Here is a 72,089-nt window from a genome sequence, read left to right as displayed (position 1 = left end):
CAAGGCAAAAAAAAAATAAAACGGTCAACGACACTGGACAATGGTAAGAAGAATATTTATTCATTCAGGTGGTTAAAACGTGAAAAGAAATCTGGAGATCTCATTCATATTTTTCAAATTCTAGGGTCCAGCTAATTGCTGTATATGAGGGACCAGCATTCACCGAATTCAGTGATTCAGACTCAACTGAACAACTTATGTATTTGAGAACACGGGGTGTGGGAAATCATCAGCCTGTGCAGTGTCTGACCGACACCCAGCTGAGGAACGTATGACTGTCAGAGTTCAGTGTGTTAGGATCCAGAAGTTTTGTAACTCACTGGGCTAGATCCACACTGAAACTGTGTGGATTTCCGGGGTCACTGTGTGAGGAAACAACATTCGCAGAGGCCAGACTCCTGGACACACAGTAGAAGTGTGCGCGAGTGCGATTGTTTTCTGATCCAAACATCTTCTAGTTAGTCTCGTCTCTGTTCCTCACTCTTAACTGTTCAAAACAATTCTTTCTAACTCCCACTCTTCCATCGTGCTGAAATGCGCCATCAGACCATCAGGTGTTGTTTCCTTCTGTGTATGCTTACAGTTACAGAATCCAATCTGCAAAGCACATGCATTTTCGGCCTAACTGGACCAAAACGAAAATCGCCACGTTGTTTTATTGCTTTACAAAACTAGGAGAGTATGCCACACCTGAACAATTCAATTATCCGAGTAAAACATCCAATTTACCAAATTTACTGATTCAGTCAAAAGAAGGATAATCGAAGAAAGACAAAAATTAGTGGCTGCTGGAAATCTGAAACAAGCACAGAGAATCCGAGAGAAATGCATCAAGTCTGCTATCATCTGCAGAAAGAAAAATAGAGTAAACTTTTCAAGGCTGGATTGACCCTTCTTTCGAACATGTATGACTCAATTCTGGCGAAGAGCCACACTAGACTAGAAGCGTTCACTCTGATTCTCTCGTTACAAATGATAACAATGAAATCTGAGTTGTTTCAGCATTCACTGTCTGTTACTAAAGAAACACACGCCAGGTTTGTCTTTAGCAGTAAATTAAGTATTAATTATAACCAAACTGATTTTTTACCAATGGAGAAATGTTCGTAATTTATGACGATTTGCCTTACACTTCATTTCTTTAAAATTCCAGCGTACAGGAGCTCAAAAACGCACAAGTCAAAATGAATACGTGGGTGATGAAAATAAAATAAAGTCAGGGACTCGTCCAGATGACAAAAATAGATTGATTCGTTTCAAAGTCCTTGTGATTCCCACCGACGATGATTCAAATGGTCTGCAAAGACAAGTTCGGTCTCTAATTAATAGTTGATTAATTGGAATTACGTTATTTGCTTTTATTTCTAGTTTTCGAATTCTTTCTTTCAGTGCCTGAATGTAAGGATTCCTGCTCTTTCAAGAGAATTTTCAGAGAAAGAGAACAGAAATGATATGCTGATTCCTGAAGATTTCTATTTGCATCTTACTCACACTGTGCATGTTTAAGCTGCAGTCATCACAGAGTCCTACTATAGTTTTTCCACTAAATCTGAAAGATTATGTCAATTTTTCTATAGTCATTGTCACGAAAAAATAATATTGCCTCTTATGTTTCAGTTGGTTTAACTTGTTCTTTCCCAGCCGCAAAGAATCTCCTTGCACATTGACAAAAACAACTGAAACAACTGCAGGTGTTGGAAATCAGAAACAAAGCAGAAATTGCCTTCAATCCTCAACAGGTCTGGCAGCATCTCTGGAAAGAAATAGTGTTAACTTTTCGGTTCCAGTGACCCTTCCTCAGAATTGGTAGTAGCCTGGAAAAAATATTTTGAATGCAGATGATAGTATGTAGGAAGGGGGAGGGTAAATGATACACGGAGTTCGAGCCTAAAGAGAGAGAAAAACATTTGGACGCGAAAAGGAACGGGAAAATGTAGCTGACAATGGCAGTCCTAATGGAAATCATTTAATAATAGCCCTATCGCCAACTATTCATTCTCATAGGCTGACCTTTACAATTCATTTGTCTGACCAACTGTGTTTTTCTCTCTCTCTTCAGGCTTGATCTCCACTTATCATTTACTCCTACTCTGCACACCACCCTCTCCTCGGCATTATTCTTTCCCTACCTAACTTCAGTTCTAAAAACGGATCATTGGACCGAAATATTAATTACAATTTGACTCTGTAAAGGCTGACAGACCTATTGAGTTTTTCAAGTCATTTTTATTTTTGTTTCTTGCTCACTTTATTTACCATCTATAAACAGTGGCAACTGTTTCTCACAAACATCGAACTTTCCCCATTTTCAGTCCAGTCTAAAATAAAAATATCTGGCTTTAACGTAATTCCAACTAAAAAGCGAAAAAATGTTTTCCAAGGATAAGTTGCATCAGAAGTTATATGACAGGTAGACCACCTACCATGAGACTTTTATAGTTTTATTCCCACTGATGTGGTCCACAGGTCTAATGCTAACATTTTTTTTAAAAATCATGTTTATCTTCAAATCTGAATCGAATACAAAAATACTTGTATTGTAATTAATTCACCTCATGCAGAACTACATTTTTACATCAGTACTGCAAGACTGTGAAGTCTACTTCCACCTTGTACATTTTCTCCTTTCCCTCTTACATTGCAATTCCACGTGGTCAAGCTGTGAGTATTGACAGTGTTGACTCTTCAAAGATAAATTGTCTTCCATGTGTGTAACAATTCATATATTTGATAAAGTTTGCATCAAATTCAGTAAATATTTTGGCACAGTCTCACGGACTGGACTGGTTATGCAGATAACAGTCTGTCAGGTCCAAAGCAATTTGACAAATTAAATACAGAATGGACAGTAGGCAGAATGAAACGGTCAGTGTGTGTGTTTGTAACTGGAACCATATGCCTGGTGTCAAACCTTGGAGTTCTGAAGAAGGTCCATTGGACCAAAAATGTTAACTATGATATCTCTTTACAGACTCTATCACACCTGCTAAGCTTTTTCAGAAATTTCTGTTTTTACTGCCTGGAGTTCAGTATTGAATCTCTTGCACTTTATTGTGCACATTACTGAACACAGGAGGTATGATCATTAATATCACAGGTGACGTGAAATTTGGTGCTTTCGTAAATAGAGAGGAGGAAAGCTTTAGATTACAAGACAATAGACAATCCTGTTCAAAATATTGTGGAAATAATATCATGATGAAAGAGACAAACATCAAAGAGAAAGACATGATCAAAACATCCATGACGCATTGCGGGTTATCAGCAGCAGACTTTTACTCCAACTCAATCTGCAACGCCATCGAATTGCATATCATCCCTTCACCCCCGCCCACATTCGACATTACAATGTCGCCAGGAGTTCAGTATTGTTTCAATGGAATGCATAGGAGGACATACCAGAAGCAACAAGGGGCATGAGGTGTCAACCTGTTGAAGTTACTTGGATGATGAGAACAGAGGAGCTTCTCACCAAAAGGAAGAAGGCAGCATACGTAAGGTGGACGATCTAGCACAGCTTTAGAAGATTACAGGCTTGCTAGCAAGGAGCTCAGAAATGGACTGGGGAGAGCCAGGAGGGGGCACGAAAAAGGCTTGGCCAGAAGGATTAGGGAGAACCCAAAGGCATTTTACTCATAGTGAGGAATAAGAGAATGATCAGGGAGAACGTATGGCCGATCAAGGATAGCGGAGGGAACTTGTGCGTGGAGTCTGAGCAGATAGGGGTCGCCCTAAATGAGTTTTTTGCTAAACATCCAGATCTGTCTGTACATCAATTTAACAACTTCAAATAACAAATCATGTCAGGTAATAACTATCCCAAATTGGAGACAGTCTAACTACCATCTTATCATATCCACTGTTGTTACACTTATGTATTACCCCACTATCAACATATTGGTGGTTACCTTTCAACATAAACTTTGCTAGATTCGTCAAATAAGCACAATGACGACAAACAGCACAGAGTCATCGAGTCGTACTGCACTAATAGAAACTTCTGTCCCAAACATTCCATACTGACCACAAAAACTAATTAAACTAGTCCACCTGTCTCCATTTGGCCCCTATCTCTAAACATTTATAAAACATGCACTTATCCAAATGCGTTTTAAATGTTGTAATTGTACCTGAATCCATCTCTTCCTCTGGAAACTTCTTCCACGCATGACCCACGCTCAATGTAGAAAATCTTTCTCCTCTCACCTTGAAGTATGACCCGAAAGCCCTGTTCACCTTATCTGTGCTTCTCGCGATTTTATAAATCTCTGGAAAGTGACCGTTCAATCTCCTATGCTCCAGTGAAAAAAGTCCCAACCTACCCACCCTCTCCTTATAACCTAACTTCCTATTCGCATCAAAATCCAGGCAAATCTTTTCTGAACCCTATCCAGCTCATAATATCATTCCTATAATAGGGCGACCAGAACTGGACACAGTACTCCAGAAGAGGCCTCACCAACGAACTGTCCAACATCAACATGACTTATCAATTCTTGCACTGAATGTTCTGGTCAAAGAAGGCAAGCTTCTACTACATTCAAAGACTATGTACCTCACTGTTCGATATTACGACCCAAGACTGTGCATTTACTTGCAGAAATCTTGCCCTTGTTTGTTCTACAAAAATGCAATGCCTCCCTTTATGCAAATTAAATTCCATCTGCCACTCCTCAGACCATTGACCCAATTGATCAAGATCTCTTTGTAATCTTAGATAACACTCTTCACTGTCCACTATGCCACTAATTTTGGTGTCATCTACAAACTTATTAACCATTCCTTCTATATTCTCATCTAAATGATTTATATAAATTACAAAGAAAATTGGACCCAGCAGAAATCGCTGAGGAATACCTGTGGAATAAAGTTTCAGTCTGAACGGTTACCCTCCACTACCATTCTCTGCCTCTTGCGATCAAGCTAGGGTTATACCGATTGGCAATCTTACACTGAATCTCATGATTTTTGAACAATTGTCATTAGTCTATTATGAGGATCTTGCCATAGGTTTTCCTGACGGGCAAGTATCTTTCTATCTATCTACCTCTGTCAATAATCTTGGTCAAATAATTGAATGCTGTGGTGAATGACTCAACTCCTTATTCTCCAAAGCCTGGACCCCATCTATAATGTGCGATAGGAGTGTGATATATATACCACATTTGCCTGGATGGGTGCAGCTCCAACAACACCCAAGCTTAAGACCACCTCTACAAGCATCCATTCTCTCCACCAATGACACTTTGCAACAGCAATGTGTAGCATTTGCAAGATACAAAACAGAAATTCAACTAGATTCTAAGCACTTTCCAATCCCTGGAACACTTTCAACTAGAGGGACAAGTCAGCAGATACAAAGAGCAGCAGCACCTGCAATTTCCTCTCCAAACCATTCACCATGCTGACGTGGAAATATATTGCTTTCTTTATCAATGTTGCTTGGTCAAAATATTGGCATTCTCACTCTAGTAATATTGTGCCAAGCTACAGCATATAGATTGAAACCGTACAAGAACACAGCTAACCACAATTACATTAAATTACTTACAGTGTGGAAACAGGCCCTTCGGCCCAACAAGTCCACACCGACGCAGACTCAACCAGACCCATTCCCCTACATTTACCCCTGCACCTAGCACTACGTTCTATTTCGCATGGTCAATTCACCTAACCTGCACATTTGTGGACTGTGGTGGAAACCGGAGCACCCGGAGGAAACCCACGCAGACACGGGGAGAATGTGCAAACTCCATACAGTCAGTCGAATGAGGCGGGAATTTGAATCCGGGTCTCTGGCGCTGTGAGGCAGCAGTACTAACCACTGTGCCACTGTGCCGCCCAATTCAAAGGTCAGTTCTTTTACTGGCAACGAGAGATTGACAATAAATGCTGGCGGGTCAGCTATGTGTACCTCCCATGAATGAATGAACATTAACAGTATAGAAAGGCTGGTCAGATAGACTGTAATTAATTATTCTAGTAATTTAATACTGCAAAATGGGAGTGATATATTTAGGGGGTTTGAACAAGGTAAGGGAGTACAAGGGACTGAAAGATAGGAATCCAGGAATGGCAAGTAGATAAAATGGGTAACGAGGTTCAGAAGAGATTTGAAGTTTTTGCTTACATCCAGGGGATTGTGGGTATCACTGTCTAAATTTGTGGTTACAAGGAAAAATCGAGCCATTCATATCGCCATCAGATGAGCTTTTGAAAAGACAATCATGTACATGGTTACGGACTAAGTGATCGAAATTGGATAGGAATGGACAGGTGTTTGACAGAAAGCATGTACTTGGTAGGTGATTGGCCTTTGTCTGAGCTGCAGATACTCTAACTCTTTGAAAAGCTGAATATATTTTCACACCACAATTTACAGAGACCGTCAGATCCCGGATTTCAGAATATTGTTAGATAGAAATATGTCCAAACTTTTTCTTAAGCCTTGAGCTATTACAATAAAAACACTCGCAGTCTCTATATGAATGGGACGCAAACACGGCAGTGGAGGGAGTTCACCATGTGTCAAATCAATATGGTTTTCATCTCCATTCCTCACCTCACATTCTGATTGATTTCTACATTCAGTGACAATTTTAAAAATCGTCACTTCTCTGAGAGTTTAAGTGTTTCATGCACCTTTTATATCCATTCACCATGTTCCCGCCAATTTTACAGGTTTCAATCACTTGCCTCCTGATTATAGCAATGGTCGGTTTCCCAGTCAGTGATTATATGCAGTTACTGATTCGAAAAGTCAATAATAGCTTCGTTTCTGCTCTTGTCTTGAACACATTCACTTCCAATTTGCGTTTATCTCACACCAATCTAAAAGCCAAAATTCAATCTGTTTCACAGTCTCTGGCCCTGGTCATTGATAGTTCATGTTTGGCTTTTTCAAAGATTTTCTTACTCTTCAGCAAATATTGGAAGTATTAGTTCTCGTCCTTCTGTTTATCAAAGTGATTTATCCTTTCGTTGAAAACCTGCTCCCTGTCAGATACAGTGAATTGTTTTAAAGTGCTTAATTATTACCTTAGTGAATTAATCCCATTCATTGATTTAACTTTACTTCACAATCTAACTGTCCAGCCGACTGACGTAGATGGCGCCCACTAGGCTTCAATCAATACCTATTAAAGGAGTGAAGTATGCTTTCTCAATCAGATCATGACGGTCGTCAAAATCAGTGTTCTCATCTCTCAGCACTGATCCCATAAACTTCTGATTCGATAATAGATTAAAATTGGGGTGACTTCAATATTTCTCGGCATGGAATTGTTTAACAACGATGTTGTAGTCCCAGCGAATTGCTCTCATTTTACAGAAAGGCAACTGATGATAGGTTGAAATCTGAGGATCACGAATCCACAGAGGAAAATGAGCTTGAGAAGGTGGGTTGTTCACAGTAACATCTGTGTGGAAACTCAACTAGCCCTTAGCTCACTAAAACCTCCTGTGTTAACCTTTGACTACGTTTTCTTCAACGTTTGTCTGTAATGAATCGCTATGTTTTTTTGAGTTCAGTTCTCCATTTCTATACATTTGTCTTAAGTGTCAGTATTTCTATTATATTCAGCATATGCGGAACTTCCACTCAAATTAATGCTCGTTGAGTTACAATCTCCATTTTTCTTGTTGCAGAACACTTTACCTTATAATATTAATTAACATCATACATGGACTCAAAATTCTCAAGTTATCCAATGATCTGCATCGATCTTGAGGAAGTGTCTGATTGTCCTTCTGCCAAAACACTTCATTTTTCAAATCTGAATTTTCCATGTTTTTTGTTAATTCTGTTCAATTTCAAAGTATTCAACGTATTTAGTTCTATTCAGATTGTTTCAAAGTCAATTTATACTTTCTTTGATGCTTCATCAATGCTGACCTGAGCTTAGACAGGTTATTATGACGCAAAAGAAGAATCTCTCTGATAATTGAAACCAAACACACCCAGAAAGGCTTGCCTTGTCTCTTAATCTGTTAAAACTGTGAATGAGTGAAAGAGAAATCATAATTTTCACTACTTAAAGAAAAAGTAACAACTCATTTATCTAACTCTAATTTAAACAGTAAAGTATTAACAAATCCGAGTCCCCTTTTCTTAACTAATTAATATCTGACCCCAGCTTTATAAAATTGCTGCTCCAATGACACAATTGTTAAACATTACATTGACTGAAATTGTCAAAGTCTATGCAGATGGTCTTCTCCTCTTCCTTCAACATTCCAGCCACTTCCTCCCGAATCTGCTGTCTTCTCCCTGGGTCATCTTCCTTTTTATTATTTTGCAGGAAAAGGAACCTTTTAATAAATGGTATCTTCTTATTTCTTTGAGAACAAAATGTTAGATTGGCAGTTAGTCTTTGGAACGATGGCAGTCGCTCTGCTATTCAGTGTCAGTGGCTCTGACATATTTTCAAAGTACCCTGTTTTTAAACTCTACAACACTGTACCCTGTAATTGGTCCGATGTTGTCAATGCAATAAATTCAAACTTAATTGGTTTTAGCATCTGTGCATAATTTAAATTTGCTTCAATTTGAATTGCTGCCAAAACAGCAACCACAATTCAAGTACACATTAGCGGTCATTTGCTCCATATACATTTATTTCAGAACAGTCTGTTTCTTAGCTGATCTGCTCTGTTGCTTTGGCTGTATTTAAATCTACTTCAAAAAATTCAAAAGACACTTCAAGCTTAAAGAGAATATATAATCTTTCGTAACAATGTCCACTCAATTGCCTGACCACATTAATAATTACATGTCATGCTGTTTGGGAGCAGGTAGCCTGATTAAAAGCTGTTGTTCAGTGTAATAATTTCCATCTTTTGAACTATTCTATTTTTATCTGGTTTTCAGCATATCCTAGCACATTTATCCGTAATCCAAATACTGCACCACAGATTTATGAAAATCATGTGATTTTGCTAAACTATCTGTGAGGACTTTGTTCGTCAAACCAGGTAGGGTCCCAATGTCTCTGGGGGAAACGCAGCTGTCAAATTATGTTCCCTTTTAAGAGGAAAGGAGCACAAACATCATCAATAGAAATCTGATTTCGACCCACATCTATGATTTCATTTTGCAAAAATGCATATTAAGGTCAAATTGACATTTGATTGAATTACACATTAATGCGCTGATAGAATTCCAACCTGCTGCTGTATGTTTTTGGTCTCTACCATCTAATATGTTTTCGTCCTTCTCGTTTAATTTTATATATCCCAATAGTTAACATCCTATCTCCTTTGTGATCAAAGATACAACTTTATATTCAAATTAAATATACTCATACTATCTTTAAATCAGGAATCAAATATTTCTGTTTTATTTTCGGCAAAAACTCAGAACTGTGTTCAAATTTCATCTTTGATAACATTTTTTGTTAAAACTTGCTTGATAAAGCATTGACATTTCTTTGATACCTCAAAATTTTCGCAAATTCGAACATTGATGTTTTCCATTCAATGCCTACTAAAAGAAACAGCATCATAACGAGTCCAACAAGGGATCCAGATTTTTTTTAAAATGCAAAAATGAAAGTTAGACATTCTCTTGAAAGAAAACTATGGTTTTCGTCTGTGAAATGAAAGCACTAAGATTTTCTGTATATTGTTGCTGTTCCTTTGAAATGGCTTCGAACACTAACCCATCTGAATCTAGATGCCATTTATTTACTGTGCCCAGCCGTCGTCGTTTTGATATGCCTGGAACTCAATGTCAGTTCATTTTCCTTTCTGGTCGTTCTCCAGTTTTCAAACACGTTGCTAAAAGCATGGCTTATGAGGGTTGAAGATGATGAATTTTAACAACGCTAAAGCATTTTTCATCCTTCTCACTGTTACAACATTGGAAGTCTGCAAAAAGTTTCGCAGATTGCTGTAGTAGTTAGACACTTTGCTGCATTTGCAATAACCTGAAAAATCAAAAATAAGATTAATGCGTTTTGTTTCTTGGAAAATGGGCTCATTCATCCAAATATCTCTGAAATTTCAGATATTTTAATTCTTTGAAAATATTCGCCATTATGTGCAAAGAGCTGTGCAGTCAAACAACGCTGTGCAGTTAATTCCCTAGTGAATTTTAGAAAATGTGTGACAAAAGATTGTTAAATATAATTGCATCACAAGAATGAGCCTTTTCGAAAAACATAAAGGACATGCCTTACAAGGGATCCAGACTTTTCCTTTAATCATGCAAAAAAAAGCAAAGCTTTTTAATAAAGGAAAAATTAGGATCCTTTGTTAGATATCTGATGATGCTGCTACTTTAACAAGTTTATGTTGTTCATTTTTTTTTCAGGAAGCCGTAAAGACAAAGGTTCTGAAACGTCTGGGGTTGATCTACTTTCAAATAAAAAAAAACACTTGTGCAATAAAAGGAGAGTGTCCAGTCATCTCAACTCAGTTTTTCTCTGGTTTGATGTGGTTTTATCAGGCAGTCAGATTTAAAGCTGCTGGTTCAAGAAACAGCTACATGGAAGAAGATGTTCCATGCTCAATCTCTCTGACATCTCTCCTGTAGGATCTTATGTTCGATTTTAACTTTTTTTGCAAAAGGGTGTTTATGGGGATTGTTGCAAGTATTTGGAATAGTGCCTTTAACTTGGGATAATCTGTTGGGTTTTCGGATAGGTTGAGTTACTCTGTCTTCACTTCTCTTTCGTTTGTGTTTCATTCGGTAACCTTGCAAATAAATTCTGTTTTAGTTTGCAATTAGTGATTGTGCTAGTTGCATCACTCCTGAAATATCCACTCCGGATCTGCCTAAAATAACGAGCAAAATTAGTGTCCAGGCTACTTTCCTGAAATGTTTTGAGGGTGTCTGACCTGATCCATAGCAGATTACTTCATTTGTTTTTTTTTCAGATCTTTTGTTATCAGCTTTCTCAAGCGTCAGTGCATATCTTACTCTTTAAAGTTTCAAAATTCTAAAAATCTGCTTAGTTTTCAAAAAATACAAATTCACACCAGCAGACATGGAATACCAGCTAAGCTTATTTTCCGTGTTAAAGGTCAGAAATGCGTAAGAACAAAAACATGGTGATTTTGTTCATTCTGGTGCTCCTATTCTTTTCCTATTTTTAGAAAGTAGTGTCACAGAGGAGCTGTGATCTGATTTGCTGGTAAAGAATTGGAATCGGCGTCCCACTTTACATAGCAATTGATTCAGAAAGGAATACGCTAATTTAGGGATTATGCAAGAATAGTATTTTAGCAACAAATAAAATAAAATTAACGGCATTAGAAATGGCATTAGAGTCGATATTGTTGTTACATCATGTGCAAGTTGGTGGATCCTAATGTGAGCCACATTGATCACATTTGCAATACATGCTTGCAGCCCAAATAATCTCGGCTCAGAATTCATGAATTGGAATCAGATTGTCAGACATTGTGGTATATCCGAGAGGGGCGAGTTAGCTTGACACGATGCTCCAGGCAGTCGCACTCTCCAGCTTAAATATCTCAGATTTCGCCATTGGTAAGGGACAGGACGACAAAACATTAAAGTGATATAGATACAGGGATCCTCAAGATAGTATTGGAGAAGTCTCAGCTCTTAAACCTTTCCAGCAAGTGTGAGGCATTGTTCCCTGTACGAATGAAAAAACAGTCTTCAGGGAGAATGACAAATGCACCGTAGTCCAGGGAGCCACTAAAGCTCGAAGAACATGAAGAAATGTGAATGTAGTTGCGAATTCTGTAAATGCAGTGAAAGGTGGCATTTGTTTTAGCAACAGCAGCATGGTGTGTCGGTTTCATAGCGCAATATCAAAGACATCGTGAGTGGATAGTGGAGACGAAGGTGTGGATCCAGCTGCTGTGATTCATCCTTACACCACCAACGACATACCAAGAGTAGGGAAGAGTACTTGCTTTTGGAAAATCAGAAATTTAGAACAAATGCTTCAAATGGATCTCAAAGATGGCAATCTCTGGATTATTGTCTAAACCGAGTGAAAAATGGCCTAGACTTAAGATGTTGAAGAAAGGAGACACGTGGCTAAAAGGAGTGGCGTGGGAAAGTGATTCAATTTCGTGGAGCATGGACTGCACCTGAACGAACTGATAACAGTGTCCTAGCACAAATATGAAATGAGGATGTTCACAAGGACTTTAAACTGATTATCGTGGACAAAGATTGAATAAATCAAAATGTCTGGGTGGGATGCTCTTTGGTTGTTCGACGTAGACTCAATTGGTTGAGTGGCCTATTTCTGCACTGTAGAAATTCAGTGCACAGTTTTTTTTTAATTCACTTGTAGTTTGCCAGATTTCATTGCCCTCCCCAGTTGCCTGTGAGAAGGCGGTAGTGAGCTGCCATCTTGAACCACTGCAGTCCATGTGCAGGAGGTAGATCCACAATATTCTGGAGAATGGAATTTGACCTAGCGACAGTGAAGGAATAACGATATATTTCCAAGTCAGGATGACGAGTGGTTTGTTGGGGAGATTGCAGATGGTTTTGTTCCCTAGCATCTACTGCCCTTTCGAATATAGAGCGAAGCAGTCATGATTTTGGAAGGTGCTGCTTTTGAATGTTTGATGTACTTCTGTGGTGCATTTCGTAAGTAGTCCGTATTGCTGCTCTTGAGCGTCATTGATGGACAGAATGGATGCATGCGAATGTGACGCCAATCAAGTAGGCTGCTTTATTTTGGATGGCGCCTGGTTTCTTCAGCCTTGTTGAAACTGCACTTAACCAGAGAAGTGGGGAGTATTCCATCACACTACAGACTTGTGCCCTGTAGATGTGGACAAGATTTGCGAAGTCCGGAAGTGAGTCATTTGCCGCTATATTTCTAGCCTTTGACGTGCCCTTGTGGCGTACAGTAACTCCAATCAATGTTTGGAAAATTTAATATCCAATTATTACAATATTATTATGCGTACATATATCTGAGATCTCCCTACATATTTGCCTCTCAATTTCGCTCTTACTTTTGTGGGGCTTCTGGTACAATCCACTTAAGGCAATATTTCCTTTCTTACTTCTAATTTTCATCCATACATTTTCACTGGATGACTTTTCAGAAATATATTCTCCAGTTACAGCAGTACTACATTACTTAATCAAACAAACATCCCCAACCAGCATTCTCCCTGCCCCCAATTGCCTCCGTTTCGATCCTTCTTATCGCATCTAAAACTCTAAATAATGAGCTTCCTGCCTTGTCCATTTTTCAGTCAAGTATTTGAGCTTCATCTTTTCATGGTGGCCCAAATATTCAGGACGTCCAAATTACTCATGCGACAGTGCTGACTGTGTTTGCCTGCCGGAAACGTACTGATTTCGATGGCAGTAGACTCTCTGCGAAATGTCATCAAAACGTTTCCTGTGGTCAGCATCTTCACAAATAATCAAATGCAGTCGAGAAATCAATGGGTTGAATCAGTTGAACTAATCGTCCTGGGAAAATATACAGGATGAAAAAAATCGACTCAAACTCAACCAAACTGTTAGACTGACATCTTACCTCGCCATTTTCCAAACGACAACACCTCCACTGTCCAGTTAAGCAACTTGGAAACTTAGGGATCAACACCCCACCACCCCATCATCCCACCACTCCCGCCCAACCTAAATTCTATTCTCTCCTTGGACGTATAACACCACCAGAGCCCCTTGGAACTGAACACACCCACCCTGCCAAGAGAGGCGAGACACAGCCCGCCAGAAAGAAACTACCCCCACTGCTCTACACATCAACAAAACATCCTCTTATCATTGTTGCCACTCCTTACTCCTGTTGCTGCTGGAAAACTGGAATGTCCTCACTCCTCATGAAATTTAGCACTCCTTTCCCTACCAGAGCAGAGTCTCCTCTCGCTGACCAACTCTGAGCACTTCAACATGTACCTGCAACATGGTACACCTGACATCCTGCTGACCCAGCACACTGGTATTCTAATTACCTCGCAGCTTACCCAATTAGGACCTGCACTACGTGGCACCGTAAGCCACCTGGCTCGCTTATTCCTCAACCAACTACCAATCCAATCGCATACTAACCCACATACTTACTTTTCAAAGGATTTCTAACGGTCAGTATTTGCGTTGGAAACCTAAATCGCACAATGCTGAAAAAGGAGATGCAGTTTAACTTTCTCAAACTTTCCTGTTGGATGCGAGAACTCATACAATCCTTATAATGTAGAAGCAGACCATTCAACTAATCGAGACCACGCCGACCTTTAAAGAGCACCCCACTCCCTGCAACTATATGTTTCCCATGGCTAAGCCACCTCGCCTCCATAGCATTGGACTGTGGGTGGCAATCGGAGCCACCATTGGCAATCCATGTACTCACAGGGTTAATGCACAAACTCCTCAAAGAAGTCGCCTGAGCCTGAAGTCGAGTCTGGCTGCCTGATGCTATAAGGCAGCAGTGCTAAACACTGAGTCACTGTGCTATCTCACTGCTGGCTTTCAGCTATTGCCTGCACTTAAGAGCGAACACAGAATGGCATTGCCAGTCAGAATTGCAGAACTCAGTTCTCTTGGGAAAGTAAAGCACGGGATGTGATTGCCACTACTCAGAATAGTGGGGCAAAGATATTCTTGATAAGCTGATGGTCAGAGAGTCATTGGAGTACTATAGAGTGTAGTTATACATCTATTCGAGACAAGACAGGCATCTGAGCTCCCCAGGAAAGAAAATTGAAGAATTCAAATGGTTCTGATACCACTTACTGTGTGCTTTTGGTTTGTTAAATCAAAGAATACTGCATCTACGGAAAATTATTTCAATTCTACAGACCACCTAACGAAATAAGGGAGCTTTTGAGTTTCAGATATTCTGCACCCTTCTGAAGGGAGCTCGATCAGAATTCTGAATTTTCTGAGAGTCTGTTAACATCGGAGAATTAGAATGATTTCACTCACTTAAATTTTATAGATGCCTAGGCAATGCTATAGGATTACAAGCATACCTAATGTATGAGCACTACTTAAGAGATGCTTGACGCAACATTGACTCTCATCATATCCCTTCCCATTCGTTACAACATTTGAACTACCAGAAGCTCCCATAACAAGATCCGTTCTCCTCCACTCGATCCCAAAACCAGATACAATCCTGTGAGACCATGTATCCACAGTACTGATGCAGTCTGACACCGACTTTCTGTACTTCTTTTTTCGAGTGGAAATATGGTCAAATGTTATTCTCATCTTTGGGCTGTTAAATTGAAAACATTTACATGCTATATTCGGATGTTATGAGTAAAATTTAAATATTATAGTGAAGGTAAAAGTAAAGAGCGGCCAATACTAGAATTCAGACGAAGAGATTGCTCGAAAAATTCAGCAGTCTAGCGACATCTTTGGTGGGAAACCAGAGGTAAAATTTGGTCCTAGTGATCCTTCTTCTGAACTGTGCTGAAGAAGGGTCAATGGGCACCAGACGGTAACACTGCTCTCTCTGTCCCTCTCTCTCTCTCTCCACAGATATTGCTAGACCTGTTAAGTTTTTCCAGCAATTTCCATTTGCGTTACAATCAAGGGGGTTGTCTTCTTGTCCAAATGACCGGAGGTTATGTCAGAGCCACAGCTGCTGTCGAATCCTGGCAAGAAATGCTTCTCTCAAACATAAGTACGTTTGCTGTTCACCTCCCATGTCGCAGCCAGCTGAATATCCGTGTCCAGCAAAAAAAACAGTCAATTCTCAGACAGGTTGAGACCTCCTCCCAACTCTTATCCATTTATTTTGTAACTATTATGGTGTGCAGAGTGGACTGATTAACTATTTGATTATAGCAGCTGTTGGAGTCCCTGATAACTGATTGTCATCATATGGAGATGCCGGTGTTGGACTGGGCTAGACAAAGTTAAAAATCGCACAACACCAGGTTATAGTCCAAAAGGATTATTCAGAAGCACTAGATTTCAGAGCGCTGCTACTTCATCAGTTAGTGCTTCCGAATAAACCTGTTGGACTATAACCTCGTGTTGTGTGATTTATTACTGATTATATTCAGTTACTAACTGTATTAATAAAGAATACCTGAATTGTTCCTATTATCTCGGACACTCATTTTTCCAATATTCATGCATCTCACACTCAATTCAAACTCAGAAATCCAATCTGTTTCCTGCCCTCTGTGACTGTTCACTGATAGTTCGTGCGTTGCCATTTAAATATTCCTTTACTCCTCCAACAAGATTGTACACTCTTTAATAAGACAAAGAACTGCAGATGCTGGAGATACAAAGGAAGAATGGAAAGATCTGGAGAAACTCAGGACCTGGAGAGATAAAAATTGAGTTAATATTTTTGATCAAATTACCTTCCCTTATATGCTATTAAGTTAATCCCTGAGTAAATGTATTCAGTGTTCAGTTCAATATGAGTGTCCTGTACCATCTAACACAGTGATTTCCATAAAATAAATAAAATTTGACTTATTGCAAATTCATTTAATGTGGTCGTTATTCAAACAGTTCTCTCTGTTCCAGGAAATGGATGCAGAATCACGTTGATATTGGGAATCAGTGTTGCTGTATTAATGCTCTTCTCACCTCTCCAGCAAATTGTTTTGTTATTTCTGAACCATTAACAATGCTGCCTCTCCATCAACACCAGAATTTTATTTTCCAATACACGTTCTTATTTCCTCAACTGCTTCTCTACGGTTTTCAGTTTGGGATCATGATTTACTATTATGGTCGTTCTGAGTTCCTGCATACTCCCGATTGTGCAGTGAGGTATTAATTTGGAATCATAGTGTACATATAACATCACACCGAGTCTTAAATATTGACCATGTAATGCCATCCTGTGTTCTGGTGTAAAGTTATGTAATTATTTTAAGTAACAATATTGTAAAATGTCAGATTACATATTGTCAAGTTGTAATGCAATGTCTCTGGTTTTTAATAAAGTTCCATGCAGAGATTATGACACAGGGGTGAAAGAGTAGAATTACAGGTGTCAAGTTGTCAGAGGTTGGGCTGCCATATTCGAAAATAGTGAAGTTGATTTCGAGTCAGCAAGACGAGGGCGTGTTGATGGAGGTTTAAGCGTGGATTGGTAGAACGATGCCTGGGTCTAAATGTTTGAAGTATGGAACAGGTTATATACATTTGATCTAGAAATACTGAAAGATTTATTATCTATTTCCATGTCAGGATGGTCAGTTGGTTCGAGAATACCTTGCAGGTTGTAATGTTCCCAGATAACTGTTGCCATTGTCATTCAATGGTAGCATCCATATGTTTCTAAATGCTACCGAGTGAGTCTTGGTAAATTTCTGCTGGGAAGCTTCGAAATGGTGCACATTGCTGTGCTGAACGTTGATGCTGGAAGGAATTTAAAGTTCGTGAGTTTTGTCCCAATCAAAAGGGCTGTGTGGTTCTAAGCTTCGAGATTGCAATCGAGAATGTGGGACACCGCCTTAAATATTAGAGATATATAGCTTAACAGCGTAAACATCGGGAAAAATCTTATCACAGTAGCATTCCTGAAAGACACTTTCTTCTTCACAGCTCGTTGACAGGAAATGTAAGGTATGTAAGAATACCCTACAGGCAGGAGCATCAGTCTATGCAATTGTTCACGAAGTGTGAAGTTCCTTCGTTTGTTTGGAGGAGAATGAGGGTGGAACGGTGGAGAAACTGTCTGACTAAAGCATTCTGAGAAATCACTCAAGTGCAGGTTGCCAAAAGGAATGTAGCGGTGAGAGGGGACGGAAATTGTGACGGAGATTAGCTTTCCCTGCAGTACACAACATGAGTCCAGGTAGTTGTGTTGTCTAACCTCTGTCAGGGTTCAGGTCCTCTGCCCTAGGCTAAACACGAAGTTATTGTAGGAGGGGAAGAGTTCATCCATTGCGGTTCTACTAACATTGGAAGACAGTCTGCACAGTCAATGTTAAGAACCTAGAACATAAATTAGAGCGAATCGTAAATATAACAATGTTTCGATTATAAATCTGAGCCACAAGCAAACTGGTGTGGGACAAATAAGACAAAGAATATGAGCGTGTGGATCGTAGACATGACTGGGAGAAATAAGCTTTGGTTCTTATGGTGCGAGCAGAAGGATTATTGCGTGGCATTTTTTTTCCTTCTCCAGCTTCCAGTCATAACCACTGCACTGTGACGACTGACGACTCAAAATATTTTCCTCACCTGATATCCACTGCACTTTGCTGTTCAAGATCCCAAACACAACCGATTGGCCTTGCCTTTGTTGGTCATATTTCGCACAGTTAAAGCATCTTGACCACTTGCATTCTCTGGATTTTCAGCGAAATAAGTTATGTTGCCTTGTAGTTTGTTTCTGGTTTGTTATTAGTATCATTGATATAGATGAGAATTTACAAGCATAACTTGGTATGTTTGCAAATTTCACTAAAATAGGTGGTATCCTGGACAGAGAGGAAAGTTATCAGAAATTGCAGCAGGATCTCGATCAGCTGGGGAAGTGGGCAAAGAGAAATTCATATCGATAAGCGTGAAGTCTTACATTTTGGAAATCAAGTCAAGGACAGAGTTTCATGATGAATGGTGGGTTCTTAAGGGATGTCATGAAACAGAGAGATCTTAGGGTTCAGGTACACGGTTCTGTGAAACTGGACTCATAGGTAGACAGGACAGTGAAGAAGCTTTTGCTACAGTGGTCTGCATCAGTCAGGGCACTGAATATAGAATTTGAGAAATTATGTTGCAGTTCACCATAGCATTGCTGAGGCCGTACTTAGAGTGTTGTGTTCAGTTTAGAGCATCTTGTTTTAAGAAGGATGTTATTAAACTGGAAAGAGTGCAGAATAAATTTGCAAGGATGTTTCCAGGACTCAAGCGACTCTGGCTTCCAGCATCAGCAGTCCTCACTGTCTCCGAGTTATAGGGAATGTCTGTACAAGTTAGAGATTCTTTCTTTAGAGCGTAGGAGACTGAGGGGGGATGTTAAGAAGTTTATATGATCGTGAGAGGCGTGGATAGGATGAATGCACTCAGTTTTTCCCCCACAATTGGGAAATCAAGGACCAGAGGGAATCAGTTAAACTGTGATGGGAGATAATAAATGGGAAACTGAGGGGCAACTATTTTACACGGAGGGTAGTATGCATCTGGAATGAGCTGCCGGCAGAGGTGCTTGTGGTGGGTACACTAACAACATTTAAAAGGCATTTGGACAAAAAGAAAACATGGATAGTAACGATTTAGAACGATATTGGCCAACTTCAGGGAAATGCGGTTAGAATAATTTGGTTGTTATGGACCAATTTGGGCTGAAGGGCCTTCTCCGTGCTGTAACACTCTATGACTCTATCTGACTGCCTAATATAGTTACGAGTGCAATAAGATGACATGGTAGGCAAAACTGAACGATTGCTTCCAGATTTACAGATTAGTAACAGGCTGAAGGGCAAAACTATCATACAAATTAGAATTACAATTGAAAAAAACTTTGGAAGCAAAATCCGAGATCAACAAAGCGAAAACCTGATGTTAAAGAGAATTGAGATGTAGGTTTGCACCAAGGCAATAACAAGTAGCGCAGTGACGTTGAGCTTGAGCAAGATTCAAGTTAGGCTACAGTAAGTGTACTGTGCACTGTTCTGGAATCCAAAATACACAACTGCTTCGAACCACAGGGGAGATATGGAGGCAAGCTGAGTTAACGACATTTGAAATAAGTTTGGAAGGAAAGAATTTGTTCACTGCTGGGAGAAGACCTATAAGCATAAATGACAGCTCTTGAGTAACAAATCTTCTGGAACACGAACCTGGTTCATGCTTATGAATTTTGTAATTTCTTTTTGCAGAACAAAAGGGTGGCACGGTGGCACAGTGATTAGCACTGCTGCCTCACAGCACCGGAGACCTGGGTTCAATTCCCGTCTCAGGCAACTGTCTGTGTGTAGTTTGCACATTCTCCCCGTGTCTGCGTGGGTTTCCTCCGGGTGCTTCGGTTTCCTCCCACAGTCCAAAAATGTGCAGGTTAAGTGAATTGGTCATGCTTAATTGCCCGTAGTGTTAGATGTAGGGGAATGGGTCTGGGTGGGTTGCTCTTCAGAGGGTCGGTGTCGACGTGCTGGGCCAAAGGGCCTGTTTCCACACTAAGTATTCTAATCTAGTTGTACTAGCCATGGAAAATGCAGAGTTACCAAGATAGCGTGGGTCTGGGTGGACAGCTGTTAGGAGGGTTGGTGACGTGCTTCCACACTGTTGAGATTGTATAATTCGATGATTCTTAATCTGAACGCTTAAAACTAGTTGCCATAAACAAGAGGAAACTGACTATTTTGAGTAGACCTCAAGGAGAAAGAAATAATCCATTTGTCCACCAGTAACAAAAATATAGCAAATATTAATGCAAATGATGTTGGCCGAATTCTGCATTTCTGAAAGAATGTTCGGATCAGTATTGTTGCAAGTCATTTGATGAAAGTAAATGGCTAATTATTATAACAATGCCCCGTAAATAGCTGAGCCTGGCCCTGAGCTGCAGTCAATTGTTTTTATTAGTAATTAATTGAATAATTAAGGTCACTGGGTATTTCAAAAGACATTTGAACTGTTCTCTGAACTTGGACTGAGTTACTCCATAAATAAGAGTGTTTGTGCAGCAACTTAAGTTCCGCAACATAAATGCCATTTGCCTTAAGAGGTATAAAGCATCACTGTTATGCTGCTGATCTGTTTCTGAAAGGATGTAATATAAGAAATCGATTACATATACCAACCAGAGAAGGATGAAACTCCCAGATATGGTAAAAAGTAAAATCACAGACTTCCTTCTACTCTCCATTTCTGGGTCACTGTGATTCTCTCGATTGGTTTTACCCCTCAGGCCCTTACGGACTCGACTAGTTACTAAAATGTATCTGACTGTGAGAGCATTGAGCACCAAAATTAAAGCAAATGGTAGCAATGGTGTTAAGACGGTATCAAACCAATCAACAGCCACCCAAAAAGGCTCCATATAATAGTTTGACTTGACAGAACAGAACCATGATATATTATCAATTACTACTTTGGGTTTGTATATGAAATAGAAGAGGACATTCTTTAAACAGAGCAAAGTCAATGCTGTTGCTATAACCACAGTTGCAATTTTCTTCGTGCAATATTTAGTTTTCAGCTTGTGGTAACAAATGGCCACATGTCTATCCAAGATGAAAAATACTGTGAACCAAACAGAACAATCTATCGCCGCGTAAAGCATGACAAATATAGTACTGCACACAGGAGTGATGTGCAGAAAAGATCCAAAAAAGTAGAAATAACTGATTCGCCACAGTATGACCTCTGTGACAATAACCAATAGATCAGCTGTCACCATGGCCACTAGATAACTGGTGGTGCCTTTGGAGAGATCACATTTTCCCCGTGATAGGACCACAATTGTCAAAGTGTTAACTGTAAGAAAAAGAGAAAAAAGAAAAGACTGGAAATTAATGATAAACCATCCTCTCTATTTAGATAAAGTACTCATAGGAATTTTCACCCATCAAAATCAAGTTGTTTGATGCTGTGAATCAACCAATTGTAATATATGTGCGGCTACCCAAGCCTATCATGATGTCATTTGTGCATGGGATTTGGTGTACTGGAAACATGAATATTTAATGCCAATCAGTCAATGCCCCCGAGTATGAACTCCTGTTAAGTGAATTGCTTGAACCACTGCAATGTATGCCCAGTATATCCTACCACAAAGCTGTTAAGGAGGGTTATTCATGACATTTAGTCACTGACAGCGAAGGAAGAGTGATGCGCTTCCAAGTCAGGCGTGTATTTAGAAGGAAAACGAAATGGTTTCACTGTTCAAATGTACTGCTTTCATTGTTCTTCCAGGTGATAAAGTTCAGAATTCGAAATGTATTGCAAAGGCGCTTTGATTAGTTATTGCCTCTGGTCTCATAGTAACTGCAAATGTCTTACGTAATCCACCAGAGAGGAAGTAAGTGATTTTTTAAAAATATGAATGGATTGCCATCCAGCAGGTTATTTGAACAGAGAGGGATTTTTTCATGTTTCTGAGTGCACTTACGGTGCAGTCATCAAGACAATTGGTCGATTTCTATCACAGTTCTGGCGTGTAAAGACAGAAGAAACTTTGGACAGTAAAGGGGTATATTTCTCATTATAGTACTCTAAGGTATTGACCCGTTAAGAAACGTGCATATAATATAACTCATCATTTTTCTGGTCATTCACAAATCTTCCAGGACAACGATTGAGACATTTCAATGCTTCAGCATTATACATTGTCTTAAAATGATTTTCCAAGTCGATTGTTGAAAATTGTAAGGTTCCTCATAGCACAGAATACTCAATATTATTTCTCAATATTGGACTACATTACCTGGCAGGAAACATGCTGCGTTATCAGTACAGTTGCAAACTGAACTGAGCATAATGTAGTCATCAGCAAATAGCCTAGTTTTGAATCCATGTCAGTCGGCCATTTAACAAGATCAGCTGAAGGTAATTGACCTGAAAATGTCCCATGAATAACTCTTGCAGTAAGGTATTTTTAGCTCACAGGATTCACAACCAACCTTGACAATCATGTTTCTTTAAGCTGGACATGGTTAGGGACAGCAAATTTATTTTTCTTCCTTGTTATTCACACGTAAATAGAGCGAAATCACGAGATTTCTGGACGTTGGCCACAATACGGCGAATTGGCATAGATCAAAGTGACATCTGCACTGCAGAACAGATTTTGCACTGAGGGAGCATACCTTACTGTACGCAAAACGATGGCAGAATTAATCAGTGATTTAGCACTTAGAGCCTAACCAGAAGGCAGACTCTGGTTGAGGGAACCATACGTTGTCAAAATTTAACTGAATGAGTTCATTTGCAGAATTTGCAGAAAAAAAATGTAGAGTGGGAAAACCAAAGATTCCTAATAAACTGATGAAAGATATGGTGGATTTGAATGGCATCTCAGTTCATTTTTTCAGTTTAATACCACAACCCAATATTCATTCGGTGCAATACAGTTATCGCAGATATCTGTCCTTATGATCCACAGTGTCTCAGGACGATGTCGCTGAAAGGGAGAAATCAGCACGCAAGGAAAAAAAATCAAGTGGAACAATTAACATGACTAAAATATTTTCAAATATCAGCAAAACACACCCTTTCCCTTTGAGAGCTGATTACATCAGTAAAACATGGAAGTAACCATACTGACTCAAGGGATGAAAATCTTCGACAATCTTTGATAATCTATCAGCAATACTCAAATTAGAATATAGAACATCGAACAGTACAGCACATTACTGGTCCTTCAGCCCTCGACGTTTTGTAGACATTTTTATCCTAACTCTAAGATCAAACGAATCTGTATACCCTTCATTTTACTATATTCCATGTGCCTGTAGAAGAGTCGCTTAACTGTCCCTAATGTATCTGACTCAACTACCACTACTGGAAATGCATTCCATGCACCCACCAATCTCTGTGCAAAGAATCTACCTTTGCCATCTTCCCTAACCTTTCCTCCAATCACGGTAAAATTATGATAGCCATTTTCACACTAAGAAAAAGTCTCTGGCTGTCCACTCTGTCCATGCCTCTCACCATCTTGCACACCTCTATCAAGTTATCTCTCATCCTTCTTCACTCAATTGACAAATGCCCTAACTCCCTCAATCTCTCTTCATAAGACGTGCGCTACAGTCCAGGCAGCACTAGGGTAATATTCTCTACAGCCTCTCTCAAGGTTCCACGTCCTTCCTAGAATGAAGCGACCAGAACTGAACACAATATTCCAAGCGTGGTCTGACCGGGGCTTTACAGATTTGCAGCATAACCTCGTGGCTCTTAAACTTAATCCCCCGCTAATGAATGTAAACAAATCATATATCTTCTTCACAATCTTATAAACTTTGGTGGAGATTTTGAGAGAGCTCTGGACGTGGATGCCAAGATTTCTCTCTTCCCCAATGTTGCCAAGAATCTACCTTTAGTCCTGTAATCTGCATTCAAATTCGACCCTTCAAAATTAATTGCTTCACACTTTTCCAGGTTGAACTCCATCTGCTACTTCTCAGCCCAGCTCTGTATCCTGTCAATGTACCGTTACAACCTACAACAACTCTCCACAGGACCTACACTCCACCGACTTTCGAGCAATCACTAACTCTACCAACCCATCCTTCCACTTCCTCATGCAAGTCACTGATAAAAATCACAAAGAGTTGAGTTTCCAAACAGATCTCTGCAGAAAACTACTGGTCACAGAGCTCCACAGTGAATGCTTTCCATTCACAACCACCATCTGTCTTCTTTGAGTCAGCCAATTCTGTAGCCAGACAGCCAAATGTCCCCAAATCGTCTTACTTTCTGAATGAGCCTACCATGGGGAACCTTAACAAACGCCCTGCCAAAATCCATGTACTCCGCATCAATTGCTCTACTTTCAACAAATTGTGTTGTCACATCCTCAAAGAATTGAATGAGACTTGTGAGGCATGACCTGCCCCCCACAAAGCCATACTGACTAGCTCTTCTTTTTCCAAATAATCATAAATCCTATTTTTCAGAATCCCTTCCAATAATTTACTCACTGATGTAAGATTGACTGACGTGTTATTCCCAAGGTTATCCTTATCCCTTTTCGTGAACAAGGGAATACCTTTTGCCAACCTCCAATCATCTGATACTTCTCCACTGGACAGTGAGGACACAAAGATCATCGCCAAAGGCTCAGCAATATCTTCCTTCACTTCCCATAGGAACCTTGAGTACGTCATGTCTGGCCTAGGGGCTTATCTTTCCTCATGTTTTTTTCAAAATTTCCAGCACACCCTCCTTCTTAACATCAACCTGTTCTGTGGAAACAAGCAACAGTTTCCAAACTGGCTGCTCCACACCTCTTTTTTTTTATCCACATTGAGTGCAATTTGACTTTATAGATACTCTCAATGATGTTCATTATGTTCAGCCATTCACTCTAGGTCATGACAAACTCAGTGGGCTTTATGATAACAAAGTTTCCCAAAGTTACCGTCCATTATAGCTTTGGATAAATCCACATATGATGCAATTGTTTAGCATGCTATGAAGAGCATAACATTTGGCATCAGCTCACCTGGTAGTTACAACCAGAAGGTTCTGATCATAGATCGGAGAACATGGAACATAGAACATTACAGCGCAGTACAGGCCCTTCTGCCCTCGATGTTGCGCCAACCTGTGGAACCAATCTGAAGCTCATCTATCATACACTATTCCACTTTCATCCATATGTCTATCCAATGACCATTTAAATGCCCTTGAAGTTGGCGAATCGACTACTGTTGCAGGCAATGGGTTCCACGCCTCTACTACTCCTGAGTAAAGAAACTACTACTGACATCTGTCCTATATCTACCACCCCCAAACACTTGAGACTCTGGAATGAAAACATGTGAATAATGTAGCTACGTTTGAAGAAATCATATCATTGAAATGATCTATATTTATAACAAACCCCTCTTTACTAGGATGCAAGTTTGTGAGTTACATCGAAAATAGTCAGAGTACAGTACAAATAACACGCTTACATCTGAACGGGCATTACCACTTACCAGCAACAGCAAAGACAGCAAGCGTCTGATAGTATATTTTTGTAAAACTGTAAAATGTTCCTAACATTTTCCATGTAAAGTAATCTGCCCCTTTGTGCTTCAGGTAATCTTTACGCAATAAGCTTTAGTGTGAAGCATTGCCAGAGTTTTAACTCGTCTCCTCAGCAAGCCCATGGGATATGACTAGTTACGACAACATTCTAATGGCATGAAATTCTTATTGATTATTTGTATAATTTGAACAAGCAAGTTCAAACAACTGAATGATTTTTTTTTATAGAAAATCATTGTTCAGGTCGAATTTTAAATTCTAAATTAAGATATCCCATACCAATCTAGTCCCACCTGCCAGCACCCGGCCCATATCCCTCCAAACCCTTCTCATTCATATACCCATCCAAAGACCTCTTAAATGTTGCAATTGTACCAGCTACCACCACTTCCTCTGGCAGCTCATGCCATACCCGTACCATCCTCTGTGTGGAAAAGTTGCCCCTTAGCTCTCTTTTATATCTTTCCCCTCTCACCCTAAACTTACGAATCAGATTCATTTAACAAAGTATGTCAATCCAGTCCAGAATATTAAATAATTCAAGTTTTCATAATAAAATGACATTTAAAAGAAATACATTTCTCAAATGAAAGCAATACGTTATACTCAGATGTAGCATCATGATGTCAATTTTCCATTCAATGCAGAAAGAACAATCTGATGCAGCGTAACAAATTATTATATATTCAATTCTCAAAAACAAAGATGCAGTCTTTAATGATAGGTGATTGAAAATCGATGGCACACATTGGGGGAGAGCATTCTACTGGTTGATGTCATATCTGGTACAAAGAAAGATGGCTGCTGGAATTTAGTTATTTTAGCTCCAGAACATCTTTACAGGAATTCCCCAGGATAGTGTAGTAAGCTTAACTACTTTCAACTACTTCATCAATGACCTCCCCTCCATTATTTGGTAACAAGCGGAATGTTTGCTAATGATTTCACAATGTTTAGGACCATTTATGGCTCTTCAGATACGGAAGCACTCCATGTCCAAATGCCATTAAATGGTGATGTGCCCCAGTAAGGTGGCATTTACAAGGATGTTGCCAGGGTTGGAGGGGTTGAGCGATAGGGAGAGGCTGAATAAGCTAGGGTTATTTTCCCTGGAGCATTGGAGATTGAAGGGTGACATTACAAAGTGTTATAAAAATCATAAGATGAATGGATAGGGTAAGTAGACAAGGTATTTTCCCGGGGGGCAGGGAATCTAGAACTAGTGGGCATAGGTGAGGGTGAGGGGAAAGATTTAAAAGGGACAAAAGTGGTATGTTTTTCATGGAAAATATCGTGCACGTATGGAATGAGCTGCGAGTGGAAGTGATGGAGACTGGTACAATTGCAATATTTAAAAGGGATCTGGACAGATGCATGAATAGGAAGGGTTTGGAGGGATATGGGCCAAATGCTGGTAAAAGGGATTAGATTAATTCCGGAGACCTGTTCGGTGTAAATGAGCTAGAACGAAGGACATGCTTCCATGCTGCACATCTCTATGACTCTATGGATCTAAATAAATACAATGGTTTGGAATATTGCAGTGCGCAACTGAACTCCTGAACCCCTAAAGCCTGGTCAACATCTGCAAAGTCAAAGATATGATAGAATAATTCCTGAATGAGTGGATCTCCAGCAGCAGTTAAGCAGTTGGACACCGTTCAGGAAAAAAAGCAGCCCATTTGATTTCATTGCATCCACAAACATTTCCTCCCTTCGTCATGAACATTCATAAGCTGTAATCGTCATATTCCAGGCGATTCACTGCAGAAATTCACCAATGTCTCTGTGGTAACATCTCCCAATAACATGCTACAACTATCTAGAATGAGCAGACCTGCGGGTAGATGGGAAACCAACAGCTTTTAAAGTCTTCAGAAGTCATTCACCATCTTGACTTGAAAATATCTTACTGTTCAATCAGTGTCGTTGAGTCTAAATCCTGGAATTCCCTTCCTAATGGTATTGTGGTTTTACCAACAGCACGTGGACTGCAGTGGTTCGACTTGACAGCTCATTACCACCTTCTTAATGGTAACAACTGACTAGAAATAAATGCTGGCCCAGCTTGCGCCGCCCGCATCCCATGAATCACACATTTTCAAAAAAGAAACTGACAGTGGTCAAAACCAACTTTAACATGAGATAATTTGGGCGAAAGCAATGAAGTTCATTTCTGAAAGATTTCTTAGTGTGAATGGTTTTTTTCCTAAGGTTTGTCTGACTTTATTTCTGCAGATATAATAAATTTTAAATAACTTTACAGACTGTTACTCATTATATGAATCGTTCTTAACTGCTATCAGTTAAAAATCACACAACACCAGGTTATAGTCCAACAGGTTTAATTGGAAGCACACGAGCTTTCGGAGCGACGCTCCTTCAGCTCCGAAAGCTGGTGTGCTTCCAATTAAACCTGTTGGACTATAACCTGGTGTTGTGTGATTTTTAACTTTATACACCCCAGTTCCAACACCGGCATCTCCGAATCATTACCTGTTATCGACACTGAAATGCAAGTTTGAAATAACATAGGTATCTCAACAGTTCTTCAGCACCCTAAAGACTGGAGTGTGTAGGTGCAAAATTCCCCTTTTTACTTTTCATCATTTCTGTGATTTAAGTGCATCTTATAAAGACTGACAGGAAGAAATAAGTACATTTCCCTTGTCTTTTCCAAAGACAATATCACACATTATACAGAACGCAGATTATACAGATTTTGGACAATTATCTATGTGACATCTATGCTTCAATAACGAGATAATGTTTGATCTTACATTGCCTTGTGAGTGAAAATGAAGATAACCATTTCACATGTGACGATGCTGTCACTTAATGACGGAGATTTTGACTTTTGTTTCGCAGGGAGGTCGTAAAGTTAGAGGAACTGAAGAGGCCAGTTCTCCCAGTTCAGATTTTCTTTCCAGTTTGTGCTAGATGCAGCATTCACAAAATATGCGAGTCTAGGTGGGTTGCAAATTTCAGTCGGTGTTTGAATTCACCTTTTTGCCAAGGGGTGTGTTTATGTGGTGTTGTTGAACTAGAACATTTATCTAGCAATACTTGCTGTACCTGGTCGGTTAACACTTCTGCTAGTTAAGTTGCTCCAAATTCTGCTTTCTTCTGTTCGTGTTTCAACTCTAATGTTTAAATAAATTCTGTTTTGCTTAAAGCCAAGTGGTTTGACAAACTGCATCAAACCTGAAATACCCATTTCACATCAGCCTTTAAAATAAAAAAAAAGGTTAGGTTCAGGCTATCTTCTTAAAATACTTTGAGGGTGTTTGGCCTGGTCATTGTTGGTTCGTCAGGGATTGATCTGATAATTCCACTTTGGGTTTAGGATTGTTGGTCTCAAAGATGACAAGTGGTATGTGTTAGTGTATTCAGTTCCAGGTGTTCAACTCGGCTGTTTTAAACAGTGTTGGGTGTAGTAATAGCTCTTTCAGCAAGAGTTTCTTGAGATGGAAGAAGTGATATTTGTGGTTTTACTAAAGGTGTGCAAGACCTTGGAATTGGCAGACAAGCTGGAGTTAGGGTTGTCTTTGCCTCTGAGAAAAGGAGAGATAATTTCAGCAATACCTTGGCATTTACATTTACTGGAAATCCTATCAGAATCTTTGGAAATGCTGAGTATTCAACTGCAGGAGAGGCAATTTGAATATGAAAAGAAACTGAAATAGTTCCACTGATGGTTAAAAGCAGAGGAAAGCACAAAAGACTCACTTTAGCCGGACAAAAATAAAATGAAACAACTGCTTTGGCAGAACAAAGAGAAAAGGAGAGGAAGGCCCAAGCAGAAGAAAAAGAAAAAAAGAGAGATATGAACGGGAAAAAGAGACAGAGTTTGAAGTTCAGCAGTTTGCACTTAGACAAGAAAGTGGACTTAAATGGTGAAAGTAGAAAGTAGGCTTAGTGCACAGAATAATGATTATGAGGAAACCATATAGCCAAAGGCCTGATGGGAATCTGTTCATGTTCTGAGAAGGACGTAAAAACCATTTCCATTTAATTTGAAGAAGTGGCTAACCAAATGAAGTGGCCAGTGTGGCATTTGTTGATCCAAACAAAGCTGATTTCGTAGATCTGGTGAGGTACTTGCACCTCTATTAGAAGAGGGATCTGGGTGGATGAGGAGGTGAAGACATATAAAGTGCATGCGAGCTTGTGCCAGAAGCGTACAGGCAATGTTTTAGGAATCTAAGGAGGGAATCTGGTCAAACATATATTGAGTTTGAAAGTATCAAACAGAGTAATTTTAATGGGTAGATATGGGCATAAAAATGTATCAAACATGACCCACCTGGTGAGACGATTGTTTTGGTAGAGTTCAAAATTTCACTTCTTGGGTTAGTGAGAAGTCATTTGGAGAGAGTTGAAATGGCAAGATTAATACTTGAAATGGTTGATACTTATTAGTTGGTCCATAAATCAAATTTTGGCTTCCAAACTTTCACTCTGTGAGGCGTAGAAATTGTGGGAAAGAGAAATCATCAGGTGGTAAGGGAGAAGTAGATTGTGGTGAAGATAATAAGGATAGCTTACCACAGGCTGAAAAGGAAACCCATGAAGGGGAAAGAGAAGTTAAAAGGCTCAGGCAGTTTCATTGTAATGATCTCAGTCACACATGGTCACAGTATTGATGGGTGAGAAAAACCTGAATAGACGGATGTAGGAAAACAGGCTAAGTCAGTGAATTTTGTTCAAGTGGTAAAGGAAAGTGCAGTGGAGGCTAAAAAGCTACACCAGAGTCTATAAACTCTTTGGGTAATGTTTGCAAAGCAAGTGCCAGATCTTCTTGATACTTGCAAAGGCAAGGTTTACTCACATAGGCCAGGAGCAGTAAGTAAAGAAATTACAGTATTAAGAGATACGGGGTCATGTCAAACTTTGATGTTGAGAGATGAGGAGATATGTAATTCAGAAGGACAATTGCCAGAAAGAATGTCTTAAAATAAGAAAATATTAGTGTCTAGGCCAATTTCTTAAAATATTTTGATGGTGTCTGGCTTCGTCCATAACACACTATTTCTTTTTTTGTAAGCAAGCAGTGACATCTAGGGTTGTTAATATATATGTTTCCACCTTTCCTCCCTCGAGGAGGGTCTGCATTCACAGGCAAAAGCTTGTTATATTGTCTGTGGTATTTCCGATGGCATTAACTTGGAAATATCCTCGGCACTGCTGATACAAAGCTTTCGCACATGATGTCTGTCAAATTCACAGTATCACTACAATCCCCAAGATGCTTCAAGATATCGATGGAATTGACATTCGAACCACGTAACCAAATAATGAACACATTCCAAGTATTAATAAAGAATGGTAACAATCATTGATCAACATAACTGCTTGTGATGCCGAAAATGTGATCCTCACTCTGGGGAAAGACCACTGAATAAGGGCTAATGATTTTTATGATCGTCCATTTCAAGCACATGCATGATTTAATCAATGCACTGTAACTCCTGTCTTTCTTCTTTACACTGACTCATTGAATTTTAAAAAATGCTGACGTTTTATTATACGCTACAACTGTCTGTTTCTATCTTCCCTACTCAGTGAGACCACTGAGAAAATGTTCCAGTCCCGGTTAATGAATCCTTCCAGAAATTATGTCCATTTTACCCAAAGGATATGTGGAACACAGGTCTTACCTACCCCAGAGGTGTGTAACAATGTTTATGAAATATCAACATGAACATTGATATTATGTTGTCTTTCATTGCACTTTTGCATCGGACGTTCTGAATACAACTACAGGAAAAAAAATGTGGGCGTGGACATAAGGGAAAACATTCGACCAATATTATCTTCAAGGCTACTGAATATTCAGAGTACTTGAATAAAGAAACATTCATTTTCTTTATCTTTATCTCCACAAATGGAACTTTAAAATTCCATTGATATTGATGGCTGGTTCTCTGCAGATAGTGGCAAACATTTGGTGGCCTCCTTCCTTCCAAGATACAAATATTTATCGACGACCTGAGCTGATAAATCAACTAATCAACACCTCAAAGGGGCGATAAAGTGTGTGATTCAAAGTGTCCAACTCCAAATTCATGAGATCATACGTTTTCTGGGAGCGAATAAATTGTCCTTTTCAAATAATTGTTTCTTCCACTTAATTTGTTGAACTTGGCATTTCACCACTTGTTCAGTAGGCCTACCAATTTATTTCAAACATTTTCCCAAGTTTGGTCAACCAAATAAAATGTTGCAAGCACTTTCAAAGTCAGTTGAAATGATTCAATGTGTTGGAATCTAATTGATCGTTAAAAGGATCTTCTAAATCCTGTCGCAGCAAGACTATTTGAGCATGTCTATTCTGGTGATCGTGATGTCTATCTGAGTTCACTGTCAATGTGCCTTACAGCGTCGTATGTGGTTTTGTTTCTGGATCCACATTGCATTAGGAAGAGGAAGTCGCACCAGGTCAGTCCCTGCTCCTGTGCCCAGTTTATGACAAATTATGTCGACATTAGAGAAGCAACAAGCTATTTTGTCAGAAACTCAAATACTGCTGAAATCACAATTATTCTCTCATATGTTGTATTTCCACAGACATTTCCCATTGTATATTTATTCATATCAACTCTTGAAATTGAAATCGCCTACTTATTTTGCAAGTGTCTAGTTACCTAAATATCTACAGTCTGAAGATCAAGGACTGGCCCTGCCAGCCTGTTTCGTTGTGTGAGAAGGTTGCATTTACTGCAGTGTTTCAGGTTTAGGCTTCCAAAGCCCCCATCCATGCATTTCGATTATCATTTCAATTCTGACAATATTGCTGTCTTCTGTTGGTGGGAATTTTCTGCAATCTGGGACTGATATAATTCAACTCGTCTCTTTTCCTGTGGTTTCAGAGAACAGAGATTGTATTGAGCATATCATAGTTGATGAGAGTGAATTGTGGTATTTATTCTAAGTCCCATTCGACATTAGATAGTGAGACTTTCAGACAGAAATTAAGTCTGAACACATCGAAGAAATAAATGCGTTCAGGAAGTGTTACACTTGTCATCAAAATTTCCCATTTCAGAAGATGATTCAGTTTGAGGCCATCTTGAGGACAGTGAGTGCAATACTGGTCAAAACGTTTTGAACACGGAACAGACCATGTTGATTTCCAAACCAGGAGAAGAACGATTAACAAGAGAATGGAAAGGTGATAGAATTGAAGGACAACCTGATCTTTATGATTAGAATAAATATTTGACCAACAACACTGAATCCATAGAACTGCAGAAATGTTACATTACAGGAAGTGGCCATTTAGCCAATCGAACCAAATGGGCTATCTCAGTGTTTAGCTTTTGGTCTACAACTTGAATGGTAATGTATTTTCTGTGCTTCTCCAAAAACTGCTTAACTGTGCCTAGAGGTTCTCCCTCTATAAGCTGTACACTAATTCAGCCCAAATGTCCTCAACTTTGCTTAGTCGTTTTTGCCACTAACTTCACCTCTATCCAGCCTGGTTATTGACCTCTCTACAAATGATAGCGGTATTCCCAATCCATTTACCCAGATGTTTCACAGTTTTATAACCTTTCTTCTAATTTGCACCATTTTACTCGGCTTCAAATGAACCAACTCAACCTATCTAACCCACCTTCATACATAAAATTTTCCAATCCTGGCAATGTTTTGGTGAATGTCCTGTCATTTCCCTGATCAAATGACTTTCTTCCTACATTACAGATATCATAACTGTACCTGGGGATCAATCAGTGGGCGAGTTCAAGTTTTATTCCTATGCTTTTTTTTTAAACATTGGGTATAAAGGCAAGTTTTCCAATTATCGAGCAATTAAGACAACTGTAGCGTACTCTATGATTATGAAAAATGAGTATGAAAACAGACAGCTTCCCCAAATATACGAAACAAAAAATGAAGATATATGATAAATACAATGAGTATAATACTGCAAAAAAGCAAGCAGGACAAAGAAAGGTAGAGGAGAACAAAATAATGGAGGTGCCATTTAACAATAAGTGGTTAGCAGAAAAGGCAAGGAAAGAGATTTTTTTGAACATGTTAAAACAAAATGGCAGTTAAATGGAGGATGGGTCCCAAGGAAGTAAAAAAGAAACCTTTATGCGCAAGTATAGTTGGTGAGTTACCGATGATTTTCTCTTCAATGTGGCACAGTTGCCACAACAATAATAAAAGTGCAGATTGCAGCAATATTAGACTGATACAAGAAATGAAAGTGGTGCATTTAATTCCTTGCATCAAGCTAAAGCAGAAAATAATCTAGTGTCAATGTGTCGCATTCTTGCTCACAAAGGAAGGTATGAAAGGTTTGATCATAACCCCCAATCCGCCTGACATATGCCAATGATTTCACGGATTGTGATGTTTTGCATATTTGTTACAGGAATTTGGGATTAAAGACAGGGCTGTATGGAAACAAGGTTCTAAAGCCTTTATCTTGGCTGGAGGATACCTTTGGTGAATAACTTGCGTCATAATTGATAAGTGTCTTTGGAGGTCAACAATTGTCACAGCACATAAAGAGTCAATTTTGTCCATTATTTCTGGGCCAGTTTCCTGTATAAGAAACACACTGTGTGCCATCTTAATGCGTACTTTGTATCAGTATTCACTGAGGAGAAGGACATGATGGATATTGAGGTTAGGGATAGAACTTTGATTCCTGAAGAAGGTCTTATGCCCGAAACGTCGATTCTCCGGCTCCTTGGATGCTGCGTGACCTGCTGCGTTTTTCCAGCAACACATGTTTCAGCTCTGATCTCCAGCATCTTCAGTCCTCACTTTCTCCTAGAACTTTGATTACTCTAGGTCAAGTCAGCAGAAGAGAAAGGAGCTGTTGTGCTTTCTAAAAGGCTTTAAGGTGGACACGTCCCCAGGACCGGATGGGACCTATCCCAGATTTCTGGGGGAGACGAAAGAAGAAATAGCTGGAGCTTAAGCAGATATCTTTGCAGCATCCTTAAAAGTGGGCAGTTCCCAGAGGACTGGAGTATTGCTAATGTTGTCCCCTTGTTTAAGAAGGGTAACAGGGATAATCCAGGTAATTACAGACCTGTGAGCCTGACGTCAGTGGTAAGGAAACTACGGATAAGATACTAAGGGATAGGATATATACTCATTTCGAAGAAAATGGTCTTATCGGTGATAGGAAGCATGGTTTTGTGCATGTCTTCCAAACCTAATAGAACTCTTTGAAGAGGTGACAAAGTTAATTGATGAGGAAAGGGATATAAATGTCATGAGCATGACCTTCAGTGAGGCTTTTGATAAGGATCCCCGTAGCAGGCTGATGAAGAAAGTGAAGTCGCATGGGGCCCGGGGTGTTCTAGCAAGATGGATGGAGAACTGGTTGAACAACAGGAGACAGAGAGTAGTCGTGGAAGGGAGTTTGTCAAAATGGAGACCTGAGACCAGTGTTGTCCCACAGGGATCCATGCTGGGACTACTGTTGTTTGTGAGAGATGTAAGTGATTTGGAGGAAAGTGTATGTTGTCTCATTAGCAAGTTTGCAGATGACACTAAGATTGGAAGAGTAGCAGATAGTGAAAGGGGTATGTCAGAAAATACAGCAGAATATAGATAGATTGGAAAGTTGGGCAGAGAAATGGTAGATGGAACTCAATCCAGAAAAATGGGAGGTGATGCATTTTTCAAGATTTAATTCCAGAGCGAACTATACAGTAAATTTTTAAAAATCTGGTCCATTGTTGGCTGAAGATAGCAATGCGGGTAAGTAGAGTGGCCAAGAACGCATATGGCATGCTTGTCTTCATCTGACAGGGTATTGAGTACAAGAATTGGCAGTTCATGAGCAATTGTATAAGACTTTTGTTCAGCCGCATTTGGAATACTGCATATAGTTCAGCTCGCCACATTACCAAAAGGATATGGTTGCATTGCAGAGGATGCAGAGGAGGTTCACCAGGATGTTGCCTGGTATAGAGGGTGCTAGCTGTGAGGGGAGGTTGAGTAAATTAGGATTATTTTCATTGGAAATAAGGCAGTTGAGGGGGGACCTGATTGAGGCCACAAAATCATGAGAGGTGTAGACAGGGTGGACAGCAAGGATTTTTTCCCAGAGTGCAGAACTCAATTACTAGGGGTCACTAGTTCAAAATGAGAGGGGAAAAGTTTAGAGGAGATATATGCTGGAAGTTGCTTACCCAGCACTATCCTATCTACCTGCGACTCCACTTTCAAGGAGCTATGCACTCCAAGGTCTCTTTGTTCAGCAACACTCCCTAGGACCTTACCAATAAGTGTATACGTCCTGCTAAGATCCGCTTTCCCAAAATGTAGCACCTCGCAGTTATCTGAATTAAACTCCATCTACCACTTGTCGGCCCATTGGCCCATCTGATCAACATCCTGTTGTAATCTGAGGTAACCTTCTTCGCTATCCACTACACCTCCAGTCGTGATTACTTCCATCAGTTTTTCTTTCCTTTGCGGTTTATCAACTTTACCATACAGATCGTATGCCTCCAGGTCACTTTTCACCTTTTGCTGTTGACGTAATTTCATTTCTTTATAACAAGGTGACCCCACCCCTCGGTCCATTTATTCTTTAGATAAAATGTGCATCCTTATTTCCCAGCACTGATTCCATTTTGGCCAGATCTCTGTGCAGTTCGCAATACCACCCCATCAATTTTAATCTGCACATTTACTATGTTTCGTATATTGCATGCTTGAAGTACAGCACCCTCTGCACTGAATTGACCTCTCCTGTTCTCATGTTGCCCCCTTACTTCATGGAACGCTTAAACTGTAGAAACAGGCCATTTGGCTCAATATGTCTGCACTGACCACCCGAAGAGTAACTCACCAACACCCATTCCCCGAGCCAATTACTCTCAATCCACCACCCGTCTCATGCACCTCAGCTACATAGCCTCATACAGTGGAACCTCGATTATCCAAGTACCAATTATCCGAAAATAGGATTATCTGAAGGAGATCTCGAGGTCCCGATAGAGACATTACATCAAAAACGTGTTTCCAACACTGATCGCATCCTTTGTTTACAGTGATTAGTAAGGCATCTTCCCCAAATGACTGACCTCCCTCTTTCCCTGGAGTTCTACACAGAGATGCACCCTTAAACACCCCCCCCCACCCCCCACCCCCCGCGCCTTTCCCAGATAATCTTTCCAACATTGTCCTGTACAAGGCAAAGATGGAACCTGTTAAAAAGGTGCAGTAAAAAAGTCGTGTGCGTTTCTGTGTTAGCTGGAGACTAACCCCACAAAGGTAACAGCAGCAGTCTTGTTGGTGTACAGTCCGGCTGCCCCGGGGTGGTGTTGGATGTGTTTGGAGTGTAGGTGGGGGCAGGGGACAGGGGTTTGCACGCTGTCTGCTGCTGCAGTCTCCTGAACGGCAAGCAGACTTTAAAAACTCCGATCCCCGGAGGAAAGGCATTTAATCGATTATCTGAACGAAATAGTGCCCGCCCATCTCGCTATGATAATCGAGGTCCCCCTGTATTTGTTTCCATGGCCAATTCACGTAACCTGTACGTCTTTGGATTGTGGGAGGAAACCGGACGAAACCCATGCACATACGGTGGGGAGAAGCGTGCAACCTCCCCACAGAGACAGTCAGCTCAGACTGGAATCAAAGCCGGGTCCTTGGCACTGTGAGGCACCAGTACTAACCACCGAGCCACTGCGCCACCTGAAGTGAGGTGCCTGACACTTTCAATACTGACTGTTCTATTATTTATCCTATAGAATCCTGAGCCCTGGTCGCACATGTAAATAGCTTACAGTCGTTCTGACCACGCTATTCGGCCTTTCCACTTGGATCCTGGTCCCAGAAATTTCTAGGTGGAGATCATCAGGTCGTGCAGTTCCTCCATGTCCCAGTACAGATGCCAGTGCCACATGAAATGAATGTCATCTTTCCCACACTTTTCCTGCCGCCACGTATCTGTTTCCTTTCTCTTCCAATCTCTTTACTAATTGCACATGATTTAGATAAAAATCCAGAGATTCCAAATTTTGCAGTCTGGTTTCTTAATTTTGTTGCTAATTCCTCATATTGCCAATTTGGACCTCTTTCCTACTTTGTCATTGGTGGCAACATAGCTCACAAAAATCAGTCCTCCCTTCCTTCTCCAATAACCTTTTGTGGACCAGACCAGAACCTCTGATTATAAGGTTTCTTATTTCAAAGCTAGATGTCGAGTGAATATTCATAGTGTGATACAATTGGTCAAATCATTCGGCTTTAAGCAAAATGGACTTTATTTAAATATTACAGTTGAAATGCGGACGAAAGAAAATGGAATTTAAAAGAACTTAATTATTGGAAAACTTAACTGATGCGACACAGCACCTGAACAAAGGAGCTGTTCTAATTTCCGTAACATCCCAATTACACACCCCTTGGCAAAAGGTAAACTCGAACACTAGTCTTACGAACAGGAGAGATTTCAGTGCGAAAAGTTAGTTGGAATCATCTACTGAAGCTTGGAAACTTTCTCTGCTCTGCAGCAGCTTCCGTCTGTTGCAACTAAACCAAACCAGAATAAACCTGAATGGGAAACCTGACCTTTCCCCTGCCGTTGTGAAAGTAGCTTTTCGGCGCCTCTGCCTTAACGACCCCTCAGCAAAATGACCTTTTTGAAATGACAGCATCACCATACCTCCCCCTTAATATAAATGAAAATCAATATAGAAAGATGGTTTCATTTTTAACTCATTTGTTTTACTCTGTTAGTACACATATATTACATTGATGATAATTATGCAAACATACACGACTACATTCTATTTCTGTCCGCGTAGTCATGCCACCAAACACCTTCGTTTTTCACCCAAGTCTTGACAATGCATCGGCAATTACATTTTCTCGTCCCACCACATGTACAATTTTGAAATTGAGTGGCTGTAATAGTAAGCTCCACCGAAAAAGACTAGAATTTTTGTCCTTAAATTTCTCCAAAAACGATAATGGATCGTGATAATTATATATGATTGTCTCAGACACATTACTGGCAACATTACTGTTAAAACTTTGTAACGCCAGCACAAAGATCTCCTTCTCTCCTTCACAATTGTTGAATATTTCCGTTGATGAACGTTAATTTTCCGGGAGAAATATCTAATAGGTATTTCGATCTTATCATCATCTTGATATAAGAGTATAGTACAGGCACGCATGTAACTCGCATGGACAGCCACCTTGAATGGCATCGCGTAATTAGGTGTGGCTAATACTAGGGAAGTATATTTAGATGAGCTTCCAGGGTGTCAATTGCCTTCTGATTGTGTTCCATCTATTGAGATTTCCCTAATTTCTTCAGTAAATCAATGAGTGGAACAGGCACACACCTAAAATTCAATACGAAACTCTGGAAAAAGAAATCAATCCCATGAATCATTGTACGGCTCTCTTCGTCGGGGGTATGGGAAACTCCCCAATAAACTTTATTTCACATTCAGTGAGGCAATCTGTCCATTTCCAGTAGCATGGCTCAGGAAGGTGACTTGCATTTTGGCGAGTTCACTCTTAGCCAGTTAGGTCACCAAGCCTACCTCCCGAAGTTGTATGGATAATTCTGATAAATCCAACAAATGGTCCTTCCAAGTGTGACTAAAATCACCAGATCGTCAACGTGTATCACACCACTGGGGAAATCCAGAAATGATTTTATTGGTTAAGTCTTTTAAATTGATGTAGTCTGTACGACTTTACAAAGACTGGAATTGACTTCTCTCTTTTGGATAAAGGCAACTGTCAGTATCCTCTGAGAAAGTCAAACTTATAATTATAAAAATCAAGTCGGATATGAATCAAACGTTGTAATTACATTAAATTGACAATAGTCTACAAACAACCGTCAGATACCATGTGGTGTTGGCACTATTGCAATGGGTGAACTCCAGTCACTGCACCTCACTGTAATTAAGCTGTCTTGGAGCATGTGTTCAAGTTTTTCTTGAACCTGTTCCAACTTCAGCACATTCGGTTTATAAGAATGTTGAATATTTGGAAAAAAACATTTCCTTCATCTATATCGTGCAGGATTAGATTAGTGCTTCCCAGCTTATTTCCACATATCACCAGCTATATCCCCTCGTGCTGTGGACCCCCATTACTGTCCGAGGAAAATGGCTCTCACTGCCCACCCCTATCTAATCCTCTGATCATCTTGCATGTCTCTGTTACGTCACCTCTCTAACAAAAACGGTCTCACGTCCTTCAGCCATTCATCCTAAGAATTTCCTTCCATACCAGGCAACATTCTGGCCAATCTCCTCTGCACCCTTTCAATTGCTTCCACACCCTTCCTGTAATTTAGCAACGAGAACTGTACACTTTGCTCCACGTGCAGCTTTACCAGAGCTTTGTACAGCTGCAACATGACCTCATGGCTTCGAAACTCAATCCCTCTACCAATAAAAACTAATACACCATTCGCCTTCTTTACAACCTATCAACCTGGATGGCAACTTTCAGGGATCTATGCAGATGGACATTTAAATCTCTCTGTTCATGCACAAGACCAAGAATGTTACCAATACTCCAGTACTCCGTATTCCTTTTACTCCTTCCAAAGTGAATCACCTCACACTTTACCACATTAAACTCCATTTGCCACCTCTCATCCCAGCTCTGCAGCTTATCTATGTCCCTCTGTAGTCTACAACATCCTTGGCCCAGACCACAACTCTACAAAACTTAGTTTCATCTGCTAATTTACTAACCCATCATTCTACGCCCACATCCAGGCCAGTTATAAAAATGATAAACAGCAGTGGCACCAAAACAGATCCTTGCGGTACAGCACAAGTAACTGAAGTCTAGGATGAACATTTCCCATCAACTATCATCCTCAGTCTTCTTTCAGCTTGCCAATTTCTGATCCAAACCGCTAAATCATCCCCAATCCCATAATTCTGTGTTTTCTACAATAGCCTATGTGGGAAACCTTATCAAACGCTTGACTGAAATACATATACACTACATCAACAGCTTTACCCACATGCACCTGTTTGGTCACCTTCCCAAAGAACGCAATAAGTTAGTGAGGCATGACCTACCCTTCAAATAACCGTATGAGCTATCGCTAATCAAATCATTCCATTCTAGAAGATCATAAATCCCACCTCTTATCATCCATTTCAGCACTTTACCCAGAACTGAAGTAAGGCTCACTGGTCGAGAGTTGCCAGGGTTGTCTCTACTTCACTTCTTGAACAGGGGGACAATATTTGCTATCCTCCAGTCTTCTGGCATTATTCCTGTGGACAATGACCACATAAAGATCAAAACCAAAGGCTCTGCGATTCTCTTCCATAGCTTCCCAGAGAATCCAATAATAACAGAACGAGTTAGGGAACTGGAACTGGAGTTGGATGAACTGAGGATTATTCGAGAGGCTGAGAAGGTGATAGATAGAAGCTACAGGGACATAGTTACGCCAGAGAACAGAGGTAGCTGGGTAATAGTTAGAGGTGGGAAGGGGAGGAAGCAGGCAGTGCAGGGATCCCCTGTAGTCATTCCCCAAAAAAATAGGTATACCGTTTTGGATACTGGTGGGGACAGCCGAGCAGGGGTAAGCTGCAGTGACCAGGTCTGTGGCGTGAGGTCTGGCTCTGAGACTCAGAAGGGAAAGGGGGAGAGGAGGAGAGCGCAAGTTATAGGAGACTCTCTAGTTAGAGGGACGGACAGGCGATTCTGTGGGTATGGGCGAGACTCTCGGATGGTTTGTTGCCTCCCGGGTGCCAGGGTCCGAGACGTCTCGGACCGTGTCTTCAGAATCCTTAAGGGGGAGGGTGTGCAGCCAGAAGTCGTGGTGCACGTTGGCACCAACGACATAGGTAGGAAGAGAGGTGGGGAGGTCATTCAAGAGCTCAGGGAGTTAGGCTGGAAGCTGAAAGCTAGGACAGACAGAGTCGTCATCTCTGGGTTGTTGCCGCTGCCACGTGACAGTGAGGCAAGGAATAGGGAGAGAGTGCAGTTGAACACGTGGCTGCAAGGATGGTGTAGGAGGGAGGGCTTCAGGTATTTGGACAATTGGACTGCATTCTGGGGAAGGTGGGACCTGTACAAGCAGGACGGGTTGCACCTGAACAAGAAGGGCAACAATATCCTGGGGGGTAGGTTTGCTAGCTATCTTCGGGGGGGTTTAAACTAATTTGGCAGGGGGATGGGATCCGGACTTGTAGTCCAGCAAGTAGGCTAGCTGTTTGTCAGGATGTCCAAGTATGTGTGGAGACTGTGAAGAAGGTAGCACTGACAGGGAATACTTGCGGACACAGAGATGGGTTCAAGTGCATATACTTCAACGCAAGGAGTATCAGAAATAAGGTCGGTGAACTTAAGGCGTGGATAGGTACCTGGGACTACGATGTTGTGGCCATCACGGAAACGTGGATAGAAGAGGGACAGGAATGGTTGTTGGAGGTTCCTGGTTACAGATGTTTCAGTAGGATTAGGGAGGGTGGTAAAAAAGGAGGGGGGGGGGTGGCGTTGCTAATTAGAAATGATATAACAGCTGCAGAAAGGCAGTTCGAGGGGGATCTGCCTTTAGAGGTAGTATGTGCTGAAGTCAGAAATAGGAAAGGTGCAGTCACCTTGTTGGGTGTTTACTATAGGCCCCCCAATAGCAGCAGAGATGTGGAGAAATAGATTGGGCCACAGATTTTGGAAAGGTGCAGAAGCCACAGGGTAGTAGTCATGGGCGATTTCAAATTCCCAAATATTGATTGGAAGCTCTTTAGATCAAGTAGATTGGATGGGGCGGTGTTTGTGCAGTGTGTCCAGGAAGCTTTTCTAACACAGTATGTAGATTGTCCGATCAGAGGGGAGGCCATTTTGGATTTGGTACTCGGTAATGAACCGGGACAAGTGATGGGCTTGTTAGTGGGTGAACATTTTGGTGATGGTGACCACAATTCTGTGGCTTTCACCTTGGTTATGGAGAGAGACGGGTGCGTGCAACAGGGTACGTTTTACAATTGGGGGAAGGGTAATTACGATGCTGTAAGACAGGATCTGAGGAGCATAAGTTGGGAGCATAGGCTGTCAGGGAAGGATGTCGTGGAAATGTGGAACTTTTTCAAGGAACAGATATGACGTGTCCTTGATATGTATGTACCGGTCAGGCAGGAAAGAAATGGTCGTGTGAGGGAACCTTGGTTGACAAGGGAGGTTGAATGTCTTGTAAAGAGGAAGAAGGAGGCTTACAAAAGGTTGAGGAAACAGGGTTCAGACAGAGCAGTGGAGGGATACAGGATAGCCAGAAGGGAGCTGAAGAAAGGGATTAGGAGAGCTAAGAGAGGGCATGAAAAATCTTTGGCGGATAGGATCAAGGATAACCCAAAGGCATTTTATGCGTATGTGAGAAACATGAGAATGACAAGAACGAGGGTAGGTCTAATCAAGGACAGTAGTGGGAGACTGTGTATTGAGTCGGAAGAGATAGGAGAGGTCTTGAATGAGTACTTTTCTTCAGTATTTACGAATGAGAGGAACCATATTGTTGAAGAGGAGAGTGTGAAACGGACTAGTAAGCTAGAGGAGATACATGTTAGGAAGGAAGATGTGTTGGACATTTTGAACAACTTGAGGATTGACAAGTCCCCTGGGCCTGATGGGATGTATCCTAGGATTATGTGGGAAGCAAGAGAGGAAATTGCAGTACCGTTGGCAATGATCTTTTCATCTTCACTGTCAACGGGGGTGGTACCAGGGGACTGGAGAGTGGCGAATGTTGTGCCCCTGTTCAAAAAAGGGAATAGGGATAACCCCGGGAATTACAGGCCAGTTAGTCTTACTTCGGTGGTAGGTAAAGTAATGGAAAGGATACTGAGGGATAGGATTTATGAGTATGTGGAAAGGCACTGCTTGATTAGGGACAGCCAGCATGGATTTGTGAAGGGTAGGTCTTGCCTTACAAGTCTTATTGAATTCTTTGAGGAGGTGACCAAGCATGTGGATGAGGGTAGAGCAGTGGATGTAGTATACATGGATTTTAGTAAGGCATTTGATAAGATTCCCCATGGTAGGCTTATGCGGAAAGTCAGGAGGCATGGGATAGAGGGAAATTTGGCCAATTGGATAGAAAACTGGCTAACCGGTCGATGTCAGAGAGTGGTGGTAGATGATAAATATTCAGCCTGGAGCCCAGTTACAAGTAGAGTTCCGCAGGGATCAGTTCTGGATCCTCTGCTGTTCGTAATTTTTATTAATGACTTGGATGAGGGATCGAAGGGTGGGTCAGTAAATTTGCAGATGATACGAAGATTGTTGGAGTTGTGGATAGTGAGGAGGGCTCTTGTCGGCTGCAAAGGGACTTGGATATGATGCAGAGCTGGGCTGAGGAGTGGCAGATGGAGTTCAACCCTGCCAAGTGTGAGGTTGTCCATTTTGGAAAGACAAATAAGAATGCGGAATACAGGGTTAATGGTAGGGTTCTTAGTGAGGTGGAGGAACAGAGGGATCTTGGGGTCTATGTTCATAGGTCTTTGAAAGTTGCCACTCTGGTGGATAGAGCTTGTAAGAAGGCCTATGGTGTATTAGCGTTCATTAGCAGATGGATTGAATTCAAGAGTCGTGAAGTGATGTTGCAACTGTACAGGTCTTTGGTTAGGCCACATTTGGAGTGCTGTGTGCAGTTCTGGTCGCCTCACTTCAGGAAAGATGTGGAAGCTTTGGAAAGGGTGCAGAGAAGATTTACCAGGATGTTGCCTGGAATGGAGAATAGGTCGTATGAGGATAGGTTGAGAGTGCTAGGCCTTTTCTCGTTGGAACGGCGAAGGATGAGGGGTGACTTGATAGAGGTTTATAAGATGATCAGAGGAATAGATAGAGTAGACAGTCAGAAACTTTTTCCCCGGGTACAACAGAGTGTTACAAGGGGACATACATTTAAGGTAAAGGGTGGAAGGTATAGGGGAGATGTCAGGGGTGGGTTCTTTACCCAGAGAGTGGTGGGGGCATGGAATGCGCTGCCTGTGGGAGTGGTAGAGTCAGAATCTTTGGTGACCTTTAAGCGGCAATTGGCTAGGTACATAAGCTAGGACAAATGTTCGGCACAACATCGTGGGCCGAAGGGCCTGTTCTGTGCTGTATTGTTCTATGTTCTATGTTCTAAATCCTGTCTGGCCCAGGGAACTTATTTATTTTCACACTTTGCAGAATTGCTAACACCTCCTCCATATGAACCTCAATTTCATCTAGTCTTATAGACTGTATCTCAGTATTCTCTTCGACAATGTTGTCTTTTTCCAGCGTGAATTCTGATGAAAAATATACATTTAGCACCTCTCTTATTTCCTCGGACTCCACGCACAACTTTCATCTACTGTCCTTGACTGGTCGTCCTCTTATTACAATCATTCTTTTATTCCTAACATATCTACGGACCACGTTCGAATTTTCCGTGATCCTATATTCCAAAGATATCTCATGTCCCGTCCTGGCTCTTCTTAGCTCTCTCTTTAGGTCCTTTCTGGCTAACTTGTAACTCTTAAGAGCCTGAACTGAGCCTTCACGTTTCATCTTTGCATAAGCTTTCTTCTTCCTCTTAACAAGACATTCAATTTATTTCGTAAATCACAATTCCCTCGCTACACCACTTCTTCCCTGCTGACAGATACATACATATCAAGGAAAAGTAGTAGCTGTTCCCTGAACAAGCTCCACATTTCATTTGTGTCCATCCCCTGCAATTTCCTCCCCCATCCTCTGCATCCTAAATCTTGCCTAATTGCATCATAATAGCCTTTCCCGCAACTATAACTCTTACCCTGCGGTATCTATCTATCCCTTTCCATCGCTAAAGTAAATGTAACCGAATTGTGGTCACTATCACCAAAGTGCTGACCAAGCTCCAAATTTAACACCTGGCCTGGTTCATTATCCAATACCAAATCCAATGTGGCCTCGGCTCTTGTTAGCCTATCTATGCACTATTCAGGAAACCCTTCTGCACACATTGGAAAAACTGACCCATTGCAATTATTCGAACTATAGCCTTTCCAGTAAATATTTGAAAGGTTAAAGACCCCATAACAACTACTCTGTTACTTTCGTGCCTATCCAGAATCATCTTTGTAATCATTTTCTCTACATCTTTGAAACTATTTGGGGGCCTTTCGAAAACTCCCAACAGGGTGACTTCTCCTTTCCTGTTTCTAACATCAGCCCATATTACCTCGATAGACAAGTCCTTATCAAATTTCCTTTCTGCCACCGCAATTAGCCCTTGGCTAACAATGCCACACCTACCCCTCTTTTACCAACTTCTCTGTTCTCACTGAAGCATCTAAATCCCGGAAACCTGCAACAACCATATCTGTCCCTGCTCAATCCATGTCTATGTAATGACCACAACATCAAAGTCCCGGATACCAACAGACGCTGCAAGTTCATCCATCTTATTCCGGATACTCCTGGCTTTGAAGTAGACACACTTCAAACCACTTTCCTGCTTGCTTACACTCTTGCGACCTTGAAATCTTATATATGACCTCACTACTCCCCAATTCCTGCACACTGGAGCGACAATTCAGTTCTCATCCTCCTGCTGTATTAGTATAAGCTCTCCCAAAGAGCATTAGCAAATTTCCTCCTACCCCACCCTGAGGATATTGTATCCCTCTGGTTCAGGTGTAGACCATGCCGTTTGTAGAGGCCCCAACTACCCCAGAATGAGCCCCAATTATCTAGGTATCTGAATCCCTCCCTCCTGCACCATCCCTGTAGCCACGTGTTCAATTGATCTATCTCCTTATTCCTCACCTCGCTAGCACATGGCACGGGTAAAAATCCAGAGATAACAACTCTTTTTCTGCTAGCTCGACGCTTCCATTTCAGCTTCTTGAATTTCTGCCTTACATCCCCATCCCTTTTCCTATCTATGTCATTGCTGCCTAAGAAAATCACAATTTGGGGCTGCTTCCTCTCTTCCTTTAGGATACTGAAAACATAATCCGAGATATTAGAACCCCGGCACCTGGGAGGCAACACACCAACACAGAAAATCCTACCTGTACCCTCAACTATGGACTTTGCAATGATTAATAGGCTACTCCTCTTCCCCCTTCACTTCTGAGCAACAGGGGCAGACTCTGAACTCTACGGTTTACCCCAGTAATTCGTACCCCTCCGCCCGCCTCCCTCCCTCCCCCAACAGTATCCAAAACGGTATACGAGTTATTGAGAGGAATGGCCACAGGGCATCCCGGCACTGCCTGCCTCTTCCCTTTCCGTCCCCTGATTGTAACTGATCTATATTTCTCCTGTACCTGACGCGTGACTACCTCCCTCAAGTTCCTTTCAATTACCCCCCAGCCTCTGGAATGACCCAAAGTTCATCTACCTCCAGCTCTAATTCCCCAATGCGGTTTCTGAGGAGCTGGACTTGGGTGCACTTCCCGCAGATGAAGCCAGTGGGGACACTAGTGGTGACCCTTACTTCCAAAGTTCTACAGAAGGAACATTTATCTGCCCTAACATCCATTCCCACTGTTCTGAATTCCCAAAGAGACGATTGAAAAAATCTAGTAGCCCTATCAATCCGGTGCATGGAACCTTATTTTTTTGGTTTGAGGAAGAGGATGAGTAGGAACACCACTTATGCAATGTTTCGGATAAAGCAACAACCTAAGTATATTGCCTCACTTACTCAGCAGTCTCGTGACTGCTCCTTCTTCAGCTATACACGAGCTAAGTTTTTAAAGGATTAATTTGCCATTCCGGCAGCCCCTGATCCTCGCTCTCACTGCCTCCATTTCTGCTGAAAATGAAGGCCGCTGAATCTCAAGACAAGTCCTTTGAGAGAGAAATTTACTTTCCCAGCAGAGCCCAGATCCTCGGTCTCACCACTGTCGCTGCTGCTGAAAATGGAGACTGCTGACACTTGAAGTAAGTCCTTTTAGAGGGAAACTTACACTCCCTCCCTTTTGAGAGGATTGTTTTAATCCTAAAATCTCCATAGATTATTTTAAAACATTTGATGTAAGGTTTGACCCTTGATCTGATTGTATCTGTGTGGACAATCTGTACCTAGTGGAAAAAAATTGAGTAAGTGTTCTACAATCTTTTTAGCTGTCATGGAATATTGCATACCAGAATGGACTTTGGAAATCTTGTTGACACATCCAATGTTATCAACAAATATTGATTCTCACTTTTGTTTTAGGTAGGGGTCATACAAAATCAATTCAGACCCTTGTAAAATGTTCCTCAACTCCACGATGGGGTTTTAAGCATGCTGTTTTATTACTGCCTGCAGTCTGGTGAAATTCATTCACATCCTTATGCAGACAAGGCCAGTAAAAATGCTTTTGTATTTTAGCTTTGAGCTTTTCATACCTAAATTACCCCCTCCTGGCAATCAGTGTGTTACCCACAACACTTCATTTTTATCACAACTGGCAATACAACTTACTGAACTTCTGCCTATTTCTCGTTTGCCTGAATAACTGATGGTCTCTATTTATTCATCAAGACTTCGTTTCTAAGATAGTAGCACCCAGGGATGCAGTAAAATTCTCGTCTGTGTACACTTTTTGATACATATGCTTTAGTTCTTCATCTTTCTGTATTAACTCAGTGAATTTCTCTCAGCTAAAATATCCACTTCGTTGTCCATCTGTTCCTGTTTTATCTCCACTATTTAATCAAACATGGTTTCTGATCATTCTCCTTCGAATTCTTTATTGTTTGATTTCTCTTCTTGTTTTCACTGCTGACTTTGTGACCTTGTTACCACACAGTCAGGAAAAGTCCGATGATATGTTTCATGACTATATGTAATAGCTCATTTGCCTGATTTTCCACTGGCTTTTCAACCACAGAAGATAGCACTCCTACCTCGGTACAGCGGTACCAAGGACAAATTGTAGTCCTCGAGCTGTGAGCTTTTCCAATACTCCTACCACTACTTCTTGATGTTTCACTGAACACTCTAGCCTCACTCGACATAATCGTCGTCTCACCATGAATTTAATGTACTAATACCTCTTTTTTCTGACAATAGTTCTTCTGAGTTACATATTTCCTTATCTCTCAACATCAAAGATTGACATGATTCTGTCTCTGTCAATACTGTAACTTCTTTACCTGCTGATCCTGATCTATGCGAGTAAACCTTACCTTCACAAGTAAATGGTTTAGGAAAATCATTTTCATCTTACCAACCTCCGACTTGGTTGTACATACTGGTACAGCTTTTTAGTCCCCATTGGGTTTTTCTTTACCATATCAACGAAATTCTTGGGCTTATCCTATTTTCTTACATCAGTCTTCCCAATGTTTTCTTCGAAGTCAATTACACTGTGATTGCATCTTTCCCACTTTATTGCAGTATAAACACAAGAGTTTTTTCTACTTCTTTTTCCCCTGCATGGAAGCTATCTTTGTTAGGTTCCCCGAGATCTACTTTTCCCTTAACATCTGAGGATTTCTCTTTGCTCCAATTTCTGCACCTCACGGATCGAAATTGATGTTGGAAACCAAATTTGAATTATAAACTAACTCATAATCATCGCCATTTCACCTGCTAATTGTGCCTTTTAAACTCTCTGCTCTTCCTCATGAGTTTTCATTAACTCACAAGGTGAATTTTTGAACTTCTCCAAAATAGTCTTCCACAAGATGGGTATGGAGTCTTTTGTCCTGGTAAGTTGCTGTCTGAGCCTGGCTGTTAGTATATAGGCTGTCATGAATCCCAGTGGTCGGAGAAGTGTGACTGCCAGTTCCGAAATTTCGTTTTTATTTCATGTAGTGTGGCAAGTAAGTTAGGCCCTTCTCACGTTGTTTGTCTGTTAGGCATTTGTGGATGAGGTGAATACTCTGTAGATGTGTTCTTGTTCTTCCCATCATAGGTCGAGAGTGCTGAAGTGTGTTGTAACCCTTGTGAATAGTGTCCTAATGTAGCTTCTGTATGTCTCGGTGGTTCCTGTTGTAATTCAGGGTTTGGTCGGCGTACGTGGCTTTCCTGTACACCTTTGTGGTGCATTCACCGTTCTGTGCTCTTTCTATTATCGCATCCAGGAATGGGAGTTGATTGTTGGTTTCCTTCTCGCCCATAAGTATGATCCCTGTGAGTATGGTGCTGATGATCTGGCGTGTGTTCTCCATCTCTGAACTATTAATTACAACGCTAGTGTCGCCTACATATCTGGTCCAGAGTTTAGGTTGAATTTGTGATAGGATTGTTTGTTCCAATCGTTGCATCACTCCTATGAGCCCAGAGATAGGTGGGCTCTATGAGCCCAGAGATAGGTGAGCCCATAGGTGTTCCATTGATCTGTTCATATATTTGGTTGTTGAATGTGAAGTGTGTCATCAAGCACAGGTCTAATATTTTGAGTATGCAGTCGTTGTTGATAGGTTCCCCGTCGTGTTGTCTGTTCTGCCTGAACAAGAGGTTGGCTATTGTCTCTGTCCAGTTAGAGTTTTGTCAATTGAAGTGAACAATGCCATTACATCAAATGAGACCATTGCTTTGGTCTTGTCTATGCTTATGTTCTTGACCTAGAGGTAATAGTTAGATTCACAGTTGTTGGAGGTGGTATTTGTGTGGTGAAATTTAATTTTCTTCTTTTCAGCCCAAGCCCAGTTTTTACTCAAATTTTGCTTCAATTGGACGTGGAAATCTTCGATATTTGAGGAGGTACAGAATAGTATGAAAACTGGCACCAACCTCTCCCAAAATACTACCTGTGACCCATAAAACCCACCAGACCCACGGGAACCACACCCCTTCACTGACAAGCAGATTTTCAAGAAATACAATGCCAAAATATCCTAGACACATCACACCACTCCAATTAGCCCGAATTCCTCAGACCCGATCCATTCCCAAACAACTGGAATATCAGAAAGAATTTGTTAAAACACACCTTCCACCTTAGCCTGATTCTAGTGAACGTAACACCCTTCGCTTTTGCAGAATATAATTACCAGATATACAACATGTTGCGAGTGGAAATCCTACCGACATGATACATTACTCACCTGACATGGTGGAAATATAGCCACTTAGACTTTTTCTTAACTGGCGTCATACTTACCTGGTACAGTAGTAAGCCAGCAGTAAGCCCACCCAACATCTTACCTAACTGGTATGTGACTTATATGTATCCCCTTCTGAGTTACTTATCACATTACCTGCCATATGCTTTGGCAGCTTAGCCACTTTGCATCCTAGCCTCAAGGCATCTTTTCCACCTGGCCCCGAACTACTTATCAAACTTTTTCCATAATCCACATTTTTTTTCTTCACAGGTGCTGCACTATTTGACAACTAAATCACATAATGGCGCAGCTACTTCCTTTATAGTGGTTCCACCTACCACACTACACAAAACAAGAACTGGAGGTTTCACTAATATTGCATATTTCTGAAGAAGCTAACGTCAGATTTATCAGCCAGAAATATTCGCACTTTTTATTTTTATTCTAAACTTAATTGACATTTTTCATGAAAGGGTCTTAACAATTAGCATTGGAAAAGTTACTAAAAGGGCCTGACAGTAGGAGAGAATATTACGTATTCATAATAGATAATTTTCACGAGCATTGGCAGTTTGCAGGATTAGGGATTACCATAACAATTTCTGAACTTCCGGGTATGCTGTAGAACTTTTGTATTGTCTATTCTGAATGTAAAGTAATATTAAATATTACCAATGCAGATTAACGTTGATGGAAAAGTCTAAAAAAAAAGGTGATTTTCTCCTACATCTGTTTTGAATACTTCCTTCCGTTATCTTGTGCCAGTGTCACAACATTCAGTCATAATTATTTGCCCATGTAATAACTATGTTTCCTGTTTTCTGAACCCGGGACCAAAATCGGAAACTTAATGACAAAGAATGGGAGAGGCATCATTCCCTTCATTCTCTTCAATCCTTCAGTCTGATGGTCCTGCTGGGAATTGGCTTAAAGTTTAAATTGTGCTCAAGCCTGTCAGCATTCTGCCAGAGTCATTTCCTCCAGGAAACTTTGATCCAATCTTTCTTCATTTCCATAACCCTCTCACATTCCACTGCAGAAGAGAAAACACTTGCCTGTTTACTTCCTCCCTCTTCAGTATCCAAGGGTTCACACACACTTTCCAAGAGAATCAGCCCTTTAACTGTACTCCACTCAATGTACTCTACTGCATTCGCTGCTCACAATGTAGTCTCTTCTATGTTGGGGAACGAAGCATCAACACGGTGACTGCTGCGCAGAACATCTACGTTTTGTCTGCAAAAAAGACCCTGAGCTGCCAGTTGTTTGATACTTCAACATAACACCCTGTTCCTTGTTCAATATCTCTCTGATCTTTGGTGCGCTGCCCCAGCAAAGCTCAGCACAAGTTGGAAGAACAGCACTTCATGCTGCACTTGAGAACTCTACAGCCTCTTGGACTCTATCGAATTCAACAATTTTCAGGCCGAAGGCACCTTCTCCCAGGTCCTTACCCCAGGTCTCCTAGGCCAGCCCTTGTTTTCACATGGTCTGCTATTACACACAACCAATTGCTAGCCACTAATTTCCCCCATCGTCATAATTCTTTCTCCCAGGCACATCGTTATCCACTCGTTTACCTTTCCAACTATTTCTCTCTCTCTTCGTGTTCTGTTACCAGACACCCTCCCCCCACCCGAGCTTCTGCATCAAAAACATTTTTTGCAGTTGCCCCTCAGTTCTGAGAATGGGTCATTGGACCCGAAGTTTAAGTTTTGATTTTGTCTCATCAGATGCTGCAAGATCTGCGGAGCTTTTCCAATAATTTCTGTTTTTGACTCAACTCAAACGTGTCCACGAATTCCAAACGTTTTGCCTTTTACACTTTCTATCAACCATCCCAAGCGACTTGTTCCACAATCAGGAATCTCTTAGCTTCTAAAGAAGCCATTTTTACAGAAAGCACACCCTATTTAAAACAATCAAATACAGCACTCTAAAATAAAGCACAAATGCTCATTGCCTTTGAGTCCATGAATCTTAAACCCAACCTGGACTTTGATCAGGGATGATTTCCCAGCTTGTTATGGACCAGAACAAACATAGCGAAGTGATAGCCAAGATTTACCTTGTCAAAAGATGTTTAAGGTGCTTCATTCCAGATATGGGCTGATTGGTCAAACTGCTTGGCTTTAAGCTAAACGTGTTTTATTCTTACACCACAGTCAAAATACTAAGAAAGAAAAGAAAAATCAGCATCACTAACTCTGTCGAAATACATAACAGAAGAACATATTATTTGACTGCTATTCAACAACTGTTTCTATATAGCAGCACCCATGAACACGCACTTGCAAAGGCAACTGGCGCAAACCAGATTTTCCTCACATTCTGTCTCATCCAGTCCAGGAGAAGGAATACAGACAGAAAGAATCTTGCAGCAGAGGAAAAAGTCAAACTTTTGCAGCGCCAGAAATGTCTAGCAAATTCAAATAAAAACTCAACTTCAACATGAAAGCAAAACTAAAACCCTGAGTCTTTGTGGGTCTGACTCCATCCACTCATGCTTAATTTGTCTAATTTAGTAAAAAAAAAAAGTAGCCCCAAAGCTATTTTCTCTGCTTTCTACAGTGCAGATATTTCGGCACCAGGTTTGGAACACGCCTCTTCAGAAACAGGACAAAACAAATCTCTCTGAGAGGCACTTATTGCACAATGTTAGTCTATTGCTACGGTTTAAAATTGTCTAGAGTTTGATGGTAGGATGAATGTATGATATAAAAAGCTAAATAATTGAATGACATAATTATGTTTTAAAAATACGTTAAACATAGTACGTCTCTTGGTGTGTATGACTGCAGTGTGTGAGAAGTTCCTGATGCCAGTTTGTCTTTCCAATTCTACGTTCTTATTTTATCATGTATCAATTTCTACCTGCGTACTCTACCATTTAATATAATGGACGCTGATATTGGGCTTTCAATCCATTTTCTTGCCTGTTTTGACCAGTTAATGAAAGAGAAAATTGTATCATTGGTTCTGAATACAGAGAATGTTTGCAGAGTACATAATTACGGATAGTGGTTGAATCACTGTTGAGAATACAAAGATGACCATGGCTGCTTGTGTCCTCTCTGCGATCTTCTGTGAACTCCTTTGATGTATATTTCTCCAAGCTGAAAATACCCATGAAGATACACGTGCGTCCTGAAATCCTTTCATTCTGGAAAAAAATAAGTTTCCGATAATGATCGTGCACTAATGGTTCTTTGGAAATGAATAGGCACAAAACCAAATGTTTTGACAAGTATTCTTTTCAGAAAGCAGTACACACTTTCGGCAACATCTACCATCAGACAAATTATCTGTGGAACCCTGCAATATCGGTCTCTTTGTCATACCTTCCATTTATGTGCATCATCCTGCCTCATTTTACCACATACATCCTTGGATAAATATCAGTGAACTTATGCAATCTTCGATTTTTGCCTCATTTTCTCACAAAATTATTGAAACGACCCATAACTCTTTCATCGACAGTCTGTGGTGCTGGAAAAGGACCCTGCGTTGATTCTCCTGCACTCGGATGCTGCCTGGCCTGCTGTCCTTTTCTAGCACCACACCCTCTCGACTCTGATCCCCAGCATCTGTAGTCTCCACATTCTCCAAAATATTTCGATTTAGTTCCTGATAGATGCTGGTTGCATGCTATTGGCACAACTTCTCATTTTGTGTGAAAATACATTGCATTCCACTCTTCAACTCCTCCATGATTTCCTCTGTTTCAATTTATAGATACAAGTTTTTTTTAATGCAGGAACTGAGAAACATCAGCATAAACAGGATAGCTTGACAAACGTATCAGTCAACGTACTGCTTCTCAGAATAAAACAAAACTGCTGCTGAATTGAATTCACAGCATATCAAGCACAATATTTTGGAATTGACAGAAACACTGAAAAGCAGAATAGATGAATTAATCCTATCCACGAACCAGGATCATTCTTGTTTTCACTGTTATTTCAATGTACACTGCAACACGCATTGTGGCAATCGTCATAGAGACATAAAGCTATAGATAAGTGCAACACAGAAACAGATACTTTTATCCAATCGTCCATGCTGTCCAGATATTCCTAAATCATTTGTCCCATTTGCCAACATTTGGCCTATTTTCCTCTTTCCCCTTCCAAATCATGTACCCATCCAGATGCCTTCTATATGTTGTAATTGTACCAGCATCCACAACTTCCCCTAGCAGTTAAGTCCATACAAGCACCACCCTCTGCATGAAATCTTTTTAGATCCCTTTTAAATCTTCCTCCTCTCACCTTAAACCAGGGTTCCAGGTTCGATTCCAGCATCGGGCGATGTGTGGAGTTTGCACATTCTCCCCGTGTCTGCGTAGGTTTACTCTGGGTGGTCCGGTTTCCTCCCATAGTCCAAAGATGTGCAGGTCAGGTGAATTGGCCATACTAAATTGCCCATAGTGTTAGGTGCATTAGTCAGAGGGAAATGAGTCTGGGTGGGTTACTCTTCGGAAGGTCGGTATGGACTTGTTGGGCCGAAGGGCCTGTTTCCACACTATAGGGAATCTAATCTAATCTAATCTAAACCTATGCCATCTTGTTTTGGGCTCTCCTACTTTTTGACCATTATTCATGATAAAGCAGCCTACTTGACTGACACCTTGTCAACAAAAATCTACTCCCTCAACCACTAACACTCAGTAGCAGCAGTGCTTTCAGTAAGATCCACTGCAGAAATACAACAAAGATCCTCAGACAGAAATTTCCAAACCCATGACCACTTTCATCGAGAAGATATGGGTGAACACCTCCAAATGCAAGTTCTGTCCAAGCGACTCACCATCCCGACTTGGAAATATATCACACTGCTTCACTGTTGCTGGTTCAAAATCCCCCCATAATACCATTGTGGATGTACCTACAACAAATGGACTGCAGTGGTTCAATGCAGCTCAGCACCAAGTTCTCATGGGTGGTTAGGGGCGGGAAATAAATTCTGGTCAGGTAGCAACACCTGCATCCCATGAATGGAAAAAAAAATCAAAAATTGCTGGAGCCAAGCTGCGTTGGCAGAATCTGACAACTAATGTCATCGTTTCAGATTCAGTGGCTTTTTTTGTTGTCTGCGGAAGTGCTATCAGACCTGTTTGGTTTGCCGTATCATTGGCATTACGTTGGACGAACAAATTGATTCACTGTCACTGTGGAGTTGATTTAAATGAAACAACGAGCAGTTTTGCCGAATGCAGTAGAATTAAGATGAATCTGCCTTATGTACGTCATATACAGTGCACCTAGTATTTGTAAGATTTAAAGTTGATGCCGCAGTGGAGGAATAAAAGATGGTCAAATGTCAAGTTTTGGAAATTGTACCGTTATGTCTATTAGAGATAATCTGACTGTGAAGAAAAAAAATGTGTTGGCGGAAGAATTCGGGCAGCTTACCATTTGTGAATTCACATGGTGAAGCTTGAATGTGTTGTTTCCCTATCAGCTTCAACATTTGCCATGTTCAAATTAGCTTGTTCTTGAAGATTTTACAGACTACGGAACCAGTTTAATCCACCAGTTAGATGGTGAGAGTAAAGAACCATGTCCATCCAGTTTTGCTTTCTTCCCGTAAGTATGAGTGAAGGACAAAACATTGTGTGCAGTGCAGCTGAATGGTTACTGCAGACAATGACATTGATTGCAAACTCTTAGCTATTACAATGGTATATATCTCATTGTATTTCAGAACTTCCAAGGTTATTGTGAACGTATTAGCTGGCATGTAATAAACCAGAAGAAAATATATAGTTGTTTCAGAAACCACTACGTGTAATTATGGCTCATTGCTGGAGTGCCTGTTTACCTTTTTTTTCGGAATTAGGGTTAACGGTGGCGTGTCAAAGTAGCAGGCAACCAGAAGTCATGCTGCTCACAATGTGGTCTCCTCGACCAAGTACTGATCACTTTGCAGAAATAGCCGTGCCTGCCACTTCAATACAAACTAACGTATTCCTTGACCAACATCTGTCTTTGGCTTGTTGCAAGCTAAACAAACAGCACCCCATTTTCCACTTGGGGACCCTGCAGCCTTCTGCATGAAGTATTGACTTGAACAATTTTAGAGCTACAACACATTTGCCCATGCCCTTGCGCCAAACCCTACGAACTATGCCTTGTCATCACATGGGCTGCTACCATAAAAGGATACATTGTCAAACACTTATGATTCCCGTCTGCAGCTTTTCATGCTGCCAGGCCAAACTTTGTCCATTCATTTTCTTTCCCTCTCTCTCTGCCTCCATTTCCACCGATCGTTTGCCCTCCACCAACCCCCAGCACCAACTTTATCATACATATCAGTCATTTCCTATCTGAAACCAATTCTGAAGAAGGCCCCCAAACAATAACTGTTCTTTCACACCACAAATGCAGTCAGACTTACTGAAACTTCCGAGCAAACTCTGATTATCTTTCTGGCTTCTAACATCCGCAGTTCTTTTTTTTAACATTTAAAAAAATTGTTGGTGTGTCGATGCTATCACTTTAAAAAGCTTATAGTGTCCTAAGGTTTTTTAAAGGGAGGTTATGAAGACAGAACAGCAGAAATGTCGAAGTTAACAGGTCTTTAGGTTTTTTAAAAAAACAATTTAACGATGGAAGGGAGTGGCAAATTCTTCCAGATCAGGGGTTATAGCTTTTCTAAAAACAATTAGCTGTTGCAGTCACAAGATGTTTGAGTTCCAGAAGGGGTGCCAACTTTCAGTAAATAATTCCTAACTAACTTCTTCTGAAATCTCTGTGGTTGGTGTTCCCTCCTAGATTGGAAACCCCTGCCTGTGAGAATCTGTGTCTGTATTTGCCTCTTGTCAAGGTGTGTGCTTATGGGATGTTACGACATTGGAACAGTTAATTAGTAATAGTTAACGGTTATGTTTTCCAACAGTTAAATTATTCGAAATTCGTCTTAATTTTGCTTGTGTTTTTACCACAGTGTTTAAACAAATTATGTTTAGCTTAACGCTGAGTGATTTGGCCAGTTGCATTACACCTGATACAGCCATTTCACATCCACCTTTAAAATAAAAAAAAAGGTTAGCATTTAGTATACCTTTTTAAAATATCTGGGGGTGGTGGTGGGGGGGGGGGGGGGGGGGGGGGGGGATCCGGCCTGGTTCTTAACAAAAAACTGGGAGCTCTTCCCAGGATAATTCCACAATCCCAATTTGATTTTAAGGTTGTTGGGCTCCAAGGTGGCGACTGATATCTGTTAGAATCTTTTGTTTCAAGTTTTGAATTCGGTTGGTTTAAACAGGGTATTTCTTGTCTCGTAATCGCTCTTTCAGTCACTAAGAGGAATCTGGGGAAGAAAGAGGTGACTTCAGGAGTTTTACAAAAAGTGAGCAAGACAAAGCTGTTGGAATTAGAATACAGGTTCGAGTTGGGGTTGCTTTTCCAAGAAAATAGAAGACAATGACAGCAATAGCTGGATATTTTAATTTGCTGGAAATGTCATTGGAAGATTTGCAAAAGGCTAGAATTCAATTACAGACGAGGCGGCTTGAATATGAAAAGGAACTGAAACAGTTTGAATTACATTTAATGGCAGAGAAAAAAGAAAAGGAAAGAATAGCTCAGGCAAAACAAAAAAAAGTAAAAGCAGAGCAAGGCACTCAGAAAAAAAGCAGAAAGAGAGAGAGTTTAAACTTTAGAAGTTGACAATTAGACATAAAAGTTGATGAGAAAGGATGGAGGCGAAGATAGAAGGTAGATTTGGTGGGGATCTGTTTAAATATGTCAAAGCATTGCCTCGATTTGACAAGAAGAATGTAGAAGTCCCTTTCATTTCATTTGAGAAAGTGGCTAAACAAATGAGTAGCCAGTGACCATGTGGATTTTGTTGATCCAAACAAAGTTTGTAGGCAAACCTAGTAATATATTTGCATCACTATCACAGGAGGTATCTGGGGAGTATGATGAGGTGAAGAAAGTCATCTTAAGTGCATATGAGCTCGTTCCAGAAGCCTACAGATAACGCTTCAGGAATGTCAGGAGGGAACCTGGTCAAACGCACATTGAGTTTGAAAGGATCAAAGTGTGAGGAACATAAACTGGGGAAATAGAAATCCTCAGGTGGTAACGGAAAAGTAGGTCACATTGAAGCAAATAAAGATATTTTCCCACAGCGTATAAAGGGAGACCCATGAAGTTGGAAGAAAAGTGAAAAAGCTAAGGTGTTTTCTCTGCAACAAAGTAGGCCACATGAAGTCACAGTGTAGAAAAAGCACTGCGATGACATATGTAGGAAAACAGGATAAATCAGTGAATTTTGTTCAAGTGGTAAAGGAGAGCCCAGTGGAGGCTAAGAACATGCACCAGAATGTACAACCTGGTCGGAGATTGTTTGAGATGAAAGTACCAAATTTTGTTAACCCATTTGTGACAGTGAGGTTTACTCGCATTGGCCAGTTGCAGCAGATAAAGAAAGTACAGAGATATGGGATCATGTCAATCTTTGATGTTGAGAGATGAGGAGATATGTAGTTCAGAAGGACTATTCCCAGAAAAAAGTGTTAATATGTGGAATTCATGGTGAGACGAGAAATCCTCCATTATATAAAGTGAAGTTGGAGTATCCCATGCAAAGTTGAGAAGTGGTGGTGGGAGTACACAAGAAACTCTCGGCTCCAGGAATACAATTTATCTTTGATGATGATATAGCTGGATCACAGGTAGAAGTGCTGTCTACCGTGGTTGAAAAGGCAGTGGGAAATCAGGCAACTAAGTTTTGACAGGAAGCATATACTGGATTTTTCCTGACTGTGTGATAACATATCACAAAGAGGAGGAGAAATCAAAAATTACAAACAAGCTCACGTAGAGTTATCAGAAACCAAGTTAAATCATGCAGTTGAGAACAAACAAGAACAGGTGGAGGAGCAAGTGGATATTTTAGTTCAGAAAAATTAACTAAGTTACAACCAAAAGATGAAAATGGAAACAATTGCATCGAAAAGTTCACACACAAAAAAAAACAAAAATTTGTGGGTATTCCCGAATGTTACTACCTTAAACATTATGTCTTCGTGGCAAAATAGAAACCATCACAAATTCAGGAAGATGAAAAATGGGCAGCAGTTCATGTTGTTGCATTACCAGCGGGAAAGGAGGTTTTTTTGGGTAGCACACGAATTAACTGCAGGAAGTCATTTAGAGGTAAGAAAAGCTTAAGCCAAAACAGAAAGGATTTTTACTGGGCTGGACAGCGTGATGATTTTGTCACGTGTAATACATGTCAGATAATTGAAAAGCTTCAGGCAATGATAAAACCAGCATCTTTAATACCCATCCCTGTACTTTAGCGTCCTTTTACAAGGGTATTTCATGTATCCTGGTGGCTAATTTTCTGCCTGTTTGTCCAACGTAGTGTCCAAAACTAGCCACCAGGATACATGAACACCAACCAGCCACAAAAATACATGACCCTCTCTCATTAGTATCCTCACTTACAGATGAGGAAGAACACCACTTCGACTGGGACAACACATCCATCCTAGGACAAGCCAAACAAAGACACGCACGAGAATTCCTAGAAGCATGACATTCTAACTGGAACTCTATCAACAAACGCATTGAGTTAGACTCCATCTACCACCCCCAGAGAAAAGGGACAGGAAATGACTTCACCACAGGAAATAACATCATCACATGAAATGACATCACCAACCCAAAGAAACCCAAACATGCAAATAGAAAGCAGGAATTTTCAGCATTGCTTCACCTGAGGCCCTCTGAAGACAATTAGATTAGATTCCCCACAGTATGGAAACAGGCCTTTCAGCCCAACAAGTCCACACCAACCCTCTAAAGAGTAACCCACCCAGACCCATTTCCCTCTGACTAACACACCTAACACTATGGGCAATTTAGCATGGCCAATTCACCTGACCTGCACACCTGACTGTGGGAGGAAACCGGAGCACCCAGAGGAAACCCACGCAGACACAGGGAGAATGTGCAAACTCCACACAGACAGACGCCTGAGGTTGGATTCAAACCTGGGACCCTGGTGCTGTGAGGCAGTAATGCTAACCACTGAGCCACCATGCCACCCTATAAGCTACCTAGTAGGTTAACGTCTGGAAATGAACCTTGCAGCTCAGCGAACAAACCTATATCCAAAACCTCAACCTGAGCTACAAATCTTCTCAAAACTCGTAGATAAGAAGTATTTGTTTCTAGTGACAAAATTATTGAGAACTGGAGAAACCTGTTTTAAGATCATTGGCAAAAACATCAGATATGACATTGTGGAGAATTAGGAACTGAATTGCACAGCTTGAACTTGTCATGGAGAAATTCAATCATGGTTTCAAAAGATAATTGATTAGCATGGGAACAGAGAATATTTTAAACAACTATTGACAAAAAACTGGAGAGTGTGACTGGTGAAGTTGCTCATAAAAAGAGCTGTCAGGTGGCAAGTTTTATCAAGTATTCTGCACTGCAAAATGACATTATTCAATGAGCACAACTTAAGAAATAGTAGAAAAGCAAGTGTTAATGCAACTCTGTGCTTTGGTTTATTATACGAAATCTTTGCATAAATCAACAAGGCTGCTGTACATTCTGCTGACCATTCAGATCTACTCTAGAATGGTTCTAAATGAAGATTTTCATCCAGTTCACTGGCAGGGATTAATGCTTATGAAGTTTAACTGCACTTCTCGAAGAAGAGGAAACTAACATAAAATAAAACTTCACTTTCCATGTCATCAGTATGTAGAGAATAGAAATATGAGTCATTATATCGTTTTCCTCAGTGGAATGTAATTAATATCCCTGCTAAAATTCCCTTGATAGTTGTCTTTGAGGAGGTGTATGTAGGATTTGATAATGATGTTTCAGAATAAGCTTCTATAAATGTGTGTCTGTGTGTGCATTTTTTGCTGCACAGAGCAAGAATTAGCATTTCTCATGAAGAATGGAATACCCAGTGATTTTCCAGATTGAGCTGATTTACTACCCAATTCTGGCCGCCTTTGGTATATCTGGTAAGGCAGTGAACATAAACAAAAAACATGATGACACATCTACCATATACTCTGTTCCTTCTTAACGGTCCAGTGTATAGCGATTATAATCCCTTTACACAGATATTAATGTAAATAATTCATTTAATTCTCTAATCATAAACTAAATTCCTCCATGGAGGTACAACAAAATACGTCACATTATTAACGTTCTTTTTGAAAAAGAAGGTATTTTTCACGTGGAATGGAGGAAGTTTGCTCATTGTGTTCTTTTATTAAATTCTGTATTTCTTGGTTAAAATCAGATTTCACTGCAGAGATCTCACAGCCATTTGAGACTTCATTCCAGTTTGGATAGTATTGGAGGCTGATTTATGTGAAAGTAATATAATTGGGGATTCTTGTTATTGACTAGTCTTTCACATATGCAGTATTTTCTATGTGTGCTTTGCCCACACAATGCTTAATAAACAGTTAGCCTAATGAAAATATATGAAATATCAAGTCTGCAATACAGTCGCTCTTCTGAAAGTGTTAAATTTAACTGCTTGCGTTGTGCAGCTGCGATGGGTTGTAAATAGGATTTGGAGCCACAAGCAGGAGCATTTTGTCAACTATTCAAAGCCAATGATTGAAATCAAGAAATTGAATGATCTTGTAATAGAAGTGTTATCGGAATGGCGAACCCACTTTCATCTCTTTTCATTTCCTCTCACCCTGAAAATTGCTATTTACACTGATGTGTCAATAGAACAAGAGAAAATATACATCCAAAATCACATAGATGATGAAGGAATAGATTAAGTGATGGCCCTCCATGGTGTATGGAGCATAAGCTAACCTGGCAACATTGTTTTAACTAAGAAAGGAATTCTCTGGAAAATCTTTATTTTTCAGAATCTTTGCTTCAATCAAATAATTAACAGCTTTTGGTCTTTTTTTTTCAAAAGTTACAGGTATTTAGAAATTAGAAAATAGATTCTTCAATACTTTAAAATCAAATTTCAGTTGTACCTTAATAATGATTTTAGTTCCACTGTTCCTGACAGTTAACCTGGTGGCGATTGTGATCCTATACCGAGGAAACTGTGGCCTCTCCAAATGTGTTACCCGTTATCTGATAGCTATGGCAGCAGCAGACTTCATGGTAGCTATCATTGATGTCATATTACGAAGGATTAATAACATGTACTTCTCAATCAATTTCTTGTTTTTGACTCCTGTCTGCACTGTGAATGGTGTTGCATATATGATAATTGTAGATTGTTCTGTTTGGTTTACTGTTGCCTTCACTTTTGATCGATTTGTAGCAATCTGCTTTCGGAGGCTACAATCAAAATATTGCACGGAAAGAAATGCAACAATAATTATTATCACAGTAATTGCAGTGAGCTGTCTGAGAACAATTCCTTTTTACTACATAAATGAACCAGCATTTATAATTCAAAATGTTCCATGGTATTGCACTCCTGCACTGGATTTCTTCAATTCTTCTTTTTGGAAAGTGTATGAGTGGATTGATAGTATAATCACCCCACTATTGCCAATGTGTTTAATTATCATGTGCAATACACTAACAGTGAGACATATTGCAGCTGCAAATAAAATCCGCAAAGCATTGCAGACCCAAAGTGAGAACAAGAATGATCCCGAGATGAGGAATCGAAGAAAATCAATGATTTTGCTTTTCAGTATTTCAGCCAATTTCATACTATTGTGGATGACTTACGTTGTACACTCAGTAAACTGGCCAGTACTGAACTTTAATTATGTTGACAAATATTTTAGTAGCCCATCATATATTACTCAACAGGTTGGATTTATGTTACAGCTTCTCAGTTCCAGCACCAACAGCTGCATTTATGGACTTACACAGAGAAAATTCAGACAAGAACTGAAGAATGGGTTGAAATATTTCTTCACAATGAATGGGAAAATTTGTCAACAATTTGCAATTAACACTGATCTGAAGGAATGCGTCTAGATTTGCAGGTATTTTGCATTAATGTTCGTAATATTTTGTGAAAGGTAAAGGGCAAGTTAAAACTTGATATTTTTCAGTGGGATTCTGTATGTTCTGCATAAGGACCAGAATATTTTTAAAAACATCTGTATGACATTAATTTTTTTCTGTGAACATTTGACTATTGAATATTTTGAGTTATAGAACAATAGAATCGTACAGCACAGAACAAGCCCTTCAATCTCTCATGCCTATGCTGACCAATAAACATCCAATTTACCTGCTCTTGGACCATAGCCTACGTTGCTGTCATATTTTAAATATTCATTCAGATGTTTCTTAAATATTACAACTGCAACTCCCTACATCATTCTCTAAGTCAGCACGTTCCATTTATCAATCACTCTCCATTTGAAAAAGATTTTTCTCAGGCATTCTCAAAATCACTTTAAACTTAGACACCCTGTATTTGGACACATCTGCTATGAGGAAGAGATTCAAAATATCTACTCTGTCAATGCCTCTTATAATTTTGTGTGCATCAATCGAATTCCCTTGAATCTCCTGCGGGCGGCATGGTGGCACAGTGGTTAGCACTGCTGCCTCACAGCGCCAGAGACCCGGGTTCAATTCCCGCGTCAGGCGACTGACTGTGTGGAGTTTGCACGTTCTCCCCGTGTCTGCGTGGGTTTCCTCCGGGTGCTCCGGTTTCCTCCCACAGTCCAAAGATGTGCAGGTCAGGTGAATTGGCCATGCTAAATTGCCCGTAGTGTTAGGTAAAGGGTAAGGGTAAGTGTAGGGGTATGGGTGGGTTGCGCTTCGGCGGCGCGGTGTGGACTTGTTGGGCTGAAGGGCCTGTTTCCACACTGTAAGTAATCTAATCTAATCAAAGGAGAACAATTCCAGTCTCCCCTCCTAAACGAGGCTTTTCATCCCAGGGTGAATCGATTTTGCACTCTCTCCAGCACAATCACGTCTTCCCGATAGTGTGGTGCGAAGAACTGTGCGCAATATTCCATCTATGGTCGAACAAATGCTGTATGAAGTTTCCAGCATTCTTCCTTGCTCCTATATTCTGCACCCTGGCTAATGAAGGCAAGTACCCTTATGCCTTCTTCACCAACTGTCGACCTGTGAGAATACCTTGAGGATTAGAATTAGAGTCCCTTCAGCATGGAATCAGGCCCTTCAGCCCAATAGGTCCACCCATCCCTCTAAAGAGTAACCCATCCAGACCATTCCCCTTCCCTATAATTTGCCCCTGACTAATACAACTAGCCTACACATCCCTGAACACTATGGGCAATTTAACATAGCATGGCTAATTCACCAAACCTGCACATCTTTAAATCGTGGGAGGAAACCAGCGCACTCAGAGGAAACCCATTCAGATGTGGGAGAATGTGCAAACCAGACACAGACAGTTGCCCGAGGCTGGAATTGAACCCGGATCCCTGGCGCTGTGAAGCAGCAGTGCTAACTATTGAGCCACCATGTCACCCTATTTTACGGGTGTTGACACCAAATCTATGATGACTATCACTGATCAATTCCCAGCTTTCCAAATATTGATTAGTCCTCTTCTTCAGAACTTTTGGAACAGTTTTCCGACTGTTGACATCAGACTAACTGGTCTATAATTGTTTGGCCTATCTCTGCTGCTCTTCTTGAAGAATGGAATCACATTAACGATGCTTCAACTATCTGACACCTCCCCTGTGGCGACTGACACATTAAATATATGCACCAGGGCCCCAATAATATTCTTCGTTGCCTCCCCTAGCAACTTGGGATACATCTCATCAAACTTTGCTGGATTCACCTTTGCCCAAACATCAAATACCATCACAACATTATTAACCTCAACACCCCAAATTATATCATCCTTACAATGATTGTCTCCACTGTGAATACAGACGAGAAACATTAATTTACAATTCTTCACCATGTTCAACTGGTCTATGCACATGTTGATACTTTGATCTCTACCAGACGTCCATGCTTTCCCTGTTATTTCTTTTATTTTAAAATACTTACAAAAGGGGTTAGGACATTCCTTGTCCCATGTGCCAAACATCCTTTATGGGATCTCTTTGTCTTCCCAATTTCCTTTTTAATGTACCCCCCCCCCACCCTCCAACACTGACGATAGTTTTGTAAGGTCTATCTGTTTTTAATATATTAAACCTGATAATGCTTCCTTCTTATTCTTCACCAAACTCTCAATATCTCTTGATATCGAGGATACCCTGGACTTGCTGTCCTAGCTCATGATTCTCTGAAGAACACACTAACTCTGAATTCTCAAAGTGCTGATTTAAAACACTCCCATTTTGAAAGTTAGTGCTCCCGACGTACATTTGCCACATTCTGGATAATGATATTGAAACTGGCCTTCTCCTAACATAGAACAGTAAAGGCCCTTTGGCCCTCGATGTTGTGCCGAAATTTTATCCTTTGCTAAGATCAAACTAACCTACATATCCTTCATTGTACTATCTTTCATGTGCTTATCCAAGAGCCACTTAAACCTTCCTAATGTATCTGACTCTAACACCATCACTGGTTGCGCATTCCACACACCCACCACTCTCTATGTAAAGGATCTACTTCTAACATCTCCTTGAAACATTCCTCCAATCACCGTAAAATGATGGCCCCTCATGATAGCCATTTTCACCCTGTGAAAAAGTGCCTGGCTATCCACTCTATTTATGCTTATCATCGTCTTGTAAACCTCAAACAAGTCACTTCTCATCCTTCTTCACTCCAATGAGAAAAGCCCTAGCTCCCTCAACCTTACTTCATATGACATGCCCCCCCACCCACCCCCAATCCAGGCAGCATTCTGGTAATCTCCTTTGCATCTCCTCTCAAGCTTTCACATCCTTCCCATAATGAGGCAAGCAGAACTGGACACAATATTACAAATGTGATCAAACCAGTGTTCGACAAAGTTGCAGCATAAGGTCACAGCTCTTAAAGTCAATCCCCCTGCTAATGAAAGTGAAACACCATATGCCTTCTTAACAACACTTATCAGCTTGGGTGCAACCTCACGGGATTTTTGGACATGGACCCCCAAGATCCCTCTGTTCCTCAACACTGCCAAGTATCCAACCTTTAACCTTATATTCTGTATTCAAATTCGACCTTCCAAGATGAATCATGTCACACTTCTCAAGGTTGAAATCCATCTCCCAGTTATCAGCCCAGTTCTGTATCCTGGAAGGAGAAAGTGAGGACTGCAGATACTGGAGATCAGAGCTGAAGTGTATGGTGCTAGAAAAGCACAGCCGGTCAGGCAGCATCCATGGAGCAGGAGAGTCGAGATTTTGGGCATAAGCCCTTATCAGGATTCCTTATGCAATAATCGTCAACTGTCCTGTTCCTCTGATGCTGCCTGACCGGCTGTGCTTTTCCAGCAGCACAGTTTTCGACTCAGTTCCGTATCCTGACAATGTCCTGTTGCAACCTTCAACACATACCCACACTATCCACCACTCCACCAACCTTCGTTTCATCGGCCAACTTACTAACCCACACTTCCACTTCCTCATCCAAGTCACAAACAGCCAAGGTTCCAGAACAGATCACTGTGGAACCCCACTGGTCACCAATATCCAGGCTGAATACGTTCGATCTCCAACCACTCTCCATCATCGATTGGCCAGCCAATTGTGCATATAGAATGCCAGATTTCCCTGTAGCCCATGCCTCCTTATTTTCTGAGTGAGCCTACTGTGCAGAACCTTATTAAACACCTTGCTAAAATCCCTGTATACTACATCCACTATTCTACTTCATCAATGCCTTCATCATATCCTCAAATAATTCAATAACATTTGTGAGGCAGGACCTGTCGCTGACAAAGCCATGCTGACTACCACTAATCAAGTTTTGATTTTCCAAGTTATCATAAATCCTGTCTCTCAAAATCCTCTCCAATAATTTGCCAACCATCGATATAAGACTGGTTTGTGGTTCTCAGAATTATCCCTCTTCCCTTCCTTGAACAAGGGGAAAATGTTTGCCTGGAATAACGTAAAAACTTATGCATTATCTTTATCACTTTGACTTTAATGCTTACAGAATTACAGACACTTTCCTGAAATTGTTTATCTAATAAAACATTAGCCACTTGAAGGCATTCTACATGTCTTCATTCTCTAGCATTATGTGCAGCACTGCTCCATCTCTTGTATGACTATCTACATACAAAATGGACAAAAAGCTCTTCTGCATAAATTTGAAAATGTAAACTCCTACCACAAAATCTTCCCAAGTCATTTACCTCCTTTGCTGTCCAGCAGAACCAACCATGTTACTACAAACATGACTTTTGCTGCTTTTCCCTGAAAGACCATCTCCCCTAACCCTAAACACAGCAGTATCCAAACTGTCCATCTGCTGGAGAGAGGAATAGCCACAGTGGTGTCCTGCACTACCTGTCCATCCTTACTCATCTGCCTGGTAGTCACCCAAAGCTTCCTACCTATGTAACCCTTACTCGTGGTGTGATCCGCTTGCTGAAGATACCCTCAGCTTCATAGATACTTCATAATAAGTCTGCCTGCAGATTCGAGGACTCAATGCATTCAATCAGGATCTGTGCTCAACGCCCTTTCTTCATACAGAGTCACTACGGACACTGGAGTGTCCCTGATTTCCCACATATTGCAGGAGGAGCACTCCATAAACTGAGCTATCCTGACACTGTGATCCTTAGTAAGTTTAAACAATAATCCATTATCCAATCACTCAATCGGACCTATTACTCACCCTGGCAGATTAATCTCTCTTTGACCCTGTCTCTACTCGTCGTAACAATCAAAGAATCACTAAAATAAAACCTTGAATCTCTCACCCCTTTCCATTACTGTTCATTCATTCAGTCAAGCTGATTCCCAATTCTTTTACCTAAAGTCACATTTCCACACTGACGTCATCGCCGGAACTCTTATTCTGGATTCACATTTGCAGTTCACTCTTCTTTTTTTTTAATTTCAAAAATAAACTTTATTCATAAAATTATTTGGATCTCTTTACAATTGGTCATGCCATTCCCGTGCACACATTACATTGCTTTACATACAGACATCGAAATTTATTTTTCCTATATACAAGTCTGTACATTTACTATCTAGCTCTTCTGCTGAGGCATCAGTGGAGTCCAAATAACTGGGTGGGCTCCCTGTTATTCTTAGGCAGGCAGAAGTTACATGGTGGTCTTTCCCCATCTTGCCTTGGCGCAGCTGCTCCAGGCTTCAGCGCACCCCTCAACACGTAGTCCTGGACCTTGGAATGTGACAGTTTGCAACACTCATTCGGGGTCAACTCCTTCAGCTGGAAGATCAACAGGTTTCGGACAGCCCAGAGAGCGTCCTTCACCGAGTTGATGATCCTCCAGGCACAGTTGATGTTCGTCTCAGTGTGCATCCCGGGGAACAGATCATACAGCACGGACTCCCGCGTCACGGCACTGCTCGGGACAAACCTCGACAAACACAACTGCATTCCTCTCCAAACTTCTTCTGCATAGGCACATTCCAGAAGGAGATGTGTGACGGTCTCGTTCCCCCCATAGCTGCTTCGAGGGCAGTGTGTGGTGTGGGAGAGAGTCTGGGCATACATAAAGGATCTCACAGGCAGAGCCCTTCTCACCACCAGCCAAGCCATGTCTTGATGCTTGTTGGAAAGTTCAGGCGATGAGGCATTCTGCCAAATGGCTTTGACAGTCTGCTTAGGGAACCGCTCGATAGGATCCGCCCTCTCCTTTTCCTGAAGGGTCTCAAGGACACTACGTGCAGACCACTTGCTGATGGACTTGTGGTCAAATGTGTTTTTCCTCATAAACTTCTCCATGAAGAACAGGTGATACAGAGTGGTCCAATTACTCAGAGTGTTCCGCGGCAGCGAGGCCAATCCCATCCTTCGCAACACCGGGGACAGGTAGAACCTCAGTACATAGTGACACTTCGTGTTTGCGTACCAGGGATCCACACACAGCTTGATGCAGCCACACACAAAGGTGGCCATCAGGGTGAGGGTGGCATTGGGTGTGTTTTTTCCCCTGTTGCTCAAATCTTTATACATCGAGTCCCTTTGGACCCAGTCCATCTTTGATCTCCATATAAAATGGAAGATGGCCTGGATGACTGCAGCAGCACAGGTTCTGGGAATAGGCCAGACCTGTGCCACGTATAACAACAATGACAGTGCCTCATACCTGATGACCAGGTTTTTTCCTGCAATGGAGAGCGACCGTAGCTTCCATCTGCCCAGTTTCTGCCTCACTTTGCTGATACGCTTATCCCAAGACTTGGCACACGCCCAAACCCCTCCAAACCAAATACCCAGCACCTTCAGGTGGTTCGGTCCTGATGGTGAAGGGGATCGAGGATTGGTCGGCCGAGTTTCCGAAGAGCATGGCCTCACTCTTGCATCGGTTGACCTTGGCACCAGAGGCCCGTTCGAACTGGTCACATATGTATATGAGTCTGTGCACGGACAGCGGATCCGAGCAGAAAACGGTGATGTCATCCATGTACAGGGAGGCCTTGACCTGCAGGCCCCCACTGCCAGGAACAGTCACCCCTCTCAGGTTCACATCCTTCCTAATGGTCTCAGCAAATGGCTCTATGCAGCACTCAAACAAGGCAGGAGAGAGAGGGCAGCCCTGCCTGTCTCCAGATCTGACTGGGAAGCTATCTGGTTCCCAACTATTGATTGAGACTGCACTGACAATATTGGTATAGAGCAGTCTGATCCAATTGCAGATTCCCTCCCCAAAGCCCATTTTGGAGAGAACATCTCTCATATACGTGTGTAATATCCTGCAAAAGGCTTTGTCCTCTTCAGGCTGATCAGGCAGGTGTCGAATCCTCTGTCCTGCACATAGGCGATCGTATCCCTGAGGAGTGCGAGACTCTCAGTGATCTTCCTGCCCGGTATAGCACAGGTTTCGTCAGGGTGAATCACCGACCCCAGAGCAGACCTGACCCGGTTGGCAATAACCTTTGACAAAACTTTGTAATCCGCATTCAACAGTGAGATTGGTCTCCAATTTCTGATATCCTCCCTCTCCTCCTTCCGCTTGTAGATGAGGGTGATGATGCCTTTCCTCATGGATTCACTCATGGTACCTGCCAGAAACATACTGGCATACACCTCCAGGAGGTCCTGGCCAAACAAGTCCCACACAGCAGAATAGAGCTCGACCAGTAAGCCAACGATTCCGGGAGTTTTATTCTTTTCGAAGGACTCGAGGGCCTTGGTCAGCTCATCCAGAGATAGCGGCTGGTCCAGCCTCTCCCGTGTTCTGTCGTCTAAGACCTCCGTGATAGAGGACAGGAATGACTGGAAGGCCAAGCTGTTGGTTGGCTTCACGTCATACAGACTGGCAGAGAAGGATTTGCTGATCCTCATGACGTCAGCCTGCGATGATGTTATTGAGCCATCTTCTTCCTTCAGGCTGCTGAGCACGGAGCTCTCTTTGTGCACTTTCTGGAAGAAGAAACGTGAGCACATCTCATCCTGCTCCATGGAGCGGACCCTGGACCGGAAGATTACCTTGAAGGCCTCCGAGGCAAAGAGACAGGCTTGCTGGCCCTTCACCTCCTTGAGGTCCTCCATGACATCGACCTCCATCGTCTGCAGCAGGAGCAGGTTCTGCATACTTTGCTGGAGCTGCAACAGTTTTCCCTGCCTCTCTCTCGCCTCCTGAACACCTTTGAGGATGAGGAACCTCTTGATGTTCCCTTTTGCAGTTCGCTCTTCTGTTTTTGCACCAATCCATCAGAAAAAAAATTCCAATTAACATCCACAAACAAGTTACAGCTAACGATCAGGTGATCAACGTTTTTGTCAGTGTTAAAAACACACAACACCAGGTTACAGTCCAACAGGTTTATTTGGAAATACAAGCTTTTGGTGGCCAGCTCATCAGTCATGTAATTTTTTTTCACTCAAAAGCATTGAGTCAAAGTTGAGAAAAATGAAATTTTGCATAATGCTAATCATGAATTTCAAAATATGCATTCAGGTATGAAGAAAATATATAGCGACTGAATATAGAAGAAACGACAGAACAATAAAATGATCAATTCACTTTGTTGTGAATTGAGAACTCATACTTGTGCCACATGTGAAACAATCAGCAAATCCAGCGAGAGTGTGGGAGGGAAATTTAAAATACAGACACTTGGAACTCGCACTACCTTATTAAAAACAAATAAACTTAATAATAACAGCGTGACTGCAGAGCAGGCTAATTAGATCTGGGAAAACGTTCAAAAGTGGACAGTCGGCGTGCACAGGCAGAGCTCTGAGGAAATACTGAATAACTTAGAATGCAAATTAGTTCAATTCAAAACTATGGTTCTGAGCTAAACAAGGGCACTACACAAATACGAGGGGTCAGCTGGATACAGTAATGTGTTAGTTCATCAAAAAGCCTGACAGTGGAAATTCATTAGGTAATAATTAAGGATCGAGTGCAAGTATTGTGACATTTGCACATTCCATGCAGTTTGAAGAATACAACAGAA

General features: G+C 41.0%; 1 protein-coding gene and 1 long non-coding RNA gene across 2 annotated transcripts; one reads left to right on the top strand and one right to left on the bottom strand.

Moving 5' to 3' along the window:
* Positions 1–38,380: 38,380 nt before the first annotated feature.
* Positions 38,381–53,841, bottom strand: LOC148141045 (uncharacterized). Its single transcript, XR_015753120.1, has 3 exons — positions 53,603–53,841; positions 52,656–52,760; positions 38,381–39,240 (listed from the first exon to the last, which is right to left on the bottom strand). It is a non-coding gene; the product is annotated as an uncharacterized LOC148141045 (long non-coding RNA).
* A 7,687-nt stretch (positions 53,842–61,528) lies between these two features.
* Positions 61,529–63,561, top strand: LOC148141044 (putative G protein-coupled receptor 139). The gene is made up of 2 exons (XM_087979060.1): positions 61,529–61,598; positions 62,627–63,561. Exons 1-2 carry the CDS (start codon positions 61,529–61,531, stop codon positions 63,559–63,561), a joined length of 1,005 nt encoding a protein of 334 aa, XP_087835186.1.
* Positions 63,562–72,089: the final 8,528 nt, after the last annotated feature.

The sequence above is a fragment of the Chiloscyllium plagiosum genome, unplaced genomic scaffold, assembly GCF_037043375.1.
Source record: "Chiloscyllium plagiosum isolate Xiang-an unplaced genomic scaffold, Cpla_swu_hap1 HiC_scaffold_35, whole genome shotgun sequence".
Lineage (NCBI taxonomy): Eukaryota > Metazoa > Chordata > Chondrichthyes > Orectolobiformes > Hemiscylliidae > Chiloscyllium > Chiloscyllium plagiosum.
The sequence above is the reverse complement of the archived record's forward strand: the minus strand, read 5'-3'. Positions and strand labels throughout refer to the sequence as shown.

Bases quoted from the DNA above. Each gene is read 5' to 3' on its own strand.
- LOC148141044 (XM_087979060.1), top strand. From the start codon at position 61,529: ATGGAATACCCAGTGATTTTCCAGATTGAGCTGATTTACTACCCAATT. The intron at 61,599-62,626 runs GTAAGGCAGTGA...TGTTCCTGACAG, and splicing joins GGCCGCCTTTGGTATATCTG to TTAACCTGGTGGCGATTGTG.